Source organism: Notolepis coatsorum (genome assembly GCF_963971535.1).
Source record: "Notolepis coatsorum genome assembly, chromosome: 12".
Classification (NCBI taxonomy): Eukaryota; Metazoa; Chordata; class Actinopteri; order Aulopiformes; family Paralepididae; genus Notolepis; species Notolepis coatsorum.
This window is the reverse complement of record NC_140176.1, coordinates 51,724,456-51,796,544: the sequence shown is the minus strand read 5'-3', so window position 1 is coordinate 51,796,544 and position 72,089 is coordinate 51,724,456.

Here is a 72,089-nt window from a genome sequence, read left to right as displayed (position 1 = left end):
TGAATAGTTAAGAGGAGGGAAGACCTTTTAGAAAAGACAGCCCTCGCCGGGGAACAAGAACGGAGACCCAGCATTGTAGCATTAGCATTAGCTGCGCGCACTAGGATAGCTGGGAAAACACCCAAAACAGAGTCATGACGACCATGTTTCCCCAAATATCCTGCCCCTTGCGCCAATACACAACTCGGCTGTCTCACGGGACAACGAGCAGTATCACAAATGCTAGCATTAATGCCTGGCAGCGCAGGTCCTACCTGTGCGCGACCTAGCCCGACAGCTAGCCGCCGCACGATGTCCCTCGATCCGCTGACACGAGACGAGGAAACCCCAGGACAGGCCCGATGCGCTGTTAGGATGTGCCGAGAAGATTCCAGTGGCTTGTGAATCTCCGGCGAAAACCCAACATTGTGTCATTTCTCTCTGCATTTCATAACAACTAGTTCATGGAGTGCACTGCAGCGTCCATGTTGGAAACAAAAAAAGAGGAAGGTAGAGTATGACCATGTCCGGCGTCTTATAGGAGGACACCGGGGCGTGGCCTGGTCACGTGCATGGGTGCAAATTGTTTGTTCATGAGCACAGTAGGTGCTAGGAGATAAGAGTTATCTCATTATGGCGAAGAGCGAGACACGATTGGCCAGTATGATAATATAACTGTTACCTGGAAGGTGCAAGCAGTAGCCCATGGCTTCAATGATAACTGTTACCTGGGAGCTGCAAGCGGTAGCCCATGGCTACAATGATAACTGTTACCTGGTAGCTGCAAGCGGTAGCCCATGGCTACAATGAGGTGAACATAACCGTTTTGATAATATAGCATGTGCAAAGAAAGTGGTCTCGTGGCACAACTTACCCTGCTCCTATGCTCAACGTACCCCATACATAGGCAGGGCCGCCGCTAGGGACGTGCGAGCAGTGCGGTCGCACAGGGCCTCGCGAGAAAAAAATAAAACGTTTTTATTTTTTTTATAAAAATTTAAATAAATAGAATGTTAACAATCACTTTCCATCACAGACCTAAAATCTAGTTTTGCTTACATGCTTATATATTTCACATTAGACACGTTTGTAGAATAGTGTTCCGGGCTCTGCGTGTGAGGTTTGGTTCTTTCCCCACCACGGGCTTCTTAAAGTACTGTGATGATTGGTCCGCTCCCCACTAACTCGCTCTGTTCCTTTAAGCCTACTCGCTCTGTTCCTTTAAGTTTTCAGTTAATTAATTGCATTCTCCTCTTCACACGCTTCTTCCTGTAGACGCCGTTTGATTGGTGCTTCCCCAACCACACGCTTGTCAATCTCATCCCGCAGCTGTCACAGCTTGTCATTAAGCATTCCTTTTGATTATATATACCCTGATTCCCCATCAAGTGTTGTTGGATCGTTTTGATATATTCTCTGCATTTGCCGTTCCCTCTGTTGCCTGCTGTTCCCTGTGCTTTGCCTCCCAGGACTCTCAAGGAGTATTCCGCTTAGACAACCCGTTCCCCGTAACGACGCGCTCGCCCTGTTTGATCTGCTCTCTTTACGCACAGTGCCTGGGTGAGTTTTGCAAGACAGTCTTTGTCCCTATCATTTTTCGTGTGTGTAAACACTGAAGAGATCCTGCTTTTTGTTCAGTCTGTCTCTCACCCTGTGCCTGTTTTTGGATTGTTCATTGGGATTGATTATTGTTTGAACTTTGCTCACTGTGTGTATTCACACCGAAGATATTATCACTTGGATTATTATTCGGACATCGCTCACTGTGTGTATTCACACCGAAGATTCTTTCACTTGGATTGTTGTTTGGGACATTGCTCACAGTGTGTATTTACACCGAAGATTCAGTCACTTGGATTATCTGTTTGGGACAAGTCACTTCAACTGTCACCTGTCTGTTCCCAACTGTACTCTGAGCTAACCCGCTCTCTTTCTCTCCCTGTCCCGCTACCACCTCGGAGGACTGCCGGGAGGATTCTGCAGAGCGGCTCTGACGTCACTGTCAGATTCCTCAGACGAACCTCCCCGGGAGAAGCTGCAGAGCAGCAACATTCCTCAATGCTTGTATCCCAGTCTTTGTCTGTTTTCAACCAAGTTCTTGCTGCTATTCTGTGAAATAAAACAAGCCCTAGTTTTTGGCTAACTCTGAAACTACTCTCTCTGTGTCGTTAGCGTTTGGGGTCGGTGTCAAACCATAACACTGCGGCTCTGCAGATATATTGGTTTCATTCAATGACCTGTTTACTTTTGTGCAAAGCATTGTGGGAGGACTAACACTAGGTGGAGCTGGTTGGCGTCGGTCTGGTAGTCGGTAGAGAGATGTGAAGAAGACCGGTATTATCCACGAGGGGAGGGGGTACAGGTACGGGGTCTATTCGGCGCTATCCACGGGAGCGAGTGGATGTCTTTGCCAAGAGCATCCTACTTTTGAAAACCAAATGTGCAGCATCGGAGCAGAAGAAATAACGCTGCGTGCCGTAAGCTTATCAATACCAAGTATAGTGATTAGGTTATGCCAAGACGAAGAGGACGTTCGGCAGATGGACTGAAGCTGAAAGTTGTTGCGTGTTAGAACGTTCAGTCAGGCTAGCCATGTCGGCTAGTAGCTTAGCTAAAGGCAGGGACAGCTAACGTTAGCTACGTTATCTAGTGCTAACGTGTGGCAGATAAACTAGGAACAGACTCCCAAGTTCATCCCAACGGGGGGGACAATATCATGGGACTGGTCATCTCCACGGTCGTCTCCTTCCTCTTGGACCTGATTCTGCTTTAGGGTGAGTTTTTAATGCAATCTATTCTGTTCCCGCCGTGGATCTCTCTCTCTCTCTCTCTCTCTCTCTCTCTCTCTCTCTCTCTCTCTCTCTCTCTCTCTCTTCACACGCGCTCTCTCTCTCTTGCTCTCTCTCTTGCTCTCTCTCTTGCTCCCTCTCTTTCTCTCTCTCTCTAGCTCTCTCTCTCTTGCTCTCTCTCTCTCGCGCTCTCTCTCTCTCTCTCTCTCGCTCTCTCAGTCTCTCTCTGTCTCTCTCTCTCTCTCTCTCTCACTCGGTGTGTTGCATCGTGCAGTTTGTGACGTGTGTACTAAGCTTATAGAGTTCGATTCAAATAAGGCAAAACTGCAAATCTGCATGTCGTGCTTGAACAATTAACCTGGCTTTAAAGGTGACATGCATTATAAATGTCATTTTTCAGTCTCTAGCATTGTATTATAGTAATAATCAATGTGTTTTTGTGTCTAAATACCATATTGGTGGATTGCTCTGATTCAGCTCAGATCATTTCCTGCTCCAGTAAATTAGGCCATCCTGATTTGAAGGCCTGAGTGACGTTGCTCAGGCTCTGGGTAGCGGACAGTGATGTGATTGGCTCTGTGGTTGTAGCTAATGCCCGCCCACAATCTACCTAGACTAGACAGCGAGTGGAAACCACTTCCTCATACTGCGGCAGATTGAAACCCGACACCTCTGCATACACTCTGGAGGGAGAGAGAGAGAGAGAGAGATAGAGAGGGAGAGGGAGAGAGAGGGAGAGACAGAGAGAGAGAGAGAGAGAGAAAAAGAGGGAGACAGAGAGAGAGAGGGAGAGAGAGAGACCACTGTGCAAACACACGCGCAGGTCCCCCCCCCCCATTCGGGAGCACAAGCTCTCTCTCTCTCTCTCTCTCTCTCTCTCTCTCTCTCTCTCTCTCTCTCTCTCTCTCTCTCTCTCTCTCTCTCTCTCTCTCTCTCTCTCTGTCTACCAGACTGTGTGGGCTGACTGTCACTCAAAGTGCTTATGGGCGGAACCAGGCCATAACAGCTTGAAATCCTGAGGCTGAAAAATGATGGTTTTGAGTACTTGATTAGAAATATAAAACAATGCTTTTTTTGAAAAAAACCTTACAGATGTCTTCAATTGACTCACAGGAATTGTGTAAAGTTGCCCAAATAGTGCTAGGAATAGCAACGCATGTCCCCTTTCAGCTTGTTTATCAGGTTCCAGGGGTGTTTTATGCAATTTCCCTGTTACTGCCAGGTGTACGACTGTACAGGTGCATTGCCACTAAGCCTCGGGCAGCGCTATTATTTAAGAATACATTGACTGTATGCCCAGCCTCGGGCAGCGCTATTATTTAAGAATACGTTGACTGTATGCAAAAAAAATATATATATTATTATATTAAATTTTTTTTTTACCTTTAGGGTGAGGCCTCGCGTTTAAATCTCGCACAGGGCCTCGCATTTCTCCCAGACGGCACTGTACATAGGGTAAGTTGTGCCACTTTTCTTGGACATGCTATAATATAATATAATAATATTATTATCAAAGACGGGAGGAAATTAAATGGTAAATGGCTGCTTTTTTATATAGCGCTTTTATCCAAAGCGCTTTACAATTTGTTACTCACATTTTACCCATTCATTCACACATTCACTCACACATTCACACACCGACGGCGAAGGCAACCATGCAAGGTGCCAACCTGCTCATCAGGAGCAATTAGGGGTTAAGTGTCTTGCTCAAGGACACATCGACACACTGCCCGGGAGGAGCGGGAATCGAACCGGGAACCTCCAGATTGCCAGATCTCCTGAGCCACTGTCGCCCCTTGAATTAACCTGTGGATCAGTGTTTGATCAGCAGACTGTGCGAGAGGGGCAATATCTTTGCAATATTGCAAAGAACAATGGTCACAAGCCATTTCCCAGAATCAATGGCAGTGCCGTTTTCTCTAGAAGTGCTGTTGAATAAAAACAACCAGCTAGAATAAAAAAAATTATAAAAGAATATTAAAACCACTCTGCCTGCTGTGAATAAGGCTCTCTTCACCTGAAAACCTCTCCTTTTAGCGCCGGATTGTCAACACACTTTCCACATTATTTCTATTCTGCAAAATAGGCCTAAACCCTTTCTGAGATGAAATACAAGACTTATGCCACAATCGGACTGATTGCAATATTGAAATCCTTTTCATCCATTCTTCTACACCCATGGTTGTGCAGCAATTATTTTTTGTTTCTCCACATATACCTAATTTCTAGCTCATCAGGGCAACATGAATAGGGGTCTAAACCTTTTGCAATTCTCATTTGTCTGGTATTTGAAATCTTAATAGCTGCATTGGGTGAGATTGAAACTTCTATTACGTTGTTGCTGCAGGAATAAAAGCACGATTATATACTCAGCTTATCTTTTACTGTGTCCTTTGATTGAATTTTCACCAAACCGCAAATCCTGGCAAAGGCTTCCACATTTAAAGTCCTTATCACAGCCTCCTTTCAGCTCTACTATAGGTATTTATGGAAAGCTCCCATCTACAGTATACCCTTTCCTCAATCTCACTCTTTCTCGCATCTCCAAGACATTGATGGTAATCATTTAAAAACGTTCGCAATTTCCAGACGGCCTACTTTATAAAATCGAACGTATAAAGTGTATCGTCTGCTCTCCTGTTTATATGCACACATCAGTGTGTCAGGCCTTAATAATGACTTTTGAATAAATATATTTGTATGTCTTCATTTGTTATCCTTGGTTTGTCTCTGCCTCCCCAAGCTCATCCCAGGCAATTACTCACTGTTGGAGGGGAGTCTATAGTCAAGCAGTCCAGAATTGAGAACCTCTTTTTGTGATTGATAGCGAGCTGTCACTAATGGCAAAACAATAACGGTGCGGTGTGCCGTGGGGATACCTGACAGGTGACGGGATCGAGGAAAAGACGGATTCATTAACGCGTCTCCTCATTGAAATAATCTGCAGAGCATGTGGTTTCAACTCACTCTTTCTTAAGCCTTTACTTTTTCCGTGCCCTTGAAAAGTTTGCCCAGGATGATTTAGGGTCTTCAGAGGGAAATATAACTATTATGACAGATAGTTACTCTGACGGAGGGTATGAATGAGAACTGAAATGAACATATTATTAGACATTCATTTGCAGAGTATTTGAAAAGGATTTGACAGGGATTTCAACACCCAAGAAGAGTGATGACATAATTCCATTCAGACCCTTTTCTCATGAACAAATGTCATCTGTGCGACAGACTGGCGGAATTCTCATACTTCAGAATCGGAAATATTTTCATTCACCTAATGTACAGTATATACTGTAGATTCACAAGTGTGTACATATGTAACGGATGGTGCAGCGAAGCGCAGTCACGATGGACTTCACCCTTAAAAGACCCTTTGCAAAGGAGTGAATTCACCTCTTGGTATAGAGGTCTGTGCTGTCGACCCATGGTGCAACAGACCACGGGTTTGAAACTCCCTCGGGGCATCGAAGTTTAAGGTGACAATGTCACAACCGTTACACATACACCAGAATTTGACGTGATTATCGGGGACATACGACAACTCGCATGCTGACGACATAGAAGCATAAAATGGACTGCATTTACCTGTATATAGCGCTTTTATCCAAAGTGCTTTACGAGTTATGCCTCACATTCAACCATTCACTCACACATTCACACACTGATGGTGGAGGCAACCACGCAAGGTGCCAACCTGCTCATCGGGAGCAGTTAGAGGTTAAGTGTCTTGCTCAAGGACACTTCGACACGCTACTGTTACAGCCACAGCCAGGGCCTTTCTCTCCCCTGTCTGTCAGCAGGTCTCCATAACCTTATATGGGTATCTTCTTGTTTCCGCCTCACCATCACTCTGCCTACCTGGGCCAGTCTACACACCTGAGACTCATCTCATCATCACTGAGCCAGGATAAGAGGCCTGCATCCCTGCCACTCCTGGTCCGAGTGTTGTTTCACCTGTCTTGGTATTAGGACTCTTATCTGGACCTCCATACTATATCTATATTTATAGTGTGTTTTGTGAGCTCTGTAACCTGCGTCGTTCTAACCCCTGTTCTCCTGTGTGTAGGAGCGCACACCGCCGGCCTACACCCCCACCCTTGGACATCACCAGCCTGGACTATCCCGGGATCTCATGGACACACATACTGTATCCCTCACTTGTATTCCCTCACTGCCTGCCTTGTCATATGCCGGGTTTACTATTAAATACCCTAAACCGCCTCATTGCCTTGTGTTCTGCTCTTGGGTTCTATAGCCACTACCCTAACAGCTACCAGGAGGAGCTGGAATCGAACCGGGAACCTTCCAATTACCAGGCGAGTACTCTACCTCACTGTAGCCCCATAATGTTGCCATATATATAGCATAACTATATAACTCTAACTCTGACATAACTCTGACATCATATCGATTAATAACTGCACCTGAGTAATCTACCTCTAAGTAACCACCAGTTCTGCTTGGGATAAGTAACAAACTATCTCTGCACTGTTCTTACTTTGAACACAGCAAGAGATCCTGATTCTCTGAAAACAGTATTGGGTAAATCTATCTGTCTCTCTAACCATGACAATGAGAGATGAAAGGAATTGAATGAGGAAGACATTCAGATAAATGCTAGATGATACATTTTCATTCCACTGTGAGGCAAGTGATCTATGCATGAAACATTCATGAGAGACGTCTTCCCACGGCACAGTGGTGTAGTGGTTAAACACTGTCGCCTCAGAGCAAGAAGGTCCAGGGTTCGATTCCCGCTTGGGGACCAGGTTTCCATGATGCCAGTTACCCAGGTGGGGTATCTCCCAGGCCTTTCTGTGTGGAGTTTGCATGTTCTCCCCGTGTTTGCAAGGGTTTCCCCCCGATAAGATAAACCCAATGGAAAAACATGCACAACAACAGGATCGCTAACGCTGTGGCGTCCTTGACGAAGACGGACAGGAGCACTTGGATTGGTCCCCTGGCATGGCTCACGTTGCGCCTGTCTGCTCCCGGCTGCCCTTGGGGGGGAAGGACGACGGGATGGGTTAATCGCAGAGACTAATCGCATACATGCATCGCATGCATGCCGATTAATGAGCTCTGGGAAGGTCCTAAATTATTACTAAATTATTATTCCCTCTTCCCCACCATTATTTTCATGAACTTCACAGATCTGTATCCTAAATAAGGACATCGCCTATGACTGCTTGTTGTTCCCAAAAACAATACCAACCACTGAACTCATTATTTGCTCACCCGGTCAGTGCTGTGTATCTCAGCACAGCAGCCCCTTATATTTATACTGTCTACATTATTGTCTGGTTCCATAAAACCCATTTCCACAGTACAACCCATCTATCATTACATTGACAGCCCATCCACTTGTGGTGGAACTGGACTCATCAATTATATCGTAGACATATCTTCATGATCAATATAGGTTTACAAGTGAAAACACATATACATGGTACGTGGTTAACTGAGGAGTGCTCTCATCGTGGCCTCTGGGAGACACTGTGGGGGTGATGTAAATTGTAAACAACAGAAAGGAAGCTACTAAGCTAGTATATACTATACTACAAGGAATTGTGGAGGAATCTATAGTGTAAAGCTCACACCTACTGTAGAGGAGATGCTGAATGGCGATATAAACATAATCATAGCATCAAATGAGTATTTAGATAAACCACAGAAAAAAATCACGTTATAAAAATAAGCCATTTCTAAGAAAAAAACATTTGTTATGTCCCTTCGTGTAGCATTTATCAACCAGTGCGCCGCCATGTTTGTGTACGTTAAATGCTGACGTCACCGACTTGGTCCGCCCAGAGCCTGTATGGGAACACCTCAGAGAATTGCGCGCTGTAGCCATGAACCTAGAGGCTGTAGCTAGAATGGATCTGGAACGTTTTGACAGAGTGTCAGAAACCCAGTGGCCTATGCCTTTGAGCCAGTTAGAACGACAGCAGTGAGACGTGCTCCTCCTGTCGAGCCAGACGACGATGGAGAAAGTGGTGTGCAAAACTTGCCTGAAGATGATGATGGCCGCGTTGGGAATACTGCCTGGTGCCGCTGCGGATATTGTATCCCGATGGAAACTGAAGTTGAAAGCATGTGCTGCCAAGATGAACACATGGCTAACCTACAGCATCTCATACAAAACAACTGCATTACGAGGAGTCCAACTTATAAAATGTTGTGTCTTGAGAGAGATGTCCTGGAGGTCTTGATGTTGTCATTGAAGGATGTACGAGCTGAGACGCTGGAACAGCCGATAAGTAGCAGGTAAGATTATGCATAATGGTAGCTGTAGTGGCCGCTTGTCGCTCCCCAATGAATCGACAAGCGTCACGATGCACCCACTTAGTTATTTCCTAACTCAGCAATCAAAGTTGTGGATGTTGATAAAGATGAATGTCCAAGCTGCAGCCGATGTAGTTTGCAGGGTTTTATTGTCCAAAGGAAAGATGTATGATGATAAAGTTGAACAGAACAGTTGTCAATTGTTTGTTATAGAAGCGGTTCCAACAGTGAAAGCAGGTTTGAGAGTGAATCCTTGCAGGTGCATGCCTAGGCTCTGTTAATCAGAGCCTCTTATAATGGAGGTGGTGTGCCCCCTAGTGTTCAAACATAAATACAGCATTACCATATAATACAACTTCTAATAATGTCGGTTTTGGCTTCTACAGTAGCTAATGTCAGACAGTAGCTAACCTCTCCATCAAATTGGACCACTGCTAGCTGGCTAAAATGTCTTGTTGCAACGACGAGCAACCATCACTGTCCAAATGCACTTTAGAATAATAACTGTGGCTGCTGAGCTTACATGTGTACGTTAGCCACTAGTCACACCCCCTCCAAATTATATCTTTCTGCATAGTAATAATGCATGATGCAGAAGCCAGATAAAAGAAAACCTATACAAGAGCTTTTCCCATTCAAGTTATGACTATAACAATAAGATAATTTAGTCACATGGGTAGGCCTATAGCTTTGACAGTGGTCCAGTGCACACTACACACAGCTAGGTTGTAATATTTTACATACCGGTAGCCTACTGGAGAATGACAGCCTGGGGCCTCATTACAGAAACTTCCTAAGTCTAAAATCCTATCTTCTTTGAGGATAGGATGGCATTTAGGCATTTTGGTATTACAGAAAGATGTTTCCTAACCAAATTTAGGGTAGAATCTTAACTTGGGATAGGAATTTAGCTATAGAGCGAGCTAACTGGGTTCAGGACATTCATTTTTCCCATACGATTTTATCTTAATATCGGTCTAGTTCCAAGCAAGAAGAAGTGGTCGGAATTGGCCTATTGTCGGTATCAGCCAGCTTATGCTTGCCTGAAAAAAATCAGACTTCACACAAGCGAGGGCTTGTGCAGCAGTCTGAGACCCCACCCTATTTTGAGCGTTTCACGAGAATCAGTCCAATCAGGATCCAATCGGTCCAATCAGGATCAAGAGGCGAGAGTTTTTCGTCAAACATCTTTTTGCTTTGTGAAATAACTTTCCCTGTCAATTGCGCACCCAGGACCTTGCATAGGCGAGAGCTCTACCGACTGAGCTATACCCTGAGCTGTACTGCAAGGAACCAAGCTATTGAAGCTACAGTATTTCCATATGTAAATGTTATGCAAATTGACCGAAAATGTACCAAAGCGAAAGAATTTAAGTAAAAAAAGAAAAAGGTCAAATGTCTCTTTGGTAAATGTTCTGTCAATTGGCATAACATTTCCAGAATGGAAATAGCTTAAATAGCTTGGTTCCTTGCTTAGAAGTTAGAACTCTTTCTAGACCGATATTAAGATAAAATGGTATGGGGAAAAATGAAAGTCCTGAACCCAGTTAGTCCTGCCCCTATTATGCTCTATTACAGAAGCATCCTTACTTTGAAATTCCCTAAATGATCCTAATTAAGGATGGCAGACTCCTCACCTAACTTTAAATTACTTAGAAAATGGTTGTAGCGATGACGCTAGGTCTGTCTGGAAATTAAGTTGAGGAATATGAATACAGATATAATGATAGCTTCTGCTTCTGTAATAGCGAGATAGGATCTTTCCTAAGTAGGGTAGTTTGGAAAATCCTGGCACTGACAGAAAGAAAAAACATGACGGACAAAACAGCAAGCTACCTCTAGTAGCAGCAAACAAGTTCTACGTTGCTGTAAATCTGCAGTGGACTAGCCCTGTCTCTAAAAACTCTCTAGCTTAAATGCCATCATATCCTATTTCTAAATAAGATAGGAAGTCTGAGATAAGATAGGATGCAGCCACAAGTTTTATATGATCCTTCATTCTATATTTATGGACTGTTTCAATTTCATACTTTCACATGCAAATTTATGAGTTATTTTATCCCTCATTCCCTTATTATAGATCAATCATAACACTCGCAATGAACGCACAAATGAAACATGGATAAAACAAGGGAATAATCAAATGTTTATTAAAATCTCTTAGCAAGCGTGGGCCCACATGTGGGCCCTTTTTAGGACGATTTGCCCACTGGCACTTTGGCGACCCCTAGTGGCTCGGGTGTGCATATTTTGTAATACAATATATATATCGAATTGAAGGCTTATTTGTTGCCTGTCGATAGCGTCAAAATCCGACAGAATCCGCTCAGCGGTTCTCGAGTTACATGCCGGTATTTGAGGCTTGTGCGAAGTACACAGTATTGCGCAAAATACCACTCCCGACTCCGTCAATCTAGATCCGATCTCGAAAATTATTGTGGATTTTTGTAGCCAATGAGTGTGGCTTTCCAAGGATAACGTAAGGTTATGTATATAACCAAGTTCTGTGAATGCTAGTGACGCTCAGCGTCATATTGCATATATCTCGCTTCAGTGGATATGCACTGAATACATTACAAAATGTACCTTTACATACCAACATCCGTCTGACCACACCCCCATCTGCTGCCTATATAAGCAGGGGTGGGGCCACACACTCATCTCCTTCCCAAAACATTTCAGCACAATGAAAAATCAAGGGCCGCAGTGGCGCCTAGACGCTGAGCGTCACTAGCATTCACAGAACTTGGTTATATACATAACCTTACGTACTGTATCATGCTAGCTTCCGCTCAGCGTCATATTGCATAACAGGAGCTGAGCGGGAACTAGAAGCTCGACAAATGTACCCCACTGAGGCCCCCCACAACCATCAGAACCGGGGAGGACCGAGCCCCCCGACCCTCCCTAATGGAGGGATACCCTCCCTATTGGAGGACGGGAGGGAGACGGATCCGACCGTGCGAAGAGGAACTCGAGCAACTCAACGCACAGGGTGAGCAGACCGTGGCTTGACCCCACGACTACGCACACGCACAACCCGCATGCCACCAGGGAATGAACGGATGGAACAAACCTTGTTACTGCCCCCAAAATCACGGAGTCAAGAGCAAACTCAACCCTGTGGCAAGGCTGTAGCAGCGGAGCGCGAAGGAAGACCCAGACCCACTGAAGGGACAGGATACCCCAGAAAAAGGGGGCCCGGAGAGGTCAATGACGCCACAGCATCAAGACCTCACCAGGCGGTCACTTAGTGACACCGCCCCCCACATCGCCAGCGTATTCGGACAGGGCCCCTCCATGGCTGTAACTCGAAGCACTCAAGAGGCTACACTACAGCAGGAGCAGGCAGCGCACCAGGGAGACGACCACCAGAAGGGGTCGGTCTCTCAATCCAGGCAGCAGGCATTTGACCCGAGCCTGGAGCACTGCGGGCGAGACAGGCGCCAAAGGGGTCAACTGAAAACAGCACCCCGGCGGAAGGGGCATATGCTGGCATTGTTGCGCACCATGACAAAGCCTCCACCAAAAAACCCCGACCCAGAGGGGTCGAGGCAGAGAAGGCTGACACGATTGGCAGACGTCATGAACGTGCAGGGGCACACTCAACCGGGTAACCCGGGAGTTGACTCTGCTCCAACACACCAGGGAATCAACCACCCTCTTGGTACCACATGCGGTGGGTGTTCCTATAACCCCTCAAGGAAAAACTCCAAAACACACCTGCGGGTATACACTGGCTATACCGCAGTACAAGTGTTTCAGTTTTCAAAAAGGGGTTATTCCAGGCCTACGGGTCGACGAAACACAACTTTGGACCGGGCCCGGCGGCCCGGGAAGCACACAGGGATGCCAGAGGAGGTCCATAAGACCACCCCAGCAGCCCCCTCTTCGCCATGCGTAAGAGAGGAGCGAAAAGAATGGAGAACCAGCCCCTTCATGATAATGCCAGGTACAACATGTACCCAACAAAGGGTTTCCATAACGCCCAACCCTGTGACACCCGGGCCGACCCGGCATTTTTTCCCCTGAGTCCCTCAGGGTACCAGAACAGCAGATCTGCGTCCCCGGTGGACAACGGGTTAACTGACCTGGACCAGCGCGACCAGAACCAGTCCCGTGCCGTAACCACGCCGACATCCCCACTCCAAGAGAGGGGGTAGGTACGCGTGTCGATCTAAAACATGAAAAGAGGGCGCCACCCAGACAGTCCCATTCGTACCGCGCTCAGTGGCCCACCCCAAGGGCGTGAGACCCCTCTACCTATGTTTTGATCTATTCCGTTAACATCCCCCAGATATGAACGAGAATCCGTCGAGACCTAGTAACAGGCGCTCGGAAGAGAAAACCTCCATCCCAGTTGCCCTATAAAAACGCTGTTTTAATAACGAGCAACCAAGGCGTACCAGCCTCATGCGTGATTCTTATCAGAAACACCCCGAGCCAGCACTATGTACGCGTCGAGACCCAAACACATCAATGGATAGTCTAACAAGACACCAGACATTGTTCCTCCCAGTCGCCTGGGAGAACGACAAGGAGCCGTCGTGCTTCATGTTCTTCCCTCTTTTTTATTTAAAAAAGAAAGAAACACAGACTGACATGAATCCCACGTGACGCAGCTGAGGGTAAAAATTGTTTTAATTTTTACATCCCGCCACCCTCGCCACAGTGAGGAGATGGGAATCCCCAGAGAGACTTCCCACGCGAGCTGTATAGATTGAAAAGAAACATTGCAACATTGAGCTATGTAACACTTGGGTTAGGGCTCTCCGAGGAGGAGGCACTGAACCAATACACACTCAATAATCGAATTGAATCGATTACACATACAATAGAGCAGAACTCCTTTTTTGAAGTTCTACTCACCTTGACAATCTGAGGAGGAGGCTCTGAAACTCTGAGGAGGCTCCCTGGGAAGGAGAGTCCGAACTCACAGAAGGCACTTCTCCCTGAGGAGGAGCTTCGTGAGGAGGAGCTCTGACAACTCCCTGAAACAGATCCATAACATGGAACCTGAACAACCCACAGAAGTCTTACCAATAGAGACACGCTCAGTGACGTACTCTATGGCGGGGGAATTTCCGCAGTGCAGATGCCCAATTTTTCAGGGCGTGGGACCAGGAAACTCCCCCCCCTACCCTGTAACGTGCCGAACAGCAACGTGACAGGAACCCTGAAGGACAGGGGGTTTTAACCCCTGACCAATCAGAAAAGGGGAGGAAAGGATTACCAGTTCACCCCTTTACGACCCCTCACCCCTGATACGATATAATGACAAAGTAGAGCATGACACAGTCATAGCATGCTACATGAAGCATCTAATAGCTTCACATAGCTCATGTGCTAACCTGTTATCTGAGTTTGACTAAGGAAAAACACAGAACAGAGAGGGCCCCTTTAAGAGCCCCGGTCCAGACTTACACATGTGCTTCTGTGGGCCAAACCTAACCCAGTTGTAGATCACAACGACACACACAACCCTTCATCACAACAAAAAATGGCAAAGTACACTCTTACTACAGAGGAACGCCATTTTTCATAACGAGAGAAGACACAAGTCCTCGATTATGTAATGGCCACTTGCTAAGCACACATGATAAGTGACCAAACAACCTTTTCTTCAGGAAAAAAATGTTTCTCAAGCGGAAGCACAACCCCAGCAACTTAAGCTGAGGGTTACATCGTATCCCCACAAACACAGTGACACAATATATTGTAAACAACATGTCTGAGAGGGGGGGGGGGGAAGCCCCAGGGAACCGGGGGGTCACCCCTCCTATCTTACCCTTGATACGACCAAGTTGAACAGGTACCCCTGTTAATATGTGAACATGCTGTTCATTGTCATCACAGGCTGAGAAAAGATTCATGCCTCAATCACATGTCACTAAGCATAGCTTCACAGGTTAACTAACCCTTTTAGTTGTGAGTTCACCCATGTTACAACGTTACATGAACACACATGTTCTCATCACAACTAACCAGTTCATTTTACACATGTAAAAAACAACGCCGATTTACTATGGAGAGAGAAGCTATACCAGTGACAAGACAATTCACACACAACACGCGTCGTATCCTCAATGTATTGCAGCAACACATGTTTTGGAAACATCGTTATTACAAAACATTTAGAAGGGAAGAAAAGAAGAAGTGTTTAAAGTCCGGTCAGGACTCCTACCTTCACCCTGAGCGCAGGCCGAGAGGACTGCAAAACTGGTCAACGGGACACCGAGTCGAACCCAGCATCTCCTGCGTTGGTGATGAGGGTATGTCCGCTACGCCACCCAGCCGCCGTTCTTCATGTTGACGAAGTCCTCGCTGGCACTGGCACCCGGGTGTATGGTCGACTAACATCCTCTGTCAAAGATGACGTCGTAGTCAGAGTGTTTAAGGCATGTTTATAGTCACAGTAACGTTCCACAGTGTAGCATTAAGCTAACAGCCGCTCTCGATTGATAGCAGCAAGCTATCAAGTTTGGCCTTAGTGAACGCAACAGGCTAGCGCCGCAGCTAACAGCTGACTGGCTAACAGGTAGGCCACAAACTAGCACGCAAGCTAAGCAGCTATCACCTGAACTGTACACAACGACATAACAAGCCACACTTCAGACAGGCCGCTGTCCAAGTCCCTCCCCATCCTTAGAGGGAAGAGAAAAAGAAATGTCAACACAGTTTTCAACGGTGATTTACCAGACATACAGCAGAGCCGGCACAATTCCCATCCGGGCTGCAGCCGACTTGAGCATGGAACTCCCGATAATGAAGATCCATGCCCACTTTTCCTCGTGCCTTATGGTTGTACTTTCACTTTCACGTGAAAGATGGAGCCTGCACGGGACAGAGAAGCATCCGCTCGTCCAGAGAATCCCGGGTTCAAACCAGGTCTCGGTCGCGGCCCACTAGGTTGACCATCATGGGCGTCAGACCAAGATCCTCCGTCCGCCGCTTAAGAAGCCGAGCAGAGGACCCCAGTCCGGGGTCGGCTTTCGTAAAATTGTCAGCTAACCCCCATAGCGTTAACAGACAACTAGCGCTCGCAAGCAAAACAGTACTCACCCAACACGGAAGCAACCCAGTTTCTCACAACAGCCGGTGCCTCCCACAGTCCAGCTGTATGACCGGAAGGTCAATACCCATCCAGCCGCAGCAAGGAAGACTGCAGTTGGGGAGTATATCAGCGGCGCAAGCCCCTAATACGAAAAAGCCGGTGGAGGTCAGAATGATCATCATCTTCCAGACACTCCAGTGACGAAGACAATATCGTCGTATTTTCTCGAAAATAGTGAGAGAGAAAATAAAGATATAATGTCAACGTATCTCCTTGTCTTCTGTTTTTCCTCTCTTCCTTTCCTAATTCAAGTGGTGGTATACAGGCACTTGTTCGTGGTGAAATTTGAGAAGGAGATGAGTGTGTGGCCCCACCCCTGCTTATATAGGCAGCAGATGGGGGTGTGGTCAGACGGATGTTGGTATGTAAAGGTACATTTTGAAATTTATTCAGTGCATATCCACTGAAGCGAGATATATGGGGATGTCTGTAAACTTTGTCCACCCGGTTTGAAGAAACAAGTCCCCACATCGACGCGACCGCGACGACGTCGACAGCAACATTGAGAATATGCAAACGTCCTGTTTTAGTTTTCATAATAAAGACAATTCAAGCAAAGTTGTTCCTCATGTTTTTGAAAATATACTGTAGAGATGAAAGCTGCAGTGTGGACTGAATGCGCGGTGGCAAAGCGTTATGGAAATGCCAGTATTCTGATTGCTGTCTGTGTGGTTCAATATTTAAAAAAAATAATAGTTTGCAGCAACGTATTGAAAAAAGAACTAACAAAATGGGCCGTTCAATATCTCCTTTAAATATGTTCGAAATGTCAAACAGACCTGGGTACCTACAGGCTACAGTCTATCACTACTTTTGGGAATCTAAGTGTTTATCCAGGTTCTGGGGCCAAGTGATTGATTGATTGAACACTTTATTAACATATTGCAGAATGGGTACAGTATAGTACAGCTCAGTCATGAATTGAAAATGGGGGACCCTGATGTAAACAAGACGAAAGTCTTTCTCTGGTCTGCATGCCCTTAACAATTGTATGTATTGAGCTGTACTGTATCAGGGTCCCCCATTTTCAATTAATCAGGACATACATGACATACAGATAGACAGTACTGCTACATCTATACATTTATGACATACCAGATTTGCAAATACAGTACTGTTTGTGATACAAAAAAGATACAAAAAATGCGGTATTGCACCCCTGGTATTTAAAGCTGCAGTGTGGACTGAATGGGCGGCAGCAAAGCGTTATGGAAATGCCAGTATTCCGATTGCTGTCTGTGGTTCAATCATTTTTACAAATAATAGCTTGCAGCAACGTATTGAAAAAAGAACTATAAACTATAAATTAGTTCATTTTTGAAACCATGAACTTTAGTTAAACATTTTTAATTATGAACTATGAACTGAACTAGTTCATTTTAAAAATTGTGAACTGTGAACTGAACTAGTTCATGTAGAAAGGGAACTTTCCCAACGCTGCCGATATCAACCGATACCGATATATGCAGGGTATATATACAGATATATGCAAAAACTGAATAATTTCAGGTAATTAACATTACATATCTCTTGTCATGGAATTAACACAACATTATGCATAATTTTGACAATAAATAAAATCAGAATTTGTTCTTACTTGCTTGCCTGGATAAATAAAGGTTAAATAAATGTAAAAAAAATATTTAATGCCAATATCGGTAGGCTGATAATATTGGTAGGCCGATAATATCGGACATCCCTACTCCTAATCACTCACTGAGTGGATCTTTATGAAATTTGGACATGTACTACATAAGGCTTCAGGCTATGGGTCCGTATGGATTTGTAAGCCATACCACCTTCTGGGGAAATACTACCTCTAGACTACTAACTACTACAGAACAACTTGAGTAACATGTTTTTCTACAACTCAAGTTCAGACCTATGGTACTCTATTACGTTAGCACTAAAAGGGAAACTTCAGAATGTCATCTTTCAAAAGAGACCAGGCTCATGCATGTGCTATAAGTAAAACGTATGTTGTTTTGGTTTGCAAAAAAAGTATGCAGTCCTCAAAAACGAAAACTAAAATGGCCATTGCAGGTTAAGAGGTTAATGGATTAAATAACATAACAATTCTAAATCTCATTGAAAAGAAAGGCTAATTATGTCTACTGCTAAAACATGAATAAAACTCTCTGTTTTGCATTAACTGTTTTTTTGGACACTTTGAACTTTTTTTGGTTGCCATTAGACTGAAATTTGAACTTGAAATTCTTACAAAACAATGCATGGGAGGGGGCAATGTAGGCTGCCTGTTATGTCTCAGACACGTGGATATTTGTCTAATTAACTTTTCTGCCTATTGTCACTGTTATTCACATTCATCTGTCACTATTTGTCCCTGGTATGTGCACTGGTTGTGTTCTATAGGCTAGGTGGACAACTGCAGTTCAGCTCCACTACTTCCTTGAAGAAGATCCTGTATCAGTTTCCTGTTAACACTATTGGATGAAGTGATTCATCTTCTTCTTCAAGGAAGTAGTGGGGCTGAACTACAGTTGTGCACCTAGCTTATTAGGCCTACCTATTCCCCAGCCTGAGTTCCCTCTCTGCACCACTCGTTCATTGTTCCTAGTATTCTTTAGCCCCCTCTAGTCTTCTGTTTTCTATACAGTTGATGCCAGCATGTTCTCATGCTTCTAGTCCTCCAGCCTTTGTTTCCATACTTCCTCAGCGCCCCAGAGTCTCTCTGTGTACCTTCTGGTGTTTGTTTTGTAGATCACCATCTCTATTTATATTATTCTATTAGTGTGCTAGTTCTAATCTGTCATTTTCCATGAGTTGTAGTCAAAGTATGTTTCACCTGTCCTGAAAACTGCCTAGTGTTAGTTAGTGATCGGCTGGAAATCTACTGAGGTGTTTTGCTATTGAGAGTGCCTTGTCTGGTTTCTGGATTCCTTTATGCTGCGCGATGGTCACTGCCTTCTCTGTTGCATGCTCCCTTAGTGCTGCCCGGATGGAGATTGCATCGCAGTGCTTGAGTGTTCCTGCCACAATGTCCTTTCTGAAGCTGTAGTCTTTTGCCATCTTCACAGGTGCCACCACATGCTGCCCAGAAGCCTTAGACAAGTAGTGCTTCATTTGTTTCTCTCCTTCTTTTGTTTTTGCCGTTTCTCTGATCACATTGAGGTTGTGGTCCAGCCTCAAAGCTTGCCCTCATGAACTTTTTTCTTTTTGTGGCATACTTGGTGTAGAGGGAGTGGAGGCTCTCGAGTTGTCCGGTGTGGATTCCGTCTGTCACTTTGTCCAGTTTCTTCATCAGCAGTTTGTCTAGGACCACCTTCTTGAGATGAGCAAAAGCAGCTGAGCCAGGATCGAGCCATGGCCATAGGTTTTCCTCTTCAGGACTGTAGGGAGGGTGCTCACATTTGGTCATTGTCTCCCCGGAGTTCCAGTTGTGCACGTTGGTAATGTGGTGAAGCACAGACATCCACTTCTCTTTCAGCCTGCTCGCACTTCCATCGCATGTGGTTGCACAGTACCACAGGTGGTTTGTAACCATCCTGATACACTCGAGTAGGTCCTCACTTTGGCACTTCAACAGACTCTTCTTCATATGTTTCACTATATGCCACAGATCATATTCATGTTTGATGTTGTCATGCTCCTCTCATTACTTTCTGGACCGATGGATGGCAGTCAGTTGCTAGCACTGAGATGGAGACCCGATATTCTTCCAGCTTAGCAAGGCATCTCATCAGACCTTCTACCTCTAACCAGTAACTGTTTTACACCTCGGTGACGTTCACAGTCTCCTGGGCTACTGTACCACCAGCCCTGACTTTGTGTCCATCAGTGAATAGGTGCCATATGATGCGTTGTGAGCCGGGCTGTCATACCTCCCGTCACCAAAAACAACCAGGGGTTTGTCAGCAGCTGCATTCATTATTGCCTCATTGTGTACAGACCATTTTTCCTCTACTTCAGGAATGACATAGGCCTTCTGTATGTTGAACCACTGCCTCTTAGAGAGGCTCTGCAAGCCAATTGTTTCACAGACCTCTAGGAAAGGTGTACACTCACATTCCCTGTTACAAATACTGCTGCAGGAATAGACACATTGCACTCCATTACACATCCTCTCAGCACAGGCTGGGAATGCCACGTATAGCTGTGACCATCGATGCACTTGGTTTTAACTGTCAACCCGAATCCACATTTTCCGCAACTCTCCCAGTGAGTGACACACATTAAACAGTTTCAGCAGCTCTTTAGTATTTACAATGTTTTTTGTGTCTTCTGTGAGATTAGGCTCTTCCTCCTCTATGTCTTCTACATCACTCAACTCCATTTCACTTTCTCCACTTAGTTGAAATTCATCATCAGAGTAATGTATGCTTATGTCCTCTGCACTTTGCTCCTCACCTGAACTCTCACTGCTCATGTACACATCACTGTGCTGTGGTGATGATGATGCTATTGGCAATGGCATGTCAATCATACTTAAGTAATCTACTGATGTACAGTAGGAATGGTCCTTGGTGACTATTAACCTATTGCCTATGTCATCATGTGACTCTGCTTTTGCTCACAAATCCCTTACTCTCATCCATCAGATCATTCTGAGTACTGGCATGCACATGGTTGATGTCCTGACTTTCCTCCTGTCCCTGACATGGTTCCACACCTCCTGTCTCCGGCTCCTCCACCAACTCCCTGTATGCTTCTCTGACATTTGGGGTGAGGTGAGAGGGGGTGAGGTGGGGTGGGGTGGGGCGGGGTGAGCGGGTGGGGGGTGTAGAAGACCATTCTTAGATAAATATTTGTATCAACCTACTATATATTGGTACTAAAGAGCTGTTGAAACTTAGTAAACGAAAAAAAATTCTTTAACCAATGAGGCAATAATGAACAGCAGCTGAAGAACCCATGGTCGTATATCGTGACTCAAGGTATGACAGCCCAGGTCACAATGCGTCTTATTTCATCTACTCACTGATTGACATAAAATCAGAGCTGGTGGTAGCCTAGGAGACTGAAAGCTGACTGGGGAGAAAAACAATTACTGGTTAGAGGTTGAAGGTCTGGAGAGATGCTAAGCTGGAAGGATATAGGGTCTCCATCTCTGTGCTAGCAACTGACTGTCATCCATCTGTCCATAAAGTATGCGAGAGCAGTATGACATCAAACATGAGTATGATTTTTGGCATATTGTGAAAAACTTGAAAAATAACCTGGAGTTCCACAATGAGGACCTACTCTAGTGGATCAAGATGATTGCGAACCACCTGCTGTTCTGTGCAACCACATGTGATGGAAGAGTGAGAAAGCTGAAAGAGAAGTGGATGACTGTGCTTCACCACATCACCAACATGAAGTCTGGGGAGACATAAACCAAATGTAAACATAGCCTACGGGGTACGGCCATGGCTTCATCATCCCTCTGCTGCTTTTACTCATCTCCAGAAGATGGTCCTGGACAAACAACTGCTGAAGAAAACTGGAAAGAGTGACAGAGGGCATCCACACCGGAAACTGGAGTACCTCAGGAGCAGGTGGGAAAAGACTTCAGCTTCAGAAAGGATGCTCGGGATCTTAGTAGCACTAAGGGAACACTCAAGAGAGAAAGCAGTGACCATCATCGCATAGCATCTAGGAATACAGAAGCCAGACAAAGCACTGTCAATAGCAAAGCTACTCAGAAGCAGAATTCCAGCTGATATCTTAACCATTTGGGCAGTCTATTCCCCCCATGCATTGTTCGGTTGTGTTCAAATTTTGTTGGACTAAACTAGGCTTGGGCGGTATGACATTTTTCATACTGTTATACCCTAATTACCTAATACCCCGGTATACGGTATATGACGGTATGACTTCCATTGTCATCAGCGGGGGGGGGCAACCCGTGTTACCAAGTAAACAAATCACGGAGATGGCCAGTTCGCCCGCAACATCTAGTGCTAACATTAAGCTCTCAGAATGGTAGCAGTTCTCCCGCAGCAATCTAGTGCTAACGTTAAGCTCTCAGAATGGTAGCAGTCCTCCCGCAGCATCTAGTGCTAACGTTAAGCTCTCAGAATGGTATCAGTCCTCCCGCAGCATCTAGTGCTAACGTTAAGCTCTCAGAATGGTAGCAGTCCTCCCGCAGCATCTAGTGCTAACGTTAAGCTCTCAGAATGGTAGCAGTTCGCCCGCAGCAATCTAGTGCTAACGTTAAGCTCTCAGAATGGTAGCAGTTCTCCCGCAGCAATCTAGTGCTAACGTTAAGCTCTCAGAGTGGTAGCAGTTCGCCCGCAGCATCTAGTGCTAACGTTAAGCTCTCAGAATGGTAGCAGTTCGCCCGCAGCATCTAGTGCTAACGTTAAGCTCTCAGAATGGTAGCAGTTCGCCCGCAGCATCTAGTGCTAACGTTAAGCTCTCAGAATGGTAGCAGTTCTCCCGCAGCAATCTAGTGCTAACGTTAAGCTCTCAGAGTGGTAGCAGTTCGCCCGCAGCATCTAGTGCTAACGTTAAGCTCTCAGAATGGTAGCAGTTCGCCCGCAGCATCTAGTGCTAACGTTAAGCTCTCAGAATGGTAGCAGTTCGCCCGCAGCATCTAGTGCTAACGTTAAGCTCTCAGAATGGTAGCAGTTAGCCCGCAGCATCCTACACACAACAACAACACACACTCTCGTTACCACAGCGCTTTACGGTATTTTCACAGCACTGTCGCAACATTACCGTAAAGCGTGAACACCGTTGTGATCATACACAACACTACAGTTAGCTCTCAGAATAGCCAGTTAGCCCGCAGCACCAGCAACGGTAAGCGTGTCTCATTTAATTTCACTCACTGAAGCCCCTCCTCCTCCTCCTCCTGTGTGTAGACAACCAGCTCTGCATGGCTCGCCCCACTAGTGAGGACTGGTCTCGCCCTCTGCTGGCGCGTGTGTGCACTACAACAAAACTCTGTTTAGACGGTATTGATTTTCAATACCGTCGGGATTTCTAAATACCCTGGTATACCGTAATACCGTCATACCGCCCAAGCCTAGACTAAACCCATCAGTTCTCATCGAATAGGCTCTGTGCACCAGCTCCACTACTTCCTGAAAGGAAGTGGGGGTGAATATTTCATGTCTCACTCTATTGGTTTAATTGACTAATCAGCTGTGCAGCACACGTTTGGAACACCCAGTGCACAGCTGATTAATGAATTAATCCAATGGAGTGAGACAGGAAATGTTCACCGCCACTTCCTTTCAGGAAGTAGTGGAGCTGGTGCACAGAGCCTACAGTCATAAATTAACTACATTTCTATTCATAATTAATAATACAAGTTACATTCATAAGACATTCACACTGTTTACTCTGCATTTCCTAGCGTTTAGTCTATTTATTATGATATACATACATACATACATACATACATACATACATACATACATACAGTTACATTCTAGCCTAAAATATGGCTCGTCAAGGCCTTGAATGCGACGTGGTGGACACAGGACACTGGACAAAAGTTTATCAAAAATAACTATTTATTTACAACTAACTAAATGGACAGAAATAGTGGGAGCTGGGTGTTCCAGACTCCAAAGTTAAATAACAAAACTATAAGCAAAAAGGAAGAACAAGCCGAATGTACAACAAAACAGTGAGAGCAGGTGAGACGCTGGAGAGCTGAGACATCTCCTGTGAAGTGGGGGAGACTTGACAACTGCTCCCTGCACTGCATTTGTAGGGCGTGGTGCCTCATCACCACACCTGTGATGAATTAGAAGGGCGGCCATTTTAATAACAAAAACAGGAAGAAACAGTGTGTCAATTAAACCACCAATTAGTGACAGCACACTTAACCACAATGTGAATATGCACCACAGACAGTAAGTATCCCTCCACCATGTGAAAGTAATACGTAACACCCCCACACCGAAGATTTATGTTCTTCTCCCAACTATAGCCCAAAGAAACCATCACCAAGAGAATGAACATAAATAAATAAGGGGATACTTACCAACCTTACCAAAAAAAATGCAACCACACACTCCAACATGTGCAGCGCCTGTACTGTGTTGAGTGTGAGCCCCGGTCAAGAGTCACACTCAACTGTACATACAAAATTAATTGCGACCCACAGTCCATGAGTCACTACCACAAAGTGACAATGGGTCGGCCCCTGTCGAACACAACCTTTAACTGCGCCAAATACTCCCCATTGAGGAACATTTGACACCGTTGTCTAGTACAAACAACAACATCCCCCCGACTCTCGGCCAAACGAGACCTCACAAAAGGCCTGCAAAACAGAGGCAATGAACTGGAACCAGCATGAGAGCTAAGCTCAGCGCTCTCAGGACAGAAAACAGGAAAACAAAAAGAAACACGTCCCTGTGGCACCGCCACCGTGTCCGCCTCGCCCACCCCTGGTTCAGGAGATAGCAAAGCAGGATGAACCGCCACAGGCAGGTCGTCCTCACCGCTGGAACACAGTAAACCATCAATCACAGAAACCGACATGACATCCCCACCACTCAAAATGGTGGCACAAAAATCAACGTCACGACTCAAAACGGAGGCACAAAAGTCTGCACGGTCATAAGCCACAAATTCTACTTCAACAGGCCGCTCCACCGATACCGACCTGGTAAATAGAGACAACAAACCAAAGTTATGTTCTCGACAAAAGTCAAACTCACTGCGCTCAGGACAACCAACAGGAAAACCACCAGCATACCTCCCCGGTACCATCACAGCGCCCATCTCCTCCCCACCTGGCACTGTCATTACAGGAGACTGTACTGAGGGCTGTACCCCCGTCAGCTGTTCAAGAGACTGTGATTCACGAACATCCAGAGCAGGATGTACCGCCTCAGGCACGTCCTCACCGTCCCTGGAACATAGCAACACATCGGTCACAAAAGCACTTGGATCACCATTCAAAATGGTGTCACACACAACAACCTCGTCATGAAACAAAACGGTGTCAGAAACTTTTGTACTGTCACAAGCAAAAATGGTGGCACACACAGTAACATTGTCATGACACAAAACGGTGGCACACACATCAACTTCGTCACGATCAAAATGGTCGTCACCCATTAGACTAGGTTGTGAAGACTGCTCCTGCTGCACAGGACACAGGTAACTAGGTTGACTAGCATACCCAGTGCCTGGCAGAGAGTCAGTGTGGTCACATGAATCAATATCAGAAACACTGACCATACTGGGATCATCACTGCTGACAAGTGAGACATCATGAACGTCAGAGCTACTGTAGGAAGGCCGGCAGCCTAATTCTGGCCTAGTAGCCTCCTCAACCAGAATGGCGCCACATGAAATGTCAGAAACGGTGCCACATGAAGTAGCAACATCCTGCCCACTCTCATCCTCCTCATTCTCCTCCTCCAATTCGTCTGTGGCCTCAGCCACTGTAAAGGCTGGGAAGCCCACGAGATACTGCTCCGCCACTCGAGTATCTGGCACGCATGTCACCTCCGGTTTCACCAGTACTTTACCTCCAGCCAAGTCATTGCCCAAGAGCAACGTTACCCCCTGCATAGGGAGTTTGCCAGCCGTCACTCCGATCACCACTGGTCCTGATACAAGGGCACAATCAAGAAAGACATTATGCAGCGGCACATTCATCGTGTGCATTCCAAAAGCCTCAATAACAACCCCAGCACCCAACTCAGAGTGGTGCATAAAGGGCAGGACACTACTTTGCACAAAAGATTGGGATGCGCCAGTATCACGGAGAATTGTCACCGGTACTTTAGGACCCCCCTCTGTCAATGAAGCAAACCCTGTACTCCTGAAAGGTGTGTAAAGGTCATCAACTCCTCTGCCATCTAGTGGAGACAGAACAGGGTTACGTACAGGTGTATTTATCAACATCACTGGTCTGGGTGGGTTAGACGGGCGCTTTTCTGGGTGCAAACGATAACAATTTCCCATCACATGTCCTGCACTCCCACAATCCTGGCACTTCCGGGCATCATCGCTTCCCCATGCCCCATTAAACTTACCACTACCCCCAGCACCGGACACTGTAGGCCTATTAGGAGTCCAATTCGGCCTCCCCTCATCATGCACAGGATAATGCTGTCTCTCAAAAGACGTCCTGTGGGTCAAAACATACTCATCAGCCAGGACCGCTGCTGCTGAACAGGTCCTGACTTTCCTCTCATTCAAGTACATGGCAATATTCTCAGAAACGCCATATACCTTGAATTCCTCTAATAAGATTAGGTCCCTAATCTCCTCCACTGTGGTGACCTTTTCCGCTGCACACCACCGGTCAAAAAGCAACAATTTTTCCCTCACAAACTCCACAAAAGACTGAGAGACTTGCTTCCTTAAATTGCGAAATTTCTGGTGGTAAGCCTCAGGGACCAATTCATAGGCTTTAAGGATAGCCTGTTTCACCAAAGCATAATCCTTATTATCAGGATACATCGACGCATACACGATCTGTGCCTTACCGCGCAAAGCACTCTGCATGAGGATAGTCCATTTATCTGCTGGCCAGCCGCAACTGCCAGCTATGTCCTCAAATAATAAAAAAATATATATCGACGTCCCTTTCCAAAAAAAACGGAACCATGCTTTTTTGCCTAGCCATATCAAAACCCGGCTCCCGATGCACATGTATAGCACCAGCACCACCCGCATTACGCATCGCCATCTCCCGGTCATATGCTGCCTGGGCGCGTACCTCCTGTGCCACCTCAATAGCTCCCTGGGCCTCACGTTCTGCTCTGGCTGCAGCTGCTGCTGTAGCTGCTGTAGCTGCTCTCCTCACCTCACTAGCTTCAATAGCCTCCCTGGCTGTAGCTGCTGCTGTAGCTGCTGTAGCTGCTCTCCTTATCTCACTAGCCTCAAGGTCCTCACGGTCTGCCTTGTTAACAGCTGCAAGCTCACGCGCTGTCCTAAGCTCCACATCTCGCCCACGCGGTAGCTCAAAGCCTTCTCCCTCCTCCTCCAGAGTTCTACCTGCAGCCACACCAAAAACCTTCAGTGTACTCAGTTCCTCAATTAATTGACCTACCAAGTTCTCCTTTTTCTGGCCTGCATCGAGGTCTATTGAAAACCTTGTTGCTACCTGTAGTAACTCATCCTTTGAACATTTTTTTACCTTGGCCAGTGTTGGCTCTGCAACAAAGTCATCAATGTCCAATGTCATTTTCTATTATCCTCAGTAAACGACAACAAATGAATACAACAATATTAACCACTAATTAATTAACCAATTAATGAATTACCAATACTACAATTAATCCACAACAAGGGATATAGTTCAATATCCAAAACACAAGCAACTCACCCACCGTTCCTACGACCTGGGGTTCAAACTCCAATTTCCCTGTATCCACAAAAAGGTGTAGCACGTAATTAAATGACAGTGATTTAAGATACACGGCATAACACAGCACGCAATTAAACTCACAAGCAGTAGTTCAAAACACACGGCATTTCATGTTAGCACGCAAAACAAATCACACTGTATTTAAGACATACGGCATAACACATACTGGATCAAAAGGTCAAGCTCAATAATGCATACAGATCCTATACTAGAGAATCACTACTAACCATACACAGATCCTATACTAGATAATTACAGCAGACACTGCTACTGGACACTAGCTACAGGCCTCTGCTGAGATGAACCACCCACAAGACTAACCCTGTGGTAGACATTTATCCCAAAATACTGGAACAAACGCTCTTCAGTAACAAACCAAGTGAGGCAAAACCCCTTGTGTTACACTCAAACAAATTCAACAAACAAATTCTAATAATCCAAACAGGTGCTCCATACAATCTGATTTGACTCACAAATAGCTTCTAAAACCTATACTGCAGTCAAAAGAAGGACTGCTAGGCCCACCACATGTCTAATCTAACAAAAACACTTACATCAGGTCCTAACACACTAATTACATTTCTCCGGCCCCCTAACCTACCTATATTGAAAGCTAATGCACTGTAGACCTAGCTTTCTTCAACCACACCTGCTACCAGCCAAAGATCATATACCAATCACTTATTTGACCGCCCCAGGAGTACGTGGTACACAGGAGGCTAACAACAGCCAGAAAACAATGAAATTACCTACCTGTGGTGTCCACTAAACTAAATATTTTAAAGCATACCAGTAGTCAAATCAAATTATAAATTAAGAGCATACTTACCTGTTTGAAGACCGGCTAGAGCCCCCATGTTACATTCAAGCCTAAAATATGGCTCGTCAAGGCCTTGAATGCGACGTGGTGGACACAGGACACTGGACAAAAGTTTATCAAAAATAACTATTTATTTACAACTAACTAAATGGACAGAAATAGTGGGAGCTGGGTGTTCCAGACTCCAAAGTTAAATAACAAAACTATAGGCAAAAAGGAAGAACAAGCCGAATGTACAACAAAACAGTGAGAGCAGGTGAGACGCTGGAGAGCTGAGACATCTCCTGTGAAGTGGGGGAGACTTGACAACTGCTCCCTGCACTGCATTTGTAGGGCGTGGTGCCTCATCACCACACCTGTGATGAATTAGAAGGGCGGCCATTTTAATAACAAAAACAGGAAGAAACAGTGTGTCAATTAAACCACCAATTAGTGACAGCACACTTAACCACAATGTGAATATGCACCACAGACAGTAAGTATCCCTCCACCATGTGAAAGTAATACGTAACACATACATACATACATACATACATACATACATACATACATACATACATACATACATACATACATACATACATACATACATACATACATACATACATACATACATATAAATATAGCCAAAAACATGGCCTACTGCACTTCACTGCTAATAATACTTATTTTGCACTTCTGTTACATGCTTAAACGAGACTATAATGCTAAAACTGGGGCGTAATGTTAGGGAGTGGAAGGTAAATCGTGTATTTGAAATAACTCTCAACTCTTTACTTTGATTAGCTACTCGGCTAGGACTAGCCATCCAAGAAGGGTGATGAAGTATCATTCATAATGTATACCGTATCTTTGATTGTATAGTGGAATTACCCTTCTCTCTGCATTTGTTGCATTTCAATTTGGGTTCGTTTGCAGGAAGGAAGCACGGACGAGATGTTTTGAATAAAACAGCTGTGTTTATTCATTCCAATAAACACAAACTAAATGAATCAAACAAGTAGTGAATTTACTTTCTATATCTAAAATCATCGTCTTCGGTTTGGCTGTTGGTTCATGTCTTTGATCGGCTGGTGCCGAGCTCAGAACGTCTTCTCCGGTTTTGTTGTTGCAGGTTGGCCTTGGCAACACGAAGCTGATCCTTTGTTTGTGCTGGTTGCCCCGGCAACTCTGGTCTTCAGCGATCCCCTGGCTCAGAGCTGGGAGCGCTCGTTTTTCTTCTCTCAGGATCGTCTTCCCAGCATCTGTGTTCCTTCTCCTCCTGCCACAGTGCCTTAAAAACCTGCTGGACCCGCCTCCCACAAACGTCATCCCTATGACGCTCACAACTGGCTCATCCAATCACGGTTCTGTGGCTAGTTTGATAACTGGGGAAGTTTGTTTCAGACACTCCTCTTCCCCGTATTAGAGGAGATTAATTTTATCCTGGTTAAAACAGTACACGTATCAATTCCACCATAGACACATATATATTGTTTGGTAATTTTCAAAGACAAACACATTGCTTCTTTTATTATTGTTTGTACCTTCTATTATACCTGAAAAAGACTTTATCAGATTAATTACAATCATGTGGTTATTGTAATTTCTAATTAAAAACATAATCTACCTAGGCTAAACAATTCTTATATCGTTTGATCATCCTCATTACCTGTTCTTATAATCAGAGAGAATGTTATGTTTATTTATATTTACTTTACATTTTAGACTATAAATATTTAGCCTTGCCATAGATATTGACTTGTTTGCCTATATGCATAGATAATTTAAGACACTTTTTAGTAATTTAAGGAGTGGTCGCCTGTATGATTTTCATCCTGCTCCGTCTCAGTATATCTGTTTGAAAAGAGATAAGATCACCCTTCCTTTGAACTGTGGTGCTGTGTAGTCATAAAATACCTTCTAACACTTACACAAACACGTTTTTCTGCTGGTCTCAGCTTATTTGAAGGCTAGACACATTTGTCCTTCCCTGAATTAATAACTAATTAACTTCCACAAATAACGTGCGACTTTGTTACAGCTTTTACCAAGGCTGACTCTTACAGTTTTGGCCTTCGTGCTTTTGTGTTCCTTGTTTTTCTCCGCACATTTCAAGGTAACTTTGGCCATCTGTCACCATTTTGACTGAGGTCAGTTGACAGCATCTTTGTTGACTCAAATCTATTGTTAACCTAACATGTGATTTGGCATGTCTGTGAGTCTCTGTCTTTAAGAGAAATGAACCTAGTACTTTTGGCCATCCTATTTCTTTGCTATTACAAATATGTACATATTTTCTATTGTTTAATTTAGATAATTTACGACATTCCCCACTTTGATGATTAATCCTCACATACAAACAGTACAATTCTAAATTAAACATACCTCTATCACTACTTTAGATAATACACACAATAAAACCCCATTCTTCACCCGTCTCTTTACCTTAAAAAATTGAAAAAACATTTTCTAGGTACAGTATAATTTCATTCTTTCACTCCTCCCCCTATAAAAGAAGCAGTGAAGCTAGACCAGCACTCTCAGGTTCAAAATTTAATGGCAGCCTGAAACAGACATGTTTCGGAATTACATATTCCTTCTTCAGTGTTATAGCTTGCAATGCACATGCAGTCAAGATGATGGTTATATACACATACACAGGTGGTTAATGACTTGGCAGGAAATTACATCACGGCGCAGGTGTGCCTGAGTCTATTGGTCCTCAATGACAAAAGGAAAGACCTATCAAAATAGAGTCTGTTAGTAAATACAAATTATACAAATATACAACATATATAAAAAACAAAACAAAAGCAAAAGCAAAATTACATTACATTACCAGAAACTTGCTATGTAACATGCCCGTAGTTTATAGGGCTAATTGAGCCCCTTTACTTATTTACATACTTTTTTCTTTTTTCTATTAAGCATCAAAGGATAAACATACCTCTTGCATGAAACAACCACATGGATTAAACCATAATCTTATAGGTAAAAGGTACTTAAAGGAAACAGGTTAAAACGTTATCTTCATTCATTCCTCTAGGTTCTATGCAATTAAAGAGGTGAATATAATAACATTCCCGTTGCAATAATAACTTGTGTCTGTCTCCCCCTCTCGCGGGCCTGTGGACTAACTCAAGTCACTCCTCCCCCTCCCTCGTTAGATTTCCCCATTCACACACACCATAAGTTATTATTATTGACTCCATGTCTATTGGAAGGTAGTCATACAAGAATTTGCTTCCAAATTTATCAGCTTTTTTGTTTAGACTATTTTATCTTGTTTTCTTAGCTTAATGTGTCTGTTTTGTGTAATTGACTCTGCAAGAAAAGACTAATACATCACACCAACAACAGATTAACACGAGGGAGACTTAAACAAGAAAACATAAATGATTTTCTCCCTCGAAAGGACCATCTGAGGTCTATCTTCCTTAACTTCCAGCCCTGTCAGTTATCCCTTTTCAAACCTCCTGAGGTTTACTGCTAAATTGTTTTGTCTGTTGCTTCTCCATTGGATTTGCGCTACTCGCTATCTCCTTGGTCGTGTGCAGCCTTGGTACTGTTCCGACCTCCACAGAAGGAAAATGATTTTCCCTCTGTCCTTTTTTTGCTTTTTGGATTTGTTATTACAAACACACAATTGATTGGAAGATCAAATTTTTTCCTCAGATACATTCCTCTACTGTTCTGCATTGACAATAAATTTGTTCCCAATTTATTTATCTATATATTCCATGGCTATGTTATTATTCAATTAAATCACCTTTCTCTCATTCATTTTTGTGCTGTACTATATTACTAGACCAAATGTCTCAAGTTCAACACAACAGTACACCACCCTTGATAGTGGAATATCCATTTATTACACAATCATACCTTATTTCCAGACAGTTTCCTCAGTCCGGACAGCCAGCTCTGACGAGTCCTATTCACCAACAGACCCTATATGCATGGTAACAAACCACAGTCCCCTTAAACACACATCTTCCACACACTCTGCCAGCCTTCAACAAGCCGGCGCAGAGTCCCCCATAAGCCAATTTTCAATTACCCATGTCCGCACCCTACATGAAAACTATTTGGCCAATGGCGACCAAAACCTACAGAGCTTACCTATGGACAGAGAACCCTGTTTCCCCAACTCTTACCCTCCAAAACGTGACACAACCTCCCAGATGCTACATCTGGACTCTCAACGAGCGGAAAACAAAATCATGAACCAGCTCTAGTCCACCCCCATGTTTCCAGCCCATCATATTAGACATTCCACCAGTCCCGCCGTCTCACCACCAACCTGCCACCCCTGACCGGCGATAGATCCCTCCCAGCCCGTCAGTTCCTAAGACAAAATTGAGAAAAGAAACTAAAACAAAGAAAAACGCAAAAAAATAACCGAAAATTTGAATGTCATAGCAACACCCCCATCAAACAGAATCAAACTACCATCTAGAGACATAAATACCCCGTAAACACTAAGAAATAAAAATAAAAATAAATAAAATACTCTGTACATTCTCTCATGCTTTTGACTTTTTTTTTTTTTTTTCTTTTTTAAGTCTGCTTGACCACCCTTGGATCAAGTATGTATAATCACTACTAATCACTACTGAAGTAGTCCTTTTTTGTTACTCTGTCTTATATTAAAATGTTCCATTTTTCCTGTTTAAAACCACCGTTTTTGTTAGTACGATTAGCCATGCATCAGCCAGTTACTTCATCCCCTTACAACCCCAACTTACCCGTGTTAGTCTTCCAAGCCGTTTTAGTAACTTGCACACATAATCTAACCATCTACCTTATCTTATCTTCTTTTCTATTTTTATTCTATTCAGTCGCATTTTTTTTTTTATCTTTTCTTTTTTCCTTAATATCTATCTCTATTTTCCTGAGCGTCATAGCGTCTCCTGTGCATTTCCTCCTCGTTCTATTCAGCCTGTGGCCTTTGCAGACACGACCACTTTACACACTCCCTTTGAAAATGCCCCAACATCCCACAGGACCAGCATGTCTGTCTTCTGATAGACTCTCTTTGGGCTCGCCACCCTTTGCCACATGACCTGGCCCAGTTCACCACAACTCCAACAGTCTTCCGGCTGGTCTCCCACAGTTCCCGACAGGCCCACACCTCTCCGGTCCTCTCCTGGCAGGTCCTACTGTCCTCTCCTGGCATACCTGTTCTTTTCAGCCGCTGCCCCTCGGGCTCGTTGTTGGGAGGAGCCTGGAAACTCACCCCTCCTGCAGTTTTCATCACCATGCCCTCGCTGCTCAGCTCCCCGTTCAGGTAACGGAGCAAGTGACATCTCTTGTTCACTGAGTCCTTGTTCTGCAGTACGGAACATAACTTCTAAAATTACATCACTCATGATCTCAGTCTGTTCCGCCAGTTCTCCTTCCAAAATGTTCCTCTCGTGTGCGACTTGGTCAACCGCCCGCTGCTTCTCCACCAGTTTTCTACGGACTGTCTCATGTCTTTTGGATGCTTCCGTGAATGCTCTCTGTCTTTCTGGAGAGAGGCACGTCATCCTCTCTTCCTCCACCCTGACCCTGGCTGGCTGGCTCCTTGTCACCGGGCAAACGCCTCTCATTCTGGCTCTGGTGTTGGGGAAAGTCTGGACAAGGGGAACTTGTGGGCTGTGGAAACTGTTCATGTATATTCCCATACCTGCTGTCAGTCCCACGTATTGGCCACTCCGTCGGTGTTCCTAACCCCTGTCCAGCCTCTGTTCCAGCCATAAGGCCAAAGTGGATCTCCTGGGACTGCTGTAACAATGCCGCTCTCATCCGTCGCTTCCTTTGTCCCTTGGTCAATTTGCAGTCACCTGCAATGATTACTCCAGCGTGGATAGGCTCTGGTTGGAGTAAAACAGTTGTCTCTGGTTGTCTCTCTTCAATGACCCCCTGTATTGGAATCAAAGTCATTATTTCAAGTCCCTCTGTCATACTGGTCACCTGAGGGAATTCCATCACATCCAAATCAATCAGATTAATTTCAGGTATCAATCTTTTTTCGGGAGTGTCTGCAAAGGTTGTCACTACCGGCATTATTTCTTTTCATCGCCCTTTGTTCTTTCTTTTTCTGTTTCTTGTTTTGGTTATGCAGTCTATAACGACCTCCTTTTCTATATTTAAATACAAGGTTTTGTAAAGGCCTGAATATCCTTGGCCATTGCTTTTTCACTTTTATTGTGACATCTCCAGTTATTGAAATAGACAGATTGTCTACCTTTGCTATTGTTATTGCATCTAAACCTTTAGTTGCTCCTATCAATGTTTCACCAAGGTGAACCTGCTGTGTATTCGACATTCGCACCACTTTCAAACACTCCTGCAATTACCGCTTGGAAAAACAAGTTTCTCTGCGTCTAAAACTATTTTTTCCAACTTGAGTTAAATATCACTCACACTTTCAGATTTTTACCGGTGCAGACAGGGATTGATAAATTTCTTATCATTCATACTTATACCAAGGCTTTCAATAGCCGTTATTCCCCAGTTGGTATTGAAATCGTCAGAGCCCCATCTGTCCTCACCGAGCCTCTGTGCAGAAAGAAAGAAAAAACACATAATTATATTACACTTAATATCAGTGGTATTTCCCTTTTCATTCCATCAATATTATACGCATGGAAATGTCGGGCGTCTCTATACTAATACACTTAGAGATTTGGTGCAATTTATTTGAACATAACAACATGGCCTTAGCTTCGTTTTGTCCGTTGTCCAATCGGAAAACTGGATGTTCCAATCACTTGTCGTATCCTCTCACACGAATCTCTGGGGAATACAAATTTGCATCAACCTCTCCCGTCCGTTCCTGGTACGTTGATGGTCCTCCTTTAGACAATGAGAATTAGTTCCACACAGCCTATCAATGTCTAAACCTTTCTGGTGAATATGGTCATTCATCTGTTCAAATTTCTTTTTGCCTTGATGAATTTGTCATTTTGATCCCATAAAATACTTTGAATGACAACCTCAGCGTAATGACTATGTGTAAATGTAATATTAACCTCTCCTTCTTGCTTTCTTTGTTTGCTTCTCAAAACCTACTATGGAAATTAAAAATCTACTTCTCCTTATATTACAATCCACATTTACCCCTTAACATTTCATCACATACTTCATACAACATCATTTTCATTATTCATTAACACATCTCCCCCCTACAACACCAAAAATCTTGGTGTTGACCTCATCTGCCACTGTCTCTCGAGGAAAAAATAAACTTTCAGCGGTTTATGCCACTGAATCCTCGTTCTTAATGTAGCATCCTGCTACCTGTGTTATAAACCACAGAAGCGAACACCACCCCTATTGAAATCCCTACAGACCCTCGATTCCTCAAAGGCCATCCGCAGCCCCAAGCATCACCTCTCAGTAGCGACCTGAAAGAGACCCCTAGGCTCCCCGCAAGGATTTCTAAAATCCACACAACCTTCAACCACATCTGCACCTAAACAGGCCAGCGCCCACACTGCAATTACCGCTTGGAAAAACAAGTTTCTCTGCGTCTAAAACTATTTTTTCCAACTTGAGTTAAATATCACTCACACTTTCAGATTTTTACCGGTGCAGACAGGGATTGATAAATTTCTTATCATTCATACTTATACCAAGGCTTTCAATAGCCGTTATTCCCCAGTTGGTATTGAAATCGTCAGAGCCCCATCTGTCCTCACCGAGCCTCTGTGCAGAAAGAAAGAAAAAACACATAATTATATTACACTTAATATCAGTGGTATTTCCCTTTTCATTCCATCAATATTATACGCATGGAAATGTCGGGCGTCTCTATACTAATACACTTAGAGATTTGGTGCAATTTATTTGAACATAACGACATGGCCTTAGCTTCGTTTTGTCCGTTGTCCAATCGGAAAACTGGATGTTCCAATCACTTGTCGTATCCTCTCACACGAATCTCTGGGGAATACAAATTTGCATCAACCTCTCCCGTCCGTTCCTGGTACGTTGATGGTCCTCCTTTAGACAATGAGAATTAGTTCCACACAGCCTATCAATGTCTAAACCTTTCTGGTGAATATGGTCATTCATCTGTTCAAATTTCTTTTTGCCTTGATGAATTTGTCATTTTGATCCCATAAAATACTTTGAATGACAACCTCAGCGTAATGACTATGTGTAAATGTAATATTAACCTCTCCTTCTTGCTTTCTTTGTTTGCTTCTCAAAACCTACTATGGAAATTAAAAATCTACTTCTCCTTATATTACAATCCACATTTACCCCTTAACATTTCATCACATACTTCATACAACATCATTTTCATTATTCATTAACACATCTCCCCCCTACAACACCAAAAATCTTGGTGTTGACCTCATCTGCCACTGTCTCTCGAGGAAAAAATAAACTTTCAGCGGTTTATGCCACTGAATCCTCGTTCTTAATGTAGCATCCTGCTACCTGTGTTATAAACCACAGAAGCGAACACCACCCCTATTGAAATCCCTACAGACCCTCGATTCCTCAAAGGCCATCCGCAGCCCCAAGCATCACCTCTCAGTAGCGACCTGAAAGAGACCCCTAGGCTCCCCGCAAGGATTTCTAAAATCCACACAACCTTCAACCACATCTGCACCTAAACAGGCCAGCGCCCACACGGCACCCATATTTACATTCATAATAACACCACTTCTATCCAAAGAAACACACAATATGGCGTAAAGCCTAACCCTGTTTTCCAAGGACTCTAACAGGAGGGGGGATTAGGGGACTGACACCTTGTCTAAATGAAAAAAATACACCCCATTCCCACTCCTCAACTATCCCAAACAAACCCCAAACTAATGTAAAACCATTCCCATCATAACAAACCCTTCTGGACTTCATACACCCATTCGAAACATACATCCAACACCCAAGGCTGAATATTACCCCCAGGGCCAGTCAGGGAGATGGGGGGCTTCCGAATGTAAAAAAAATATCCTAAACCCAACTATGCAGTCCACCAACTGAACTAGAAATGGTTAGCAGCGTACCCATAATCATTCGAAGGGCAAGCATTGACGGATCCAGGGAAGGAAGGGAAGGGGGGAGACACACAGGAAGAGAGGGAGGAAGGGAGGGAGGGAGAGACACAGGGAGAGACAGAGGAAGGAGGGGAGAAAGAGAGAGATGGAGAGGCGGAGGGAGGAGGGGGGGGGGAGGGAGAGACGGAGGGAGGAGAGGGGTAGAAGGGAGAGACGGAGGGAGGAGGGGGGGGGGACGTAGGGAGGAGGGGGGGCCTCCCAAATGAATACTAACACTATCCCAATCCCATGCAATCATAAATTAGAATTAACTAGCAGACCTTACAGTATCACCTGGTTCAGTTCACAACCAGGGCTTTAAACACTATTATCAGCCTTTGCTGCACAACTGTAACTAAAATCAAACACTACTTTAATATGACTAACGGTTCCTGCATGGAGTTCCCAAAAGCTAACACTATACCCCAAGCCTTACTGTAAAGGCACTCCAATTTAAATAAACCCCTTTGAGAACCTGGGAGCTCCACAGTGTCAGATACCACAGGGAAGTCTTGATGTAAACAGGAAAGGAGGGAGACACGCAGGGAGGGGAGAGAGGGAGGATCAGAGGGAGAGAGGGAGGGAGGGAGGGAGGCAAAGAGGGAGGGACGCAGGGAGGGAGGGAGAGAGGGGAAAAAAAGGGGGGGGGAATACACGCAGGGAGGGAGGGAGGCACGCAGGAAGAGAGGGATAACAGGGGGGGGGGGGGCACGCAGCCTTCCTCCACAGCAGACAACGTCGCTGTTCACTCCACTCGCCTTGATCAACACCGCCCCCAACATTAAACCCAGATTCGGCTCAAATAAGGGACTAAACACGTTTCGCAATTATGCCACATCAATGTGGAACGCCCTACCCAAAGCTGTAAAGGAATGTGGATCACTACCCACTTTCAAAACCTCTCTCAAGGGACACCTACGGGAGACTGCAATTCAACACTGGCCCCTGTAAATATCCTAACCCAACCCCCTCCAATGTACAGTCATTTACCTAGTATGGTTTTGTCAATAGTCCAATGTACAATTTTGTTTGTTTGTACAGTGTCTCCCCCCCCCCCCTCAATGTACAGTTTTGCTTGTATATACAGTGTGCCCCCCCCCCCCCCCCAACCACCTCCAATGTAGATTACCCAGTATGGTTGTCAATATCCCAGTGTACCCAACCCCCCCCCCACCCAACCTCCTCCAATGTACAGTTTCTACGTCAAATGTATATACTCCCTTTTCCTGACTCCTTCTGTATCACAAACAGTACTGTATTTGCAAATCTGGTATGTCATAAATGTATAGATGTAGCAGTACTGTCTATCTGTATGTCATGTATGTCATATATGTCCTGATGAATTGAAAATGGGGGACCCTGATGTAAACAAGACGAAAGTCTTTCTCTGGTCTGCATCCCCTTAACAATTGTGTGTATTGAGCTGTACTGTATTGTACCCATTCTGCAATCTGTTAATAAAGTTTTCAATCAATCAATCAATCAATCAATAGACCACCGTAACACTTCCGGGATTCTGAAATCAGGGAGGAGATTGCGGGGGGGTCAAATGAATGAATGTGGACGAGAGCCGTGATGTAAGTGGTTGCCGATACGACTGTGGGGGTGCTAGAGACATGATCGAATAGACGTTTATGCGCCTCGCTCTCCTGAACACGGCGTGACCCATAACTAATCGATCAGAACTCAATCGGCAGAGAAAAAGCCCATTTTAAAGCACCTATTCTGCATGGACATGCGCAGAGTGCCCATGGAGTCTGGACGACGCGAGATGACGCTCGAATGAATGTGGACTGTTCCATCAGAGGGGGGAGCTTCGATGGTCATGTAAGTGGCTACAGACCGCTGCACTTAAATATAAACATTAGTCTACCTGTAGACTCAATGAGGTAATTGTAGATGTCGCCATAAGACGCGTCTGGCCATTTAGTGGGATAATTTTTTCATTATCCTGTTCGGCTGAAAGGACATTGGCCACCGAAGCTCCCCCCTCTGATGGAACAGTCCACATTCATTCGAGCGTCATCTCGCGTCGTCCAGACTCCATGGGCACTCTGCGCATGTCCATGCGGAATAGGTGCTTTAAAATGGGCTTTTTCTCTGCCGATTTAGTTCTGATCGATTAGTTATGGGTCACGCCGTGTTCAGGAGAGCGAGGCGCATAAACGTCTATTCGATCATGTCTCTAGCACCCCCACAGCCGTATCGGCAACCACTTCCATCACGGCTCTCGTCCACATCCATTCATTTGACCCCCCCGCAATCTCCTCCCTGATTTCAATGTAACGCGGAAGTGTAGTGGTCTATACTTTCACTGTCTTAACAAAAAGCTCAACTCTAATTCCCATAATCCACCTCCCTTGTACCGACGGCACCGTGGCGCGCATGCGCAGACCGACACATACCGTCTACATGTTCTAAAACATAACAGCCTCCTTATACACTGCTTACTATTGGTTTAAAACATTTAGTAAAGTCACAAACACACACACACCCTGTCCCGTTTCCCCACTACTGCCATCAGACTGGGCTAACAATAGATATAGATCGATAACCAAATATGTATATACATTCGTTCTTCATCCGCCATTACACAAACCGGGAAAAAACGATAAAAACTATAAATTTTAAATTGGTCGCCACGGCGCTTGTCGCCACGGCGCTTCCTGTTTACATAGGAAGTTGCTTTAGTAGCACATCGCGAGATTACCAAGAGTTGCCCAATGCTACATCGTTAGCACAGGTAGCTTAGCTTATTAGCTTCGTTAGCTTAGCATTATTAGCACCGTTAGCTTAGCATTATTAGCTTCGTTAGCTTAGCATCGCTAGCTCAATTAGCTAAGCCCAACCATATCATTGTCCGTTAGCCTAGCGTAGCTAGTTAGCTTAGCTTAGCATCAACCACGCCACCCAAATAACGTCCCCTAAACGGCCTATTGTCCCGTTTTTTCGAGTGGCACAACACACCGCGACGTCAGCGCAACATAGTTCTACCCCGCAACAGAACTTTAATCTCATTAAGCGCTAATTTACAGATCATACATAATCATCTTTACATTACCCCGCTCGTCCGTTGTCTCCGCCTGGCCGAAATATACAGTATATTAAACCCAACGCGCCCCAAAGTCCCCTCGACCGGATGCTTCCAGTGACGACTTCCGGTTTTAAAACATTGTTTCATTCGATTTCTATTACATCAAACAACGACCTTAATGCCACAGAAATAAAAAATTCCAACGTACACTACACATCCCAGTGGCTCCATCACACTCCTGATTCATTCAATATACTTGATATCACGACGCAACGTCCACATTTAACCCTGCTCGCCCCCGCGGCTAACTAGCAGCTAACCCTGCTGTGTTCCAACGGCCCTCGAAAAAATTAACACACTCTATACAACGGACACTCCTATGGTTTCTCCGCGGCTGTTGGTCACTAGAATTTCATAACGGTACAACAATAACCTACACACATTGGCACTCAGTCATAACCACTAACAGTCATTCATCAATCATATATTTTTAGCAAAACACATTGTCCCAGTTATAAACATTCCATTCATTCGGCCACAGTCTTCCTTAGTGCTTGTTTATTGCTTTTCTTAACCTAAACATCGCCCGTATTATACAACTCTTCCCAATGTCCTAATCATTAAGCGCCGTTAGCTGATCAATTAAATAAGTACTTCTTATTATCCCTATACTAACCAGGCATTTGAAACTTTCGCCCCACCCTTTCAGATAGTCGCTCCATTTCTGCAAAGCCTGCACGAAGACAGTTAACCTAGGCGCCTTCTTGGCTTGAATCGGAATATGTATTCACATTGTGCTCCCAATACTTCCACATACCTCGATATCCCAGTGTTATTCTTCATCTACAGTTCTCCCTTCTCTGATTTGAACAAAATCGAAAATCAGAGCCGAAATGTGTCGATGTGTCGTACAATTTTGAAGTATTTGCAACGTCTCACAAAAATCAAATGTCACGCGCATCGATTTAAAGCAATTTCTCCTTTTGATGGACTCGCAGGAGTCACCTTAGGCCTGGCGGGCGCGCGATCCCACCTAGAATAGCCTTAACCTTACCGTCCTTACTGACTAGCATCCCATTGTTTAATAGAGGGTTTGCAATTCATCACACTGTATGACCCTCTTCCCACCCCACGGGACGAACTCAGAGCGCGGGCACGCTTCCCCTGGAGTGGGCCGAGTTGTCATACTAGCCCCCTCACTCTTAAACAATACCATCTTAATCAGTCACGTACCAATCCCTGATTGGTTTTACCCTATCCACACGCTAGCAGCCTTGATCCACGCAGGACTGTTAGCGATGCAGATTCATGTCTACCCATTTCACTAATCCTAGGTTTCCTAACCGAACACCCTTAATTCTCTAACCTAAATCTGTGCTCCATAGACATTTACAGACAAAACAGTCGTAGAGGCGTCGAAGACAGGAAGAGAACCTCTCGGTCCTCCGAGAAGTAGCGCTCTCGTCGTCTTCAATCGGCTTTGTTCGAATTCAGCACGGGTCACGGCGACATTTGAAGTATCATTCATAATGTATACCGTATCTTTGATCGTATAGTGGAATTACCCTTCTCTCTGCGTTTGTTGCATTTCAATTTGGGTTTGTTTGCAGGAAGGAAGCACGGACGAGATGTTTTGAATAAAACAGCTGTGTTTATTCATTCCAATAAACACAAACTAAATGAATCAAACAAGTACTGAATTTACTTTCAGGTGAAAATGATTCATCTCCTCTTTAAGCTCAGTGTCCCCTTCTCTCCCTCAGTGTCTCCCAGGGGGCCACTGGAAAACACTCCTCTCAGCAAGCTCATTTTACCTACATGTACCTTGTATACCGTATGTGTTTTCTATAAACCTACAGTATTTTGATCATTGATCATGAAGAACCGTCTACGACATAATTGGTGAGTCCAACAAGTTGTATTTCACCTGCAACACAACTGTACAGTATGTGTTTATTTCAATCATTTTGAGATAAGATGTGTTCTGTTTGTTGGTTTCAAGACTCATCTGTGTGAACTTCGAACATGGACGTGTTTGTGCGGACCTGCGTCTTCCTAATTTTCTTGGCTGTTTTTACGTTATTTTTAAACAGTTTTTATTTTAACCATTGATCTTAACTGATCATTGTGATTGTATTGCCTTTTATCATTTATTCGTGTGCCGTTTGGTTTTATGTGACTTTAACTCTACGTGATCTAAGTTAGCTGGCTTGTTGCTGTCATTGCTACAGCTAAAACGTTACCGGCTAGTCTAGACCATCGGTCTGATGCTAACCTGGCTAGGCTTGTCTTTATCCTGGTGGCTAGGATAGCTATTGGACTGTCTTTTTACACTGAGAGTGAAAGATATTATACAAGATGTCTACACTCACCACAGTGGAAACCGAGTTATCCAGTCTCAGGTGTGGTCTCCATAACATCGAGTGCCTCCCAAACTCTCTGTTTACAAGGGGAGCTGCAGGAATGGTCAACCTGAAATACTGATCATTGGTGACTCCATTGTAAGATATGTCAAACTCCCAGGTGCTATTACTTTCTGCCTCCCAGGCAGTAAGGTTTCAGACATCTCAGAACTGATCCCAGTGCTAATTGATCTCCATCCTTCAGCTCACACACTGATTATCCACGTGAGTAACAATGACATCATGCGTGGTCAATTTGTTGATCTCCGTGACCAGCTGGATTCCCTTGCGTTGACAATACAGAGCCTGGGTAGAACCTGTGTGTTCTCTGGTCCCATCCCAGCTCCTTCAAAAAGTCCTGAACATTTTTGTCATCTTTTTAGCCTCCATGAATGGCTAAAATCGTTTTGTACTACAACTGCACATGGTTTTATTAGCATTTATTTCGATTATTTTTGGACCAGATTTGACCTCTATAAACAAGATGGGCTGTATCCCAGTCTATGGGGCATTAAACAGCTCACAGGTAATTTTATCCAACACATTGCTTTTAACACTGATTGATACTTACCTCAGCATGACCCTGCACTCAAATCCTCACCTGGTCATTATGTTGAGCATCCCACTGTGGGTCCTGCTGATCACTACTCCTCCAATACTCCCACAGTAGTTAATATTACCCCCCCTCCCTCCTCTTAAGGCCTACCAATTCTCGAACTTGGACCTCATACAGTCAATAATATCCCGGTTGTAATTACAAACCGTTGTCCCACTATACCTGGTTATAGACATCGGTTTGTTGACCACAGTGTGCTGGCTAGTCTAGCCAGACCGGCTAATGTGAGTACTCAACCCGATAAAAACATTAACATTGGGCTTTTTAACACACAATCGCTTACTGAGAAAGGTCTGCTACTACAGGGTCTACTGACCGATCGTAAATTGGATTTCTTGTGTTTGACTGAAACTTGGCAGATACCTAATGACTTTTTTAATCCACTTTTTCTCCTAATTTTCTATTTTTCTCCCATCCCAATTTCGTATTGCCAATTCTCCCCTCCCCTGTCTTGAACGTTGCTAGACTATGCCCCCCAGTGGTCGGTTGTAGAAAAACTACACCAGAAGCACTTCCAGATCATACTGAGGAACAAGTTCCAGGCCCTGGCTGAAATGGGCAGTGGGGAAGAAGAAATCGACGAAAGCTGGGAGAAGATCAAAAACGTGTGGCAAACAACCTGCGAGGAAAGTCTGGGAAGAAGAAAGAAAGAAAACAAAATGTGGATCACCCAAAGAACATTGGACAGCATGGAGGAGAGGAAAAAGGCAAAGGACCACCTCAACAATGCCAGGACGAGAGCAGCCAAGGAGAAGCACACAAAGGAATACAACAGGATACATAAAGAAATAAAGAAAAAGGTCAGGGCGGACAAGAGATGCTACTATGAAGAGCTTGCTACACAAGCAGAAGAAGCAGCGGGACAGAGAAACATGAGAGAGGTATACAACATCACCAGGAAGCTCTCGGGGAGAAGGATGAGATCAGAGAAGCCCATAAAAGACAAGGCAGGAAACACACTATCCACAAAGGAAGAACAAACAAGGAGATGGGTAGAACATTTCACAGAGCTGCTCAACAGAGCACCAGCGAGCATCCCAGCAGATATACAAGCAGCAACAGACACACTCCCACTGAAAATGACCCCCCCAACAAAAGAAGAAACTAGGAAAGCAATATCACAATTGAGAGATGGGAAAGCACCATTCCGAGTGAAGCATTCAAGACCGACATCACTACAAGCATCAAAGCACTCCATCCCCTCATGAGGAAAATTTGGCAAGAAGAAAGGATACCCAAAGATTGGAAAGAAGGCTACATAGTGAAGATACCAAAGAAAGGGGACCTTGCACTATGCAAGAACTACCGGGGGATCACGCTACTTTCAACCGCCAGCAAAGTCTTCAACCGGATAATTCTAGATAGGATGAAGACTGCCGTTGACATGCTCCTCAGAGACCATCAAGCAGGATTCCGGAAAGAAAGGTCATGCATAGACCAGATCGCCACACTGAGGATCATCATCGAACAGTCCCTGGAATGGAACAGCTCTTTATACATCAACTTCATCGATTTCGAACAGGCCTTTGACAGTCTAGATAGGAACAGTCTGTGGCACCTGATGGAGCACTATGGAATCCCACCGAAGTACATCAACATCATCAGAGGATCATATGACGGGATGACAAGTAGGGTACTGCACAGAGGGGAGCCCTCAAACCTGTTCGAGATAAAGACCGGAGTGAGACAAGGCTGCCTGCTGTCCCCCTTCTTGTTCCTGCTGGCCATTGATTGGACCATGAAGAAGACAACAGAAGGAGCCAGAAACGGCATCCAGTGGACACTGATGCACCAGCTTGAAGACCTCGATTTTGCAGATGACCTAGCTCTCTTATCACACAGTCACCAGCAAATGCAACAAAAGACCAACAAACTAAAGGAAACAGCCTCAACTCTAGGAATGAAGATCAATAGGGTAAAAACCAAGATTATGAAGATCAACACAAAGTGCCAGCAAAACATTGAACTAGAGGGAGAGGCCATCGAAGAAACTAACTCCTTTACCTACCTTGGGAGCGTAGTAGATACAGCGGGTGGCACAGAAGAAGACATCAGAGTGCGTATCGGAAAAGCAAGAACGGCATACAACCTACTTGGTCGAGTATGGAGGTCTCGCGAAATAAAAACCAACACAAAGCTGAGGATCTTTAACTCCAATGTTAAATCAGTCCTCCTGTATGGCTCGGAGACCTGGAAGACAACCGTAGGGCTGAAGCAGAAAGTACAGTCCTTCATAAATTCCTGCCTCCGCCGCATTCTAAGAGTGAGATGGCCAAATGTCATTACAAATCTGGACCTGTGGGAGCGCACAAAACAACTACCCCCGCCAGAAGAAATAAAGAAGAGAAAGTGGATGTGGATAGGCCATACCCTGAGAAAGGAAGACACAAACATCACCCGGCAAGCCCTACGATGGAACCCACCTGGAAAGAGGAAACGCGGCAGGCCTCGAAACACCTGGCGCCGTTCTTGGGAAGGGGAAATGAAAGAGGCTGGACTGGGATGGCACAACATCGTCCGGGAGGGCAAAAACCGCGCAACATGGAAAGAAATCGTCAGTGGCCTATGCTCCGCAGGGAGTGCAAAGGCTTAAGTAAGTCAGGTCGGTTGTAGTGAGGATAGAAGCCTTGCATCACGTGTCCCCTCCGGTACACGAGGAGGCAGCCTGTCGCATCTTTTCACCAGACAGCGCAGACTCTCAGTGGCGAGGAGTAACACGTGGGAGGCTCAAGCTGCCCCCGATACTTCCTGTCTCTGCTGTGCAGGCATCACCCAACCGACCTGTAGGAGTCGCTGTCCACAACGTCCAATCCCCACCCATCGACTTTCCACCCGCTGACTCTGCCGAATGAGCCAGTACGACGGACGGCCAAGTTGAAGGCAATGCTGAGACTGGGATTCGATAACGGAGTCTCTTGCATTGGTGACGAGCGCAATCTCCGCTACGCCACCCAGCCGCCCTTACCTAATGACTTTTCACAACTTAATGAGACTACTCCGCATGGGTATGTTTACATCTGTCAAGCCCGCCCCTCCGATAAGCAAGGAGGTGGTCTCGCGATAATCTACAATGAGAAGTGGAAAGTGTCCTCATTGAGTTCCTGTGTGCAAGTCATTTGAATGCATTGCTATTCAAATTCATGGTCCAACGCCTACCATTCTAGTGACTGTTCTACAGACCACCAAAGCCAAATAGAGATTTTATAGATGAACTCTCTGCCTTTTTACCTTCACTAAACTTATTGTCTCCTAATATTTTACTGCTGGGGAATCTTAATGTTCATATGGACAATATAAACAATTCTACTACCAAGGACCTCACATCTTCCCTGGACAGCTGTGGATTTCAACAATATGTGACTCGCCATGGCGTAGGCCGACTTGTGACGGAGAATTACATTCCTCAGAAAATCACGAAATGTCTTGCACTTCAGAATTTATATAAAAATCGAAATATAGCTTTTTTGACTGCTTTGAAATGTGCTTTCTCTGTTCCCTTATTTGCAAAACGTAATACAACTTGTAAATTAGTTAATTATTGTTATATTGTCCAACAGTATGTGTCTCAATACAGGTCTGGCGTGAATGGCGTGGCATTCATTCATTACAGGTACTTGAGAGAGGTGTTGAAGCACACACTGCTCTGCTTTCATCATAGCAGAGAGAATGAAAAAATTCATTAAGTTACACTTATATCTTAATGTTATAGCAAATTAACTTGTGTTGCGCTGGGAAAAGACGCCTCTCAATATAGGTCTATATTATTTAAGCGAGTCGGCCGTTCTGTCCCAGACATTAAACAACATTTAATCACATTTAAAATGTGAGTTTTTCTCCACTTGCTCACGGTCCTTGCCATAAATAGTTTTGGCATTTCAATTTGGCTAAGGAGGCTGAGGAGACTTGCTTTAGCAAGTCAGCAACGGCCGCTAAGCTAACATTCTAACGTGACTCTGCGGCACCAGTTCCATTCGTGAGGAAAGGGGGGGGGGGGGGGGGGTTATATTGACAAGGCTTGTCAACAGAGGTTCAAAGATAACTTCACATTTATTTGGCTATTCGTTTCTTCATATCGCTTTATCCATCGGGCTGCTCCCGTTTCCAACTGTGTGTTGAGAATCATGGTGTGACATCATCAGCTATGGCATCTCATAATGCTCAAACCTCAAACTCAAACCTATTACATCACGCTCTCTCTCTCTCTTTACGTTGTCAAACATGTACACTAACGTTAAGTTATGTTGGCGTATTGTATTGTGTTTGAGTTGTTTGAGGGAAAGAAACCTCCTATCCTGCTGTAGTTTTTATTTTCACTTTGTGCCTCTTGATTTGATTATATTTCATGAAAAAAGTGTTTTTCAGAGATGGAAGTAACTTGAGAAAAGGTTTAGCATTTTTCTATTGCAGTTTTGCACAATTTTCTTAAAATACCACATATATAACATTGAACACTGAACTCTCCACAATGTGGTTCTTGTATAGTATAGTATAGTTCACTACCACACTACATACGGTTAACACTTTCACTACCACACTACAGAAGGTTCTATTTCATTCTGGCTTCCGCTCAGCGTCATTCTGCACTAACCTCACTTCGTGCCTAGCACTGAATAAAAAACTCCACAATGTACCTTTACATACCGACATCCGTCTGGCCACACCCCTATCCACTTACCTTCATAAGCAGGTGTGTGGTCACCTACTTGCCTCCTTCTTCACTTTCACCACAAGGAAGTGCCTTCGGTAGATACCCACAATTGACGAGGTTGTTTAGTTGAAGAAAGTTGATACGTGTTTACATTTTTTCTTGCTTTTTTCTTCTCTCATATATTTAAAAAGAAAAAAGCTAAGTCATAATGTTTACCTCGGAGGGTCGCGCTCGCAACGTCACCCTTCACCAGCGGTTCTCCATTGCCGCCTCTGTCGTACGTCTTGGAGCGGGGTTGAGGCCTCTCTCGTGGTCGGCGGCCACGCCCGGTAGGCGTCCGATGGATAGTTTGCCTCTCCAAGGAGCTGGTGCACCAGCGCCGTCTCCTGTGCGATGGCCTGGTTCCGGCTCTGGTTCCTCTGCTTCCGGGGAGTCGTCCGCTGTTGGGCGGCCTGCGCCTTTGGTTGCAGGGGATTTGAGACGCAAACTTTTTGCGTCAGCTCGCTCCCGTCGCAAGATGGTGGCTTGCAGACGCGAACGGCCTGGTTTTGGTGAGTTGCTGGAGCCGGATGAGGATGCGTCTGATTCTCCATGGCCGATGGAAACAGAGGACTACATGGTAGAAGCGGACGGGTTCTTGTTCAAAGCCCCGGTGGAGACATGTCCCCCGCCCGTCCAGGTAACACTGGAGGGGGGTGAGATGTCTCCTTGGGATTCCTCGTACGCAGATGTTGGGTTAGAACCTCCGACTCGGCGGCGGGATGCCCTGCTATCAGCCACATCAGAATGTGGCTCCTTAACCAGTAGTCTGCTGTATGTGAGGGACGCGAGCTCGGTGGGGGAAAGTATGCAGGGGAACTGCGTGCTTTGTTCCCCGAGCTCATGGCGGCGGCGGCAGTCGCAAACGGCGTGCCGCTGACGCAGCCACTGCCTGTTCCTGTCCCTGATGATCTCATAGGTCATCTATGGCAACGCCGCCCGGTGAGAGGGGTGGACGTCTGTCCATTTTTCCCCTCAATGGAGGCCTACGTCCGTCAGGGACAGGTGGTCTCCCACATCATGGACCTTACCCCCGCCTACGTGCAAGTCACGAGGGTGGTGGGTTTGGTAGAAGGCATGAAGGAGGGCGTGCCTCGGCTTGATAGGCCGATGGCGGCGCTCCTTTGTCCTGAGGTGGTGTGGGAGCCATTACGGAAGCCGGTTCCCCAAGGGAAATCGGCGAGGCGGTTGGCTTTTTGGAGTGACCAGTCATTTATCTCCGCGACGCAATCTCTAGCTGCCACTTCTAACATCGCGCAGCTGGCGAGATTCATGTCCGGGATACTGACGGGCGGCACGGAGCTGACTGATTTACAACATGATCAGCTTGCACAGGCGGCAGGAGCCATCCTGCATCTGATTCAGCCGCAGGCTATAGCTGCTGGGAAAGTGCGTGCCCTGGCCACTCTAATCCAGCACCACCTTTGGCTGGAGCAGGCGTGTGTGCCGGAGAAGAAGAGGACTCCACTTCTGACGGCACCCCTCTCCGATGCTGGACTATTCGGGTCGGCACTGCAGCTGATGACCTCAACCTGCAGGGAGATGCAGGAGGAGCGCTCCGTGCTCCAGCCTCATTTCCCCCCGCCCGATGTCGCCGGTGGAGTCAGACGGCAGGCACGTCGTCGAGGCTCCGCCGCCGTAGCCGCCGCTGCTACCACCGCCACTGCTGGACCTTCGGCGAAGAAGGCCAGGAGGAGAGAGGGCGCCTCCGCCACTGCAGCCGGCCCATCTACGCCCGGAGGTGACGGTAGGGATCGTCATGACCAGCCGCCGATCGTTTACCGTCCCTCCGGGGCTCCACAGGGTGGCAAGTCCCAAGCGGCTCGTGGCAGTCGTCGCTAAAAAAATATTGACTTTTTCCCTCTATGGTCCCCCCCTGTTCCCTTCCCGGCCCACATATAATTTTGTTGAAAGAAATAAAGAGGGACTGTATTTTTTGTTACAAACTGTGTGTTTATTCACCGAACATATGATGGGGATGCGACGTGTGAATCTTTCGCTAGTATGGGTTTGATAGGAGGGCTAGACGTTACATTCATGTTAGAGCTTAAGCAAGGCCTGCAGCCTACACTCGGTTGAAAAAGGTTTTTTCTGCCTCGACCTGAATCTTCACATAAAGGTAGAGGTTAGTTGTGTGCTCTGTTGCTTAAATAGTGATATTGAGCCGCAACACTATTGTGTTGGTCTGCAGTAATGCTCAGACTCAGACTCCGCACCTATTACAGGCGGTTGAGTCTTGGGTTTCCCCCCGTCATAGCAAACGTCACTAAGCACGTTTCTATTGGATGACGGCTTCCGTGAGTTTTAGACCCGTATGTAGGGTCTGTTGTTGTCAAGTTGTCGGGGCAGAGCGTATGAACTTACTGTTCTACTACGCTCGATATACGTGTAACTTTAGTCTGTTGGTCACATGACTCAATGTTACTGTGACTTTTCAATCTATGGCTCACGTGGGAAGTCTCTCTGAGGAGTCCCGTCTCTCCTCTGTAGTGAGGGTGGCGGGATGTAAGAATGTAAAAAAAATTACCCTCGGCCGCGTCACGTGGGATTCATGTCAGTCGGTGTTTCTTTCTTTTTTAATAATAAAGTTGAAGAATATGAAGCACGACAAACTTCTTGTCGTTCTCCCAGGCGACTTGAAGGACCAATGTCTGGTGTCTGGTTAGACTATCCATTGATGTGTTTGGGTCTCGACGCGTACATAGTGCTGGCTCGGGGTGTTTCTGTTAAGAATCATGCAGGAGGCTAGTACGCCTTGGTTGCTCGTTATTAAAACAGCGTTTTTATAGGGCAACTAGGATGGGGGATTTTTTCCTCTTCCGAGAGCCTGTTACTGGGTCTCGACGGATTCTCGTTCATATGTGGGGGATGTTAACGGAATAGATCAGGATATAGGTAAAGGGGTCTCACGCCCTTGGGGTGGGCCACTGAGCGCGGTACAAATGGGACCGTCTGGGTGGCGCCCTCTTTTCATGTTTTAGATGGTTAGGGCATGGGACTGGTTCTGGTCGCGCTGGTCCAGGTCAGTTAACCCGTTGCCCGCCAGGGACGCAGTTCTGCTGTTCTGGTACCCTGAGGGACTTTTTTTCGGGGGGAAAAATGCCGGGTCGGCCCGGGTGTCACAGGGTTAGGCGTTATGGAGACCCTTTGTTGGGTACACGTTGTACCTGACACTATCATAAAGGGGCTGGTTCTCCTTTTTCTTTCGCTCCTCTCTCACGCATGGCGAAGAGGGGGCTGTTGGGGAGGTCTTCTGGACCTCCTCTGGTAACCCTGTGTGCTTCCCGAACCGCCGGGCCCGGTCCGAAGTAATGTTTCGTTGAAACCGTAGGCCTGGGATAACCCTTTTTGGAAACTGAAACACTTGTACTGCGGTATAGCTGGTGTATACCCGCAGGTGTGTTTTGGAGGGTTGTTGATTCCCTGGTGTGTTGGAGCAGAGTCAACTCCCGGGTTACCCGGTTGAGTGTGCCCCTGCACGTTCATGACGTCTGCCAATCGTGTCAGCCTTTTCTGCCTTGACCCCTCTGGGTGGTTTTTTTTTGATGAAGGCTTTGTCATGGTGCGCAACAATGCCAGCATATGCCCCTTCCGCCGGGGTGCTGTTTTCAGTTGACCCCTTTGGCGCCTGTCTCGTCCGCAGTGCTCCAGGCTCGGGTCTACAGCCTGCTGCCTGGTTTCCCGAGTGCGCTGCCTGCTTCCGTTATGGTTAACCTTTTGAGTGCTTCAAAGTTACGGCCATGCTGACTGCCTGTGTTGCAGGGTCAGTGTGCCAGGCGGCGTACTAATGGGGGGAAGGGCCCGCTCTTGGAGGGGCCCTGTCCGAATACCCTGGCGATGTGGGGGGCGGTGTCACTAAGTGACCGCCTGGTGAGGTCTTGATGCCTGGCATCATTGACCTCTCCGGGCCCCCGTTTTTCCGGGGGGTCCAGTCCCTTCAGGGGGTCTTGGTCTTCCTTCGCGCTCCGCTGCTATGGCCTTGCCACGGGGTTGAGTTTGCTCTTGACTCCGTGATTTTTGGGGGCAGTAACGAGGGTTGTTCCTTCCGTTCGTTCCCTGGTGTCATGCGGGTTGCGCGTGTGCGTAGTCGTGGGGTCAAGCCACGGTCTGCTCACCCTGTGCGTGAGTTGCTCGAGTTCCTCTTCGCACGGTCGGATCCGTCTCCCTCCCGTCCTCCAATAGGGAGGGTATCCCTCCATTAGGGAGGGTCGGGGGGGCTCGGTCCTCTCCGGTCTGATGGTTGTGGGGGGCCTAAGTGGGGTACATTTGTCGAGCTTCTGGCTTCCGCTCAGCTCCTCTTGTGCAGAATGACGCTGAGCGGAAGCCAGAATGAAATAGAACGTAAGGTTATGTATATAACTAAGTTCTATGAATACTGGTGACGCTCAGCGTCAGGACGCCACTGCGGCCCTTGATCTCGCCTTGTGGTGAAAGTTTGGGAAGGAGGCGAGTAGGTGACCACACACCTGCTTATGAAGGTAAGCGGATAGGGGTGTGGCCAGACGGATGTCGGTATGTAAAGGTACATTGTGGAGTTTTTATTATTCAGTGCTAGGCACGAAGTGAGGTTAGTGCAGAATGACGCTGAGTGTCACCAGTATTCATAGAACTTGGTTATATACATAACCTTACGTTAACCTTTCACTACCTACAGAAGGTTAACCTTTCACTACCACACTACAGAAGGTTAACCTTTCACTACCACACTACAGAAGGTTAACCTTTCACTACCACACAATTTTTTTTATTACTATCATGACTATTTTCCTTTATCCTCTGGGTGTTGTGTTGTAGGTTTGCAGTTTGCAGGGTCACAAGACAAAGGCCTCAGACTGGAAAGCTGCCAGATGTTAATTGCCTAGAGAGAGGGGGGGCATGGATTACAATGAATTCTGGGTGAAAGAGTTCTTCATGAGTGTGGCAGTTAATCACTTTGATTCAGATAATGGGTGTTTTCTCAGGAAACAGGACTGTGGTATCAGCATGATTCATAATTCATAGACTGAAAACGATATCCCCGATCCGAACAAGTGATGGCTTATTTTGAATGTATGTATCTGTACTTTCATATCATGTAAAAATGTTTTTGAAGATGCCTCAACAAGACCCGAATGTCTATGGCTAGTCACACTCCAAAGGACATATTTTGGACTTAGTGTGCTGCTCTGGTGTCACACCCCAAAACTCTACTGCGTCTGACCTGCCCATCACTGATCACAAGTTCATATCTTTTAATGTCATCCTGAAGACACAAAACAAACGTGTCACGTTCCATCTCTTTCAGGAATATTAAGAACATCGATGTACCTGCTCTATCCAGTGAACTTAATAACCTTTCCTGTCATGACAATGAATCAACCTGTGATGAACTGGTCTCAATGTACAACAATGGACTCCATAGCCTTTTAGACACTTTTGCTCCACTTAAAACACGGACTGTTTCCTTTACTCCTCTGCACCCTGGTTTACACCTGAGCTATGCCTGCTCAAAGCCAAAGGCTGCCGCCTAGAGTGCCTCCATACTAAGACTGGTCTTACTGTCCATAAAGAAATATACTTTAACCACATACTCCACTATAAGGAAGCTCTCTCCAAAGCAAAAAGTACTCACTATGCCAGTGTAATTAGCTCAGGCGCAGGAAGCACTCAAGCTGTTGTGAAGGGCCAGATTAACACTGAGAATCTACGTTTTATTGTTTTATATAACTTGTATATTATTTATATATATATAAGCTATATCCCTTTAAGCCTCCGTTTGAATTATAGCATTATTCACTTTCCTCATTGGATAATGCCCTTGACGTTTGCGGCGCCAAGGACCGCGCCCCTGAGACAGGTTCAAAGGCGAGTCTGGACAAGTTGGGACATGCCTGGTGCCAGCGCATTGATTCCAGACAAGAGCTGAGGCTGGGCACTAGAAAGCCCTCTAAGTATATATATTGTGGAAGGCGCAAACAGTAGCGATTCGGAGTTCGGCGTTCGTGTGTGAAGTAACGTGAAGTTCGTCCGGAGTAATGCAACAGCGTATAGCAGAGTCAAGTTCGACCTAACTTAATGTGAAGTAAAGAGTCGTCATTTAGTGTGAATCGTATTACAGCAGTTCGTTCGGTGTGCAGCATTAACAAGCAGTTCGTTCGTTTAGTAACTAGCGTGAACCTTAGCAAGTGTGTGTGGACTTAGTAATTAGTGCCAGCACACGAGGAGGGCCTAGTAGCAGAACTATTGGACATGTGCACATTGGAACCTACCGCAGCGATATTGTAGAACTATTATTGGTTGGATTATCGTGGTTGTGGAACGTACTACCGTGGAGAAGAGCATCGTTAATACCCACTGTCATTTGGATTTAACTACCTTGAAGATCTTACCTCGGGCTAGCTTCGAGGACGAAGCTGGCTGGCTATCATCATTGCTATCGGGCATTGGATTACAGCTATTACCTTGCTACTGAGCACTTGGATTATAAGGACCGGATCTGTATGAGAACCCCTTTTCTTCAAGTGAACAGCCTGAGTATCCGTACCTTCTTCCTTCCCCTGGAGCTTACAACTCTGGGAGGATATCACCTGTCTCCAGCGGTACCCTCGTTTGCCCCCCTATATTGCCATCCCACGCCAGGCGGCGTTTGGTCTAGTATACCCAGCTTAGGAATTATTCATTCCCACTGACTTTGCTACTCGCTGACTTTCTCATATTATTCGCCATAAAAGAGCAAGTCATTCCCATTTGTATATTGGATGCATAATAATAAATACTGTAAATGATATCTCCTTGTCACCGTGCCGTCTATTCTGAGTGTCTGCCATATTTAACTGTACTGTCTGGCAAGTAATAATAATAATAAGTAGTAGTGGTTTAATCTATCACAATCTTTAATACAGTCAGGGTTTTGTAACCCCTCAGTTACAATTGGTCCTTCGAGCCGGAGGTAATCTTAATCATATTAATAGTAATATGGCCAGCGGCGGACACTCTCCAAACGGCTCTCCCAAACTATCGCGCCCTAGGCGCCAACGTCAGCCCCCTCCACAATTGGAGGACTACGCTTTCGTTTTACCTCCTAGCTTATCTAAAAAGACGTTAAGCACGGATAAAACTAATAGTTTAAGCATGCCCAATCCTATCGACTTGTCGGCCCCACTAGTAGAGACCCCAGCGGGTTCAAACGAAACTGACTTAGCTCACGGGGGGGGGACAAGCGGGACATGACGTGACTATGCCCAAAGACCACAGCGCCACCGAGATGGACCTCGGAGTGCCAGAGGATAAAGACAGCGCCACCGAGATGGACCTCGGAACGCAAGAGGATAAAGAGCGCGCACCCGAGATAGACCTCGGCGTGCACCAAAGAAAAGAGTACCGCGTCTCAGAGATGGACCTCGGAGCGCGGGAGAAGATAAGAAGCAGCGCCCACGAGATGGACCTCGGAGCGCGTAAAGAGAACAGGTCAACGCCAAGTCCTGTCAACGCCAGATCACCCTCATCAGCGTCATCCCCAAGCGAGGCTGACCAGAGACTAGCGCAAGCCCTGATCGCCACGCTGACAGCTTCAACCAAAAGAGACCGCATCCAGGGTGAGCGCGACCGTCTCCAAGCGCAACAACAGAGTGAGCGCGAACATTCTGCAGTGGAAAGAGAACGTCTCCAAGCGCAACAACAGAGCGAGCGAGAACACATCAGACTGGAAGAGAGGCGCCTCCAGGTCTAAGAAAACATCAAGCGTGACGCCGCCAATGCACAGCGCGAGGCGGAAAGAGACCGTCTGCAGGCGCAGATGATGGAGCAAGTGCTCCAGAGGGCGACCCCCCACTCCTCCACCCGGAGTTCCCAGAGATCATCACTACACGGGTCGAGGGCACCTTCCCCTCCCCGACCAATCTATACGGGACCCAGCCAACGGGAAGATCCCGCCTACGTCGCCGAGAAACTAACTAAGAGACTTCAAGGCCTAGCGGAGGACGAGGGAGGACATCAAGCCCACCAGCACGAACCTATTTCGGACCAGCAGGCACAGTACAGCCCCGACCTCAGCCCCGAGCCGCTGCGTTACGAACCCCCGACCCAACCCAGGGGTGAGTTTAATCAACAGTCAGCACCGAGGAGCAGTACCTGGGGGCCCGGCCTCTGGTTCCCACCCAGCACTAACCCACGACCCCCCATACGGGGAGACTCGCCAAGGAGGCCTCTCCCCCTACGCGCATCGGTGTCCCAGCCGTCCATGGCATCTTACATTGGGACACCCACATTCCCAGACTTTACGCGTGAGGACAGAGCACAGTATACTGAACTACGCATGTGTTTAGAGACTATTATATCCGAGGTACAGGACGAGTCCTATAAATATGCCATCCTCCTTAAGCACCTTAAAGTACCCAGAGCGCACAACATAGCGCTGGCATATTCTAACTCAAGAACCCCCTATTCTGATGCCCTGGTGGCCCTCGACGCGCGCTATGGACGCATATGGGACTATGTAATTCAAGAAATATGGGAGATCGACTGCCTCCCCCCAGCTAAAGACAATAGAGCCCTAGATGACCTATCTATAAAGGTACAATCCCTGGTAGGGATGCTCGGGTCACAGAAGGAGAAGGGGAGATATGAACTATATGCCAATTCCAACGTGGAGCGGATACTGGAGAAGCTCCCCCCCCCCCCGCCCGTCAAGAGCGCTTTCGGCGGCAGAGAGACCACCGTGACCCCCACGGCCCAGAACCATCCCTCCTAGACCTTGCTGACTTCCTAGCCAGGGAGGTCAGCAGTCTACGACTAGACACGTTCGCGTGGGGTGGCTCTAACCCTAAAGATGGACCGAGAAGGTTCAACGACAACCGCCGGTCCGTGACCGTGATGCACCAGGCCGAGTCAGTGCCGCGGCACAAGAGCCATAACACCCCCCCCCCCCCCCCCCCGCGAAGGGAAAATGGAAGATCGCCTGCCAGTATTGTGACCACGAACACTGGCTATCTCAATGCGACACCTTTAAGAAGTTGACCGCTGACGAAGTGAGTCAGTGGATCAAAGCGAACCGCCGCTGCTTCCGCTGCGCGCGCAGCCACATGGCAGCTGAGTGCCGCCTGAAGAAAAGATGCAGCAAGTGTGACGGCGCCCACCTGGATGTCCTACACGAGAGCAACAAGCGGAGACCCGTACCACAAAGCAGCTCGAGAGCAGACGTCCTATACATAGACCCTGCGAAGAGCGGGAGCTCCCGAGTGCTCCTTAAGGTGGTCCGAGTGCTCCTAAGCTACGAGGACAAGGTCCTGGACACTTACGCCGTCCTCGACGATGGGTCAGAAAAGACTCTCCTCCTCGCTTCCGCCGCAGCCCAGTTGGGCCTGCGGGGTACCGAAGAAACAATGACAATCCGTACTATTCGGCGAGACCTAAAAACGATAAAGGGCGAAAACGTCTCATTCACAATAGCAGCGGTCGAGCAGCCCGAGAAGCGGTACAGCATCACTAAGGCATTTACAAGCCATGACATAGGTCTGTCACGCTATGACTACCCCATCCCACAGCTGATGGAGAAGTACGCGCACCTACGCCGACTGCCTATACCGCTCATCGACGGCGCCACACCGACCCTGCTCATAGGCTCCGACCACGCAGACCTCATCGTCCCAACGGACGCGGTCCACATCGGACCCAGAGGCTGCCCAGCCGCGGTCAAGACCCGCCTGGGCTGGACGCTCCAAGGCCCTCTCTCCGGGCCTTCCAACCGACCAACGTCCACACGCTGCCTCTACACGAAGGTGAGCGACAACGACACCACCCTCTTGCAGCACGTCGAGAGACTATGGACATTAGACTCGATGCCCTTCAAGAACGAACGGAAACTAGTTCGCTCCAAGGAAGACAAGTACGCCATAGCTCTCCTCGAGCAGAAGACAAAGAGGGTCGAGGTCGACGGAGTGATGAGATACGCAACTCCACTCTTGAGGCGGGAGGGGATGCCCACCCTCCACGCATCAAAAGAAGTGACACAACGCTATCTACAGAACACCGAGCGGCGTCTCGCTAAAGACCCCCCTCAAGCAACGATATACCGCGCCGAGATCGACAAGCTGATCACGGCTGGACATATAAAGAAAATCGACGACCACGAGGCAGACCAGACGACTGAATCCTGGTACGTGCCCCATCACAAGGTCCACCACAACGGCAAGAACCGCATTGTATTTAACTGCAGTTATCAGATCGGACTACAGAACCTGAATAACTTGCTCCTGCCCGGCCCGACACTCGGCCCCTCCCTCCTCGGCGTACTACTACGTTTCCGCCAGGACAAAGTAGCAATCAGCGGCGACATCAAAGGGATGTTCCTACAAGTGCGACTGATGGAGGAAGACAAGCCCCTGCTGCGGTTCCTGTGGAGAGAGAGGATCGACGATGAACAACCCTCAATCTATCAATGGGAGGTCCTCCCCTTCGGCACCACATGCAGTCCATGCTGCGCCACGTTCGCGCTACAAAAGCATGTGGCCAAAGATCCTGAAGCCGACGAGGAGGTCAGACACAGCGTGGAAAGGAGTTTCTACGTGGACAACTGCCTACAGAGCGTATCAACGCCAGAAGAAGCTGAGAGCATAGGCAATGGGCCAGCAGTGACCCTCACGTACTCCGCAGCCTCCCCCCAGAGACAAAGGCAGCAAGCAGCGAGACCTGGATGGCGACCACCCCAGGTGAAGCACAGGAAATGACATTGGGCCTCATCTGGCGTTTCAAAACAGACTCGCTCCATTACAAGCACACACCCCTGACCAAGGAGCAGGGAAGGTCGACCCCTCTACCGACCACTCGACGGAGTGTATACAGAACACTCGCAAGCCAATACGACCCGCTGGGGTGTATCCTACCTTACACCACTCGGGCGAAGATGCTGGTGCGAGAACTGTGGGACAAGGAGCAGGGCTGGGACGACCCCATACCCGAGCACCTGGCTTCCACCTGGAGAGAATGGGAGGGAGAACTCGACTCGCTCCAAGATGTGAACATTCGACGGAGCTACTTCCCCCCCACAGTGCGGCTGGAGACGTGTCAGATAGACCTGCACGTCTTCAGTGACGCCTCAGAAGTGGCTTACGGATCGGTGGCTTACTTGAGAGCCCGAGAAGAGGGAGGAGAAGTACATACAGCCTTCGTCCTGGCCCGCTCGAGGATAGCTCCCCGCAAGCAGCAATCGATCCCGCGTCTAGAGCTCTGCGCAGCTCTGGTAGGCGCGCAACTCGCCACGCTGATACAAAGCGAACTCACCATAACGGTGCGAAAGACAATCCTGTGGTCAGACTCCATGACTGTGCTCACTTGGATCCAGTCCGACTCTTGTCGATACAAAGTTTTCGTCGGAGTCCGAGTCACCGAGATCCAAGACTTGGTAGGATCAGCGTGTTGGAGATACGTTGACACCAAGCAGCGGATGTCATCACACGGGGGATGTCCTTAGACGACCTCACACGTCTTAACCCTTACAGTGACGGTCCTGAGTTCCTCAAGCTCCCGGAGGAGAAGTGGCCTACCCCCACACCACGGGAGGCGAGTCAAGAGGAGGCAGAGATCAAGAAGTCTATGTTCTGCGGGCTGACGCACGCCCCGGCTCCAACGGACCCGAACCTAGACGACTGCTTAACTCTTGAGAGTGCTCAGAAAAGGACATTCTTGTGGCACCACCCTGAGGTTCCCCCCACCACAGACCTTGACACATCGAACTACAAAGAGGCCGAACTCCTTCTGCTAAGGAGAGCCCAAAGAGACTCGTTCCCAGAAGGAGACACAGAACTGAGAGAGAGCTTCCTGGCTATGGGTGAAGAACTTAAGACCCGCCTCGCTCCCGCTCAGATCACATTCCAGTTCAACCCCCCGAACGCCCCTCATTTCGGGGGAACCTGGGAAAGAGAAGTCCGTTCTATAAAGACTGCTATGTACACCGTGCTTGGGGCCCAGACCGTGGTGGAGGAAGTCCTGATGACAGTCCTCACGGAGATCGAGGGCGTCTTGAACTCTAAGCCCCTCGGTTACGTCTCAAGTGACGTAGCAGACGTCGACCCAGTTACCCCAAACTATCTCTTGATGGGGCGGCTGGACCCTGCCCTTCCACAGGCGGTGTACAGACAAGATGAGATGAACGGCCGGAGAATGTGGAGACACAGCCAAGTATTGGCCGACCAGTTTTGGACCCGTTTCCTCCTCCATTATCTACCATCCCTCCAAGCCCGTCAGAAGTGGGTAAAGGACAGGGACAACCTGAAGGTGGACACTATCGTCATGATAATAGACCAGTCACTACCCCGAGCTACGTGGCCGGCCGGCCGCGTGAGCAGAGTGATTACTGGTGCCGATGGGAAGGTCAGAGCGGCAGAAGTCATAGTCCAAGGGCGGACTTACACCCGACCTGTGGCGAAGTTGATAGAGTTGCCGGAGATCCCTGACTCCACTGATGACGACCATGACCCACTGACTTTGTAGATTGCCCTACTCCTCACAACAAGTATGGAGAAGTTGACTGGACCCTAATATTAATCTGTCTCCCTTTACTAATTAGGTGCGGACTAATTAGGAGGCGGCTGTTGTGAAGGGCCAGATTAACACTGAGAATCTACGTTTTATTGTTTTATATAACTTGTATATTATTTATATATATAAGCTATATCCCTTTAAGCCTCCGTTTGAATCATAGCATTATTCGCTTTCCTCATTGGATAATGCCCTTGACGTTCGCGGCGCCAAGGACCGCGCCTCTGAGACAGGTTCAAAGGCGAGTCTGGACAAGTTGGGACATGCCTGGTGCCAGCGCATTGATTCCAGACAAGAGCTGAGGCTGGGCACTAGAAAGCCCTCTAAGTATATATATCGTGGAAGGCGCAAACAGTAGCGATTCGGAGTTCGGCGTTCGTGTGTGAAGTAACGTGAAGTTCGTCCGGAGTAATGCAACAGCAGTAGCTGCACCTAGCGTATAGCAGAGTCAAGTTCGACCTAATTTAATGTGAAGTAAAGAGTCGTCATTTAGTGTGAATCGTATTACAGCAGTTCGTTCGATGTGCAGCATTAACAAGCAGTTTGTTTGTTTAGTAACTAGCGTGAACCTTAGCAAGTATGTGTGGACTTAGTAATTAGTGCCAGCACACGAGGAGGGCCTAGTAGCAGAACTATTGGACATGTGCACATTGGAACCTACCGCGGCGATATTGTAGAACTATTATTGGTTGGATTATCGTGATTGTGGAACGTACTACCATGGAGAAGAGCATCGTTAATACCCACTGTCGTTTGGATTGAACTACCTTGAAGATCTTACCTCGGGCTAGCTTCGAGGACGAAGCTGGCTGGCTATCATCATTGCTATCGGGCATTGGATTACAGCTATTACCTTGCTACTGAGCACTTGGATTATAAGGACCGGATCCGTATGAGAACCCCTTTTCTTCAAGTGAACAGCCTGAGTATCCGTACCTTCTTCCTTCCCCTGGAGCTTACAACTCTGGGAGGATATCACCTGTCTCCAGCGGTACCCTCGTTTGCCCCCCTATATTGCCATCCCACGCCAGGCGGCGTTTGGTCTAGTATACCCAGCTTAGGAATTATTCATTCCCACTGACTTTGCTACTCGCTGACTTTCTCATATTATTCGCCATAAAAGAGCGACCAAGTCATTCCCATTTGTATATTGGATGCATAATAATAAATACTGTAAATGATATCTCCTTGTCACCGTGCCGTCTATTCTGAGTGTCTGCCATATTTAACTGTACTGTCTGGCAAGTAATAATAATAATAAGTAGTAGTGGTTTAATCTATCACAATCTTTAATACAGTCAGGGTTTTGTAACCCCTCAGTTACACAAGCCCTGTTTTCCATTGTTAAGTCAATCGTACAGCCTCCTGACACTCTCACTCCACAAATGCACTCTGTTTCTCAATGCAATTTGTTTATGGACTTTTTCAATGCTAAAATCACAAAAATACATCAGCAACTGTCTTCCTCAACTAATGTCACCTACAGTTCTATGTTCCTTCCCTGATGCTCCCATTATCTACTCTCTCTCTCTAGCTTTCTACTCCCATCTGTTAGTGACATCATCCTAAAAGCAAAATCTTCTACATGTCAGTTAGACCCCCTTCCCACCCACCTAGTTAAAGCCTGCCTACCATCCTTGTCTTCTCAAATAACTGACATCATACACTCCTCCCTTACATCTGGTCTTGTTCCATCTGCCCTCAAAACAGCCGCTATTACTCCCATATTAAAGAAACCTGGTGCAGACCCCAATATTCTAAATAATTGCCGGCCTATTTCTAATCTCCCATTTCTTGCCAAAATACTGGAGAAAACGGTGGCAGCCGAGGTTCACACTCACCTCTCCAGCAACAATCTGATTGAGCTATTTCAATCTGGGTTTCGATCTCTCCATAGCACTGAAACAGCCCTAGTTAAAATCACAAACAACTTACTAGTGGCTGCTGCCGATTCTCGTCTCCTCACTATACTCATACTTCTGGATCTCTCTGCAGCATTTGACACCATTTCACATTCCATTCTTCTAGACCAGCGTTTCCCAAACTTAGGGTCGCGACCCAAAATGGTCCACGGACCCGTTTTTATTGGGTCGCCAATAAAATAAAAAATAAAGAAATTTTATTATTATTATTTTTTTTTATAAAAAATAAAAAGCTGTAGATGTGTTGTTTCAGTTTGGCACCACATACTTATGTGAATCTGGGTTTTCTACTATAGCATACCTGAAAAACAAATACAGAAACAGACTAAATGCTCAGCATGACCTCAGAATAGCACTTTCAAGCCCAGAATAGATCTGCTGGTTGAAAACTTCAACCAGCCACATACCTCTCATTAGATTTCATTGTGCCATATGAAATATTATACCCCTTCTAGCATGATGTCAGGTGAGTATAATTTTAAAATAAGTCAGTACAAATTAATCAGAATGTTGCTCAATGTTGGGGTTTAAGGTTGAGGGACAGAGGGAGGGGGTAAGAAATGGAGAGTTGAAAAAGGGGTGAGAAATAGAAAGGAAAGTAGAACATGTTTGTTCATTTAAAAGCAGGCATGCAGTCGTGCACAAACGTGGTTAAACGCCGTTTAGGTAGGTCACTGAGGCAGAAGTGCGCGCGGATGTGCACGCGCGCACATAAAAATGCTTTCACAATTGTCACTGGACTCGTCGCGCCGGCCGGCACTTAGCACCTAGACTTTGCATAATAATAGGATACCGTCCCATAGCATAACAACGAGAAGAGCTGGTGGGGGGTTGCTTGATCTGTGGTCGACTGGAAGGATGAGACATTAAGTTGTGCTTCAGTCTCTGAAGGAAACTGTCCTTCTGTAAACTAACTCTACAGATGAAGCCTTTAGTATTCATGGACGCTTTGCCGCGACGCGCGCACGGTTATATCACGTCGTTTTAATTAATTAGGAACCCAGGCTGCTGTTCTGTTTTATGCCGCCAGGAGGCGCAAAGTTACATTGTTAATTAATTTAGTTTGTATTAACTTTTCTAGTTTAAGTTAATTCAATTAAAGAAATTGTAACATTTATGCATAATAATCATCTGTTCTGTGCGCAACCGAGGGAACGTGTATGCGCGTGCGCGGGAGCAACTTAACATTACACTCTGATTATTGCCGTGATGTAATTTTATAATTAAATAAATACATTTCATATACATTTTAAATTCATGGTTTGGTGTGTTCTTTATCAGTAGTTTACAAATGTATGTTATGGCAATTCATGATGTATTTTTGTAAGTTTGGGTCCCGGGAAACACTAAATTTATCTTTTGGGTCTCGAGCTGAAAAAGTTTGGGAACCCCTGTTCTAGACAGACTAACCTCCATTGGCATCACTGGCACCCCACTTCACTGGTTCAACTCATACCTCACAGGCCGCACTCAATATGTACAACTGAAAGATGTCAAATCACACTCCACTTCAGTTACCACCGGTGTCCCCCAGGGTTCTGTTCTGGGCCCTCTCCTTTCCTAATCTATCTCCTACCCCTTGGCAACATCTTCAGGAAATTTGATCTGCAGTTTCACTGCTACGCGGATGACACCAAACTCTATTTTTCCACTAAACCTGACTCTGCACTCCCCGCCACCTCCCTTACTGAATGTTTAAAGAAAATAAATGTATGGTTCACAGTCAACTACCTAAAACTAAACAGTGATAAAACCGAGGTACTCCTCATTGGTTCCAAATCTACCATAGCCAAATCCGACAGTTTTCCCCTCACCATTGACAACTCTACAGTCTTCCCTTCCCCTCAGGTTAAGAGTTTGGGTGTCATCCTCGATAGCACACTGTCATTCAAATCCCACATAAATAACATCACACGGTCTGCTTACTTCCACCTATGCAACATAAATCATCTCCGCCCCTCACTTACACGTACCAGCACCGCTATTCTTGGTCACGCCCTGGTCACATCCCGCCTGGATTACTGTAACTCCCTTCTCATTATTCTCCCACACAAGTACCTCTATAAACTCCAACTGGTCCAAAACTCAGCTGCCCAAATTATCACTAGAACTCCCTCCACCAGCTTCACTGGCTGTCTGTTAAGTCACGCACTGACTACAAAGTATTACTACTCATGTTCAAGGCCCTCCATAACCTAGCCCCTCCTTATCTCACAAAACTTCTCCAGTCACTAAGATCCTACTCTTCCTTCCAACTTGTCACTCCCCCTTACTGTCTGACTACCATGGGATCCATAGCCTTCTCCCGCTGTGCCCCCCGCCTCTGGAATTCCCTACCACAAGAAATCTGTGAAATAGATAACCTCCCCACCTTTGTTTCCCGTCTCAAAACACATCTGTTCATTCTGGCATACTCACTCTCATTTTAAGTTTATTATAACTGCTCCCCTATGTAACTATGTAACTATGTAATACTGTGTTTTTACTGTGTAATTGTATTTGTTTTTAACCCTGTACCGCGACCTTGGGTCTCAGAAAGGCGCATTTAAATAAAATGCATTATTATTATTATTATTATTGTAAATGCAGCTGTCGCCTATAGAGGGCGCATGTTTATTTTTATATTTCATTTTATCTCATGTGACGTATCACGTCCTGTCTCACGCTCTGACTTGCCGTAGTTTGAGCAGATCTGGCAGAACGTGTCCAGACTTGTAGGAGAAGACAGTGCAGTAATTTATGCACTTTATTTGTCAAAGTTAAAAGACTAAAATACTAGAGTTTTTGAAGATAACCCCTCCCATTGAGCTGCAAGCAGGCCAAAGTGGTTAGTGGAGCTTATTCACACTTTTCGTTTTGTTTTTGTAATTCTATTGACTGAATTGTATGAATATTGACTGTTATTATTTCCTGCATTGTAGTTCTACGGTGGTGATGAACGTGATTTGCATCAATAAACAGCCATCTGTAATTAAAGAACTCGGAGTCCTCGTCGTGCATCCATGGGCGGCACAGTAGAACACTGGACTGTGAAGTTGAAGACTCCCAAGTGAGAAATGAATCGCATTGGTATGAGGACGTCGGGTAGAGGATTGTCTGCAGTCGAAGATGTATCATCATGTCTGGGGAACTTTTGTGCTGGGAAGGAGTTGCAGCAGTGTGCACACGGCCAAACAAGCGAGCTCGTGGAAGAAGACGGCTCGAGGTTGGCGCGGGTACAGGACTCTGCCACTGAACTTTTCCACGTATCAGTAAGATTTCACAGCATCCATCTTAAAGAAGCAGCAGCAGACTTTTCCCTACATTGAAGTTGAACTGCATAGGCAAATGCCATTCACCAAGTTGACTGACTACACGTCTCAGGTATTGACTTTCAGAGAAAAGTATTGTTGTAGGCTACAATTGCATTGCAAGTGCGCACATTCTTGAGACTGTATAAGGTTGTTTACAGTTTAATATTTTTGGCCATTTAAGAATAGGTTGATATTCATTAATGAAGTCTAGCTTTATAAGGTTAATTTAGAAAAGGCCAATCATAAAGGGTATATTCGAACTTGATAGTTTGCATTTTCATAATAGCCTACTAGGCTTACATTTTCATTTCGTTTTTGAATTTCATATTAGCCTACACATTTTACCAGTTATATCCCAGTATAGTAAGCTACTATAATATAAACCTAGGCCTATGGTTTATTTGTTATTTTTCGTGATTTGTATTTCACATTGAAGAAAGGTGTAGATTTGAATTAGCCTACAATGTTCAACTAAATTAAGCATTTTATTTTTGAATACTTAAGACATTTGTTGACACTTTTCATTATTAGGCTTACACATTTCTTAGACTGAATTCATATTAGCCTACCCCTCTATTTACAGATCAAGTTTCAAGTTTCTTTATTAGTTGACATGCAAAGATACAGAATACCTTCACATGGAATGCTTTTTTCTGTTATGCTCCTATGAGGATCATAGGCATGGGCGGAGTTTATGGGGGTTCAGGGGGTGCATTGCACCCCCTGGTGGCCGGGGGTGAAATTGCCTTTTTTTTTTTTTTTTTTTTTTATCAAGATTATTTTTATTTTAATAAAATTATAATAATTGTGAGAAACAAATCTGAATTCTATTATGTTTTGTTTTACAATACATTCATTTTATAGTAGTAATCATGTCACATTATAAGGCGAACCTTCTGTAGTGTGGCAGTGAAAGGGTTAACGGCAACGAGCGGCCAGCAGCAGCAGCAGCAGCGCGATACAAAGCCACTTATTCTGAGATGATAATTAATGTATCTGGATAACCAATGCACGAATTTTGTCGAGGCAGGTAGCGTTATTTCGGGAAAATTGATATCTATAGCCTGGTATATTTTTCGTCCACGAAAAATGGAGGCTGTAATAATTATTATTGCTCGAGAGTCTCTATGAATAATAATAATTAGAGCCTAAGTCAGTTAAAAATGATCCCCCGTAGTGCTGTGTGTGTGAGTGTGTGTGTGTGCTGCTGTACTACCTAAATAAAAAAAAAAATTAGGGGTTAGGGCATTGTAAAAACGCTAAAATAATAAAATAAAGGTCCAAAAAAATCGCGCGCGCCCGCTGCGCGTGCGCGCGGGTATAGTTCGCCAAGCAGTCGCACCCCCTGGCGTCAAGTTCAAACTCCGCCTATGATCATAGGACGCTTGGATCATACACATACAGCTCATTACTTTTTTCTGTTATGCTCCTATGAGGATCATAGGACGCTTGGATCATACACATTCAGCTCAGTAATATTCCACAATTATTACATTTTAGATAGTAATAATGGTACAGAGCCTTGAGACAAACATATGCATATTCACCACCGCAAACAGACTGGCAGCCATCATAGGCAGCGCCATTTACGGAAGGAGGGGGGAGTGGGTTGGGGTTGTTACAGGGCAGTAGGGGGGGGGGGGAGTGGGAGGGGGGGGAAGGTGGGGGGGAGTGCACAAGCCAAGTCCTGGGTGGGGGAGGTCTCCCTCACACGAGGCAGCCAACAGTGCAGCGCCAATGCAGAGGAAGGGGGGGGGGGGGGGGGGGGGTGGGACTAGGGATTGGGGGTGTGGGACGCCGCTCGCCACTCTTATCTCCCAGAGGACCTTCGACTCCAGAGCTCTCGGTTCGACCTTGGTCCAAGAATTTGTTTTGGCTGACTGACTGGCACAATTTATCCCAGCCACGTCCCTTTAAATTTGATTTGAATAGAGTGGAATATAACTCTATTGATTTGAGTGGAGTGAGTTTTAACAACTCCGTCCAAATGACTGAATGCATTATTAGTCCAAGTGTCCAAGTGTCTTATCAGTTCATTTTGGTAGATCCTGTGCGCGGTAAACAGATCCAAAATCTTCTTATTGCAGTCCAAAAGCTTCGATAATCCAAAAATGACCACGTCTTCAAGTTGGTAATCCAATTATGATGTCCCAATAGGCATCATAGTTCTTATTCCATAGATATGGTTCATAAATATTTAATGAATACATAATTGATTTATTTACTACACAGTAAACATGTCACAAAGGGGTGAAATAGAGCAGACTGAATCTCAGATTGAGACAGACAAGCTAGACGATAGTGAGCCAGTGATGGATCTAAAGGTGAACTTCAAAAGGGCATATGAGAGGTGGAAGCACAACATAAATGGACTGAAAAAATCCATCAAGTATAAGGACTACTCTGAGCTAATGGAGACCATGGCCAGAATAAATTCAGCCCAAATTGAGATAGATGGTATTTATCTAGAAATGAGAGACACTTTACATCCCGATCATCCAGACTCAGAAACCCGTAGAAGGAATGATACATGCCAATCGCTCACCAGGACTGCTAATACAAAGGCTCAGCAGTTCATCAACAACAAGAGGAGAACCAGGACTGCTAATAAAAGGGCTCAGCAGTTCCTCAACAACGGTGGTTCTGAAATCTCAGTGTCACACAACGCAAGACAAGCTGCAGCGGAAGCAGCCGCAACTACAGAGGTACTAAAAATAATGAAAGACCAGAATGAGCAAGAAGGAGAAATCCGAAGACTGGAGCAGGAAGATGAAAGGCTGTCGGCTGAAAACAACGCAGAGAACGCCAAAAAATTACGCAGAGAACGCCAAGAAAAGAGTTCTATTCATCATGGAAAGTGCTGATAGAAAAACAAAGCTAGAAGAGAAAAAGAGAGAAGTGGAACGGTTAGAGGAACTCAAGAAACTCAACGCAGCTAAGGCAAAGCTAAATGTTTTCACTGAAAGAGTTCATAATGATGATGAAGAAGATCATCTGTGGTTACCTCTTCTACACTATCCTTCAGCACATTCGCTAGCTCTCACCCCACAAGAAGAACTGCGTCCTCTTGCGCCTCCAGTGTATCAACCCAACCCCAATCCGGAAGTCTCTAGACCTCAGGGAAGTGTAGACTCAGAGCCTGGGGTAAAGACAGTCTCTAGACCTCAGGGGAGTGTAGACTCAGAGCTTGGGGTAAAGACAGTCTCTAGACCTCAGGGGAGTGTAGACTCAGAGCCTGGGGTAAAGACAGTCTCTAGACCTCAGGGGAGTGTAGACTCAGAGCCTGGGGTAAAGACAGTCTCTAGACCTCAGGGGAGTGTAGACTCAGAGCCTGGGGTAAAGACAGTCTCTAGACCTCAGGGAAGTGTAGACTCAGAGCCTGGGGTAAAGACAGTCTCTAGACCTCAGGGGAGTGTAGACCCAGAGCTTGGGGTGAAGACAGTCTCTAGACCTCAGGGGAGTGTAGACTCAGAGCCTGGGGTAAAGACAGTCTCTAGACCTCAGGGGAGTGTAGACTCAGAGCTTGGGGTAAAGACAGTCTCTAGACCTCAGGGGAGTGTAGACTCAGAGCCTGGGGTAAAGACAGTCTCTAGACCTCAGGGGAGTGTAGACTCAGAGCCTGGGGTAAAGACAGTCTCTAGACCTCAGGGGAGTGTAGACTCAGAGCTTGGGGTAAAGACAGTCTCTAGACCTCAGGGGAGTGTAGACTCAGAGCTTGGGGTAAAGACAGTCTCTAGACCTCAGGGGAGTGTAGACTCAGAGCCTGGGGTGGAGAGTGAGCGAGAGGAACAGGAAGATCCTGTCATTCTGACTGGACAAGAGCCATGCACTGCTACAGCAAACGGTGTGAAGAATGAAGATGAGAATGAACCAGGAGAGAGACCGTCTCAACAAGGAGAGAGCCCGTCTCAACACGGAGAGAGCCCGTCTCAACAAGGAGAGAGCCCTTCTCAACAAGGAGAAAGACCTTCTCAACAAGGAGAGAGCCCTATCTTCAGAAAAGATGGAAGAGAGTTCAGTTCCTGTCAAATGAGTTCTGGACTGGGTGGAGAAAGGAGTACCTGCTTAATCTGCAACACAGAAGAAAATGGACCAAGGACAGGAGAAATACCAGCAAGATGAGAACTTGCCAAGAAATCAGTGGAAGTTAGCGAAGGTAGTAGAAGTCTTCCCTGCTGCTGACAATAGGGTCAGAAGAGTTAAGCTGTTAGTCAGTGACACAACACTAGACAACAAAGGCGCACGCATATCTCAGCCTCATTATTTAGAGAGAGCCATACACAAAACGGTACTATTACTGGAAGCAGAGTAAAGGCTCATTGAAATCTTTTTTTTTGTTTTTGTGTATTTGGTTTGTTTAAAAGGTTCCCAATGTTTAAAGGGTTCCTGATGTTTTAAATGGTTATGTTGAAAATCACATGTTATGTGATTGGTGGGAGTGTAAATGCAGCTGTCGCCTATAGAGGGCACATGTTTATTTTTATATTTCATTTTATCTCATGTGACGTATCACGTCCTGTCTCATGCTCTGACTTGCCGTAGTTTGAGCAGATCTGGCAGAACGTGTCCAGACTTGTAGGAGAAGACAGTGCAGTAGATTTATGCACTTTATTTGTCAAAGTTAAAAGACTAAAATACTAGAGTTTTTGAAGATAACCCCTCCCATTGAGCTGCAAGCAGGCCAAAGTGGTTAGTGGAGCTTATTCACACTTTTCGTTTTGTTTTTGTAATTCTATTGACTGAATTGTATGAATATTGACTGTTATTATTTCCTGCATTGTAGTTCTACGGTGGTGATGAGCGTGATTTGCATCAATAAACAGCCATCTGTAATTAAAGAACTCGGAGTCCTCGTCGTGCATCCATGGGCGGCACAATTATTATTATTATTATTATTATTATTATTATTATTATTATTATTATTATTATTATTATTATTATTATTATTATTATTATTATTATTATTATTATTATTATTATTATTATTATTATTATTATTATTATTACTGGGATTGATTGTAACTGGAACACATGCCCCCAAAATAACCCCATATGCCCCGGGCGATGATGCCAGACAAGTCCCCTGGCCTATGGCGCAGACCCACATCGAGGAGCCTGGATTCAACAGAAAAGTCTTAAGCTAAATGTCAAAGGAACAGACAAGGGAATACAAGCCGAGATGGGTGCACAGTGTCGGGTGGGGAAACAGTTTGTACTCATGAATCTGTTTCAAACATCATGAGAAACGACTGCTTTTAGGAAAATGAAGCTAGGCAAATGAATGAGTTCACCAAAAACAAGGACTTAACAGGTTAACCTGCAATGAGTCTCCCTGGCCATTTTAGTTATATATCGTATTTGCTTCGCGTCCCGCTCTGAGCCTTATTGAGATACCCCTTATCTCCTATGATACCTACTGTATCTCCCACGAACAAATACATGCACCCCACCTGTATGGGGCCCCGCCCCCATGGTGGCACCGCCCATATAACTGTGACTCTGGTCACCAAACACTCTTCCTCTATTTTCGTCCCATCGTAATGGCTGCCTGCACCATACGTTAACTAGCAGGATGAAAAAGATCAGAGTCATAATGTTGAAAGCTTACCAGAGGTTGCTGGCCCCTGGCATCTTCGACGCATGTTTTCGGCGACACGACGGGCCTATGTTGATGTTCCTCGTTTGATGACAGCACATCGAGGTTCAGCTGTACAAGACTGGCTGTCGGGCCAGCTTGTACTCAGGTAGGCCCTGTGTCTTCAGGCATGGGTATTAGTGTTAGTAATGCTGGTTTGTTTTGTTACACAACCATGTTGTGTGTTGGCGCCGGGGGCAGGATGGTTTGGTGAACGTTCACTGCAGGGAACGGTTTCCAAGCTGTCTTGGGCGTGCTGCTAAAACATCTAATGCTATGCTACATGCTATCGCTAATGCCGCATGCTATTACTACTGCTAATTGCTACGCTGTTCTAATGTCTCCGCCGTGAGATGTTGTCACTCTCCCTCCTCTTGCCCGGTTCATCAATGAAGGTCAGTCTGTAGCTGTTGTGTTTTTTTTTGCTGAGTCCTATTTACCTTTTTTCGGGTAAATGGGTTGACAACAGGGTAGGCCGTGGCTAGGTTTCCTAGCCAGGTATGTTACCTTGTGTTCCGGCGGGGTTTGTTGAACGGTGTTCCCATCTGGGTTGGCGTCGGGTAGTGGGGCTATGGGTCCAGCCGACATGGTAAACATGTTGCGTGTCTGTGCGCAGGCAATTGTTGTTCTGGGTCCCACATCGTCTCGCGCTAGGCTGCAGTAGTATAAGGGCAGGGCCGCCTGGGA